The 68231-nt window shown below is 31.1% G+C and overlaps 8 protein-coding genes across 12 annotated transcripts; 7 read left to right on the forward strand and 1 right to left on the reverse strand.

Moving 5' to 3' along the window:
• The first annotated feature begins 9671 nt into the window (after window positions 1–9671).
• Window positions 9672–11343, forward strand: LOC124911749 (aquaporin NIP1-1-like). The gene is made up of 5 exons (XM_047452263.1): window positions 9672–9794; window positions 9885–10112; window positions 10196–10393; window positions 10953–11014; window positions 11133–11343. The coding sequence occupies exons 1-5, from the start codon at window positions 9672–9674 to the stop codon at window positions 11341–11343; spliced, it is 822 nt and encodes a 273-aa protein (XP_047308219.1).
• An 11722-nt stretch (window positions 11344–23065) lies between these two features.
• On the forward strand, window positions 23066–26335 carry LOC124911367 (MACPF domain-containing protein CAD1). Of its 2 annotated transcripts, none has more exons than XM_047451842.1 (6): window positions 23066–23507; window positions 23994–24232; window positions 24308–24503; window positions 24596–24791; window positions 25216–25370; window positions 25446–26335. In XM_047451842.1, exons 1-6 carry the CDS (start codon window positions 23211–23213, stop codon window positions 26058–26060), a joined length of 1698 nt encoding a protein of 565 aa, XP_047307798.1. In that variant the 5' UTR covers window positions 23066–23210; the 3' UTR covers window positions 26061–26335. The 2 variants fall into 2 exon arrangements, with proteins under 2 accessions (XP_047307798.1, XP_047307799.1); XM_047451843.1 differs by having other exon boundaries at window positions 23067–23507; window positions 24608–24791.
• Window positions 26336–28395: 2060 nt separating this feature from the next.
• LOC124911751 (protein NRT1/ PTR FAMILY 4.5-like) lies at window positions 28396–30526 on the forward strand. The gene is made up of 5 exons (XM_047452266.1): window positions 28396–28483; window positions 28570–28787; window positions 28870–29313; window positions 29387–29517; window positions 29595–30526. Exons 1-5 carry the CDS (start codon window positions 28396–28398, stop codon window positions 30517–30519), a joined length of 1806 nt encoding a protein of 601 aa, XP_047308222.1. The 3' UTR covers window positions 30520–30526.
• Window positions 30527–34848: 4322 nt separating this feature from the next.
• On the forward strand, window positions 34849–35748 carry LOC124912423 (oil body-associated protein 2C-like). The gene is made up of 3 exons (XM_047453041.1): window positions 34849–35216; window positions 35302–35416; window positions 35474–35748. Exons 1-3 carry the CDS (start codon window positions 34869–34871, stop codon window positions 35728–35730), a joined length of 720 nt encoding a protein of 239 aa, XP_047308997.1. The 5' UTR covers window positions 34849–34868; the 3' UTR covers window positions 35731–35748.
• A 1452-nt stretch (window positions 35749–37200) lies between these two features.
• On the reverse strand, window positions 37201–39539 carry LOC124911754 (probable serine/threonine-protein kinase PBL15). The gene is made up of 6 exons (XM_047452268.1): window positions 39281–39539; window positions 38702–38922; window positions 38475–38619; window positions 38148–38284; window positions 37911–38037; window positions 37201–37547 (listed from the first exon to the last, which is right to left on the reverse strand). Exons 1-6 carry the CDS (start codon window positions 39537–39539, stop codon window positions 37201–37203), a joined length of 1236 nt encoding a protein of 411 aa, XP_047308224.1.
• Window positions 39540–47706: 8167 nt separating this feature from the next.
• Window positions 47707–48531, forward strand: LOC124911757 (cyclic phosphodiesterase-like). Its single transcript, XM_047452271.1, has 3 exons — window positions 47707–48021; window positions 48168–48222; window positions 48326–48531. The coding sequence occupies exons 1-3, from the start codon at window positions 47707–47709 to the stop codon at window positions 48529–48531; spliced, it is 576 nt and encodes a 191-aa protein (XP_047308227.1).
• A 3849-nt stretch (window positions 48532–52380) lies between these two features.
• On the forward strand, window positions 52381–53509 carry LOC124912065 (cyclic phosphodiesterase-like). Its single transcript, XM_047452622.1, has 3 exons — window positions 52381–52728; window positions 53012–53066; window positions 53177–53509. The coding sequence occupies exons 1-3, from the start codon at window positions 52429–52431 to the stop codon at window positions 53380–53382; spliced, it is 561 nt and encodes a 186-aa protein (XP_047308578.1). The 5' UTR covers window positions 52381–52428; the 3' UTR covers window positions 53383–53509.
• Window positions 53510–58677: 5168 nt separating this feature from the next.
• Window positions 58678–62676, forward strand: LOC124912003 (floral homeotic protein AGAMOUS-like). Of its 4 annotated transcripts, XM_047452556.1 has the most exons (9): window positions 58680–58810; window positions 58931–59196; window positions 61266–61347; window positions 61474–61535; window positions 61608–61707; window positions 61788–61829; window positions 62060–62101; window positions 62195–62406; window positions 62501–62668. In XM_047452556.1, exons 2-9 carry the CDS (start codon window positions 58949–58951, stop codon window positions 62502–62504), a joined length of 792 nt encoding a protein of 263 aa, XP_047308512.1. In that variant the 5' UTR covers window positions 58680–58810; window positions 58931–58948; the 3' UTR covers window positions 62505–62668. The 4 variants fall into 4 exon arrangements, with proteins under 4 accessions (XP_047308510.1, XP_047308511.1, XP_047308512.1 ...); XM_047452554.1 differs by having other exon boundaries at window positions 58678–58810; window positions 61474–61707; window positions 62501–62676; XM_047452555.1 differs by having other exon boundaries at window positions 58679–58810; window positions 61474–61707; window positions 62213–62406; window positions 62501–62672.
• The last annotated feature ends 5555 nt before the right edge of the window (window positions 62677–68231 follow it).

Below are 68231 nucleotides of genomic sequence, written 5' to 3' on the forward strand. Positions count from 1 at the left end.
CAACATTTTTTTTTATAGATAAAAGAGAGTGAATTAATGTTTATTTTTTTTAAAGTTATTTAAATAACTAAAACCAAAACATGAGATCAAACAAATTCTAAAAAAAACTGAATATCACAAATAATTAAGAATTGAAATGAGATAAATAAATAAAAGTGGAATGAATTATGAAAAAGGTTGAAACACAATTGATTAGTATTCTACTTCACAAATATTGCAATTTTCAGTCATGACTAGCTAGCTAGCTAGCTAGGGTACTATCCCCTATTGCTAGCTAGGATGAGAATTAAGGATTTGCTTGTACAAGTTGTAATGTTTATTCTAGAAACAATTAATATCTTTAAATAAAAAATGTGATGCTTTTCAAAAAAAAATTATCCTTTATTTGGTAAAAAGAGTATTTCTCCAATAAAAAAGGATAAAGTAATGAAATTATTTGAAAAAATGTATAAAAGTAAAGATATTGATTGGACGTTTCAGAATTGAATTTTATTTTTCTTTTATATTTTTGGGAGCACTTTCGGCTTTGACATGACGAGTCATCACTATCATCTGTAGTAGTACCACCTCACCTCAGAGTGGTGGTGAGTCATGCTGCCAATGCCAGGTGCATATTATGTAGAATCCAATAATGTACTACTCACTTTTCTGATTTTATTTTACTTTAAAGATTATGAATTTTATTTAAAAAATATGTGTTTTCAATTAGTTCAATTAATATATATATATATATATATTATTTAAATTTATAAAATCAAGAAAATTATTTTTAATTATAATTAAGTAGTGGTGGAACTATAAAAAAAGAAATTTGGGAAAAAAAATATGAAACCGAATTTATGAATTATTACATAAATTTATGGCATAATATCTGAGTATTTGAGTAGTTATATCATATACATAATCGGATTATCATCCAAATTATTCTATCTGATTGGAAAAAAATCAATGAGTTTTAATTCAATAATAGTTTTATTCTATCGATGCGTATAATTCATAATATTATTATTACGACGCTTTCTGAGATTTGTTTAAAAAACAAGTAGAATTTGTCGGGAGTTAATCATTTTTCTCGATATCTTACTAGCTCCATAACTTATGGAGTACTATTATTTTTTAATTTGTAATTTGTAATTTTAATGTAATTATTTATTGTTTTTATATTTAAATGAACTTTTTTAATTTTTATTATACATAAAAAAAAATTATGAAATAGAATAACAAGACATAATTTGTTTCGCTAAAAAAAATATCTCTACTCAATATTTATTTTTTCAGTAATTTTATTTTTCCTCACATATTGCAACTTAATTTTTTTCACAGAAATATATATTACCTTTTTTTAATTTACTAAATTTATATATATATATATATATATATATATATATATATATATATATATATATATATATATATATCAAACTACACCTCTTAACTTTTTAATCCACCTTAATTAGATTTTTCTCTCTACAAAAAAACAAAATTGTAAAGTTCTTTATTTATATAAATTTTTGTAATTTATGGCCTTGTTCTCTTTTGGGTTATTTGAAAAACTCAAATAAAATTAATTTTCCAATCAATCATTTCCCAACAATTCACATCACTTATTTCATTAACTAAAATACTAAAATACCCTATATTTTAAATTATTATTTTTTATTTTATTTATATATATCAATACCTTTTAAGTCGTTTTACTAAAAATAATCATCACTTTCTCAAAATCATTACCAATCATTATTATTTTCTCCCTTTAGGTTTTTTAAAAAACCCCAATCCAAACAAGCCCTGTATTTTTCACCTTAGATTTGATGGTGAATTTGGTTATGTGTGACATGTTGTTTAAGTGTATTGGATTTTTCTTTGAGAATATTTATAAATTAATCAATATTATTTTTAATTTTTAGTGTATTCGTTTGTTGTTTATATTATCCGATTGTTTTGCTGATTATTTTTAAGTCTTTGTGCATCCATTTTTTAATTAATATTAAAAGAGATAGAGTTATCGGATCAAGAATTATTTTTTATTTTTCAATAAAATAATATTTAATTGAAGTCGATCTTATATGTTTATTCTATTATTTATGAGTTTCTCACTTTTTATAAAACAATTTTCGACGTTAATTACCAATTACATGTGAACGATAATTTTCACAATTTTCACGCTTCTCGTATTATTTCATTTCCTCGTAAATATTTCATTTGACTCTTAATCAATGTCACTTATTCATTACTTGTTTAACTACTTAATATGAAAATGAAGGATCAACCAATGTGGGTGTTGAAGTCGGCACAACACATGATTTCTATTTTTGTCTTTTAAGAATTTTTTTTATTATTATTATTATGTAGCAAATTAAAAAAAATACTATACCTATTAATTAAAATATTAATAACGTGCATGCATTGGACCACATCATATATTATATATATAAAGAAGCACCGCCCTAGCTAATTCCTGATATTAATTTGATCACTCTATTTTCAAAGCTGCTTGATTGTTTTAGGTAGATTGGTGAAAGTTGTTTCGATATGGATTAATACCAAAAAGAAAGAAACAAGGAAAATAGTTTGTTTTATTGGGTTATCTATTTGAGTTTGAATGTATTAGTAGAGTGTAATCTTGTTTCTAGATGATTTTTGACAGATGTGCATTATGAACTAAAATCTTACAAAATATTTTATTTAAAAAATAAAGAATATATATTTTATCATTATACCTTGAGCTCTTCCATATTCTCTTACAGAGGAAAAGCCCCCCAACAAGTTACTTTTAAAATCCATATTCTCTAGTCAGCCTGATAATTCTGTAAATCCATAAAAAAAAATAAAAAAAAAATGGTGAAACAAAATTATTGAATAATCAACGTATTATTATAATATCCAACCTCATGTTAGATATATTGAATGACAATCCACTTATTTTGTTTAATTGTTAATTATTGTGTTATATTTATAAAACAACTAAATAAATTGAAAAGGATTAGAAAAAAGTGTTATATTCAATTTATTGCTAAAAATAAGTTGAATCAATTTGAATAAAACATTTTGATTGAGGAAATAATATTTCTTTTTTGGATACGTTGGAAAAATACTTTATGAGTATGTTAGAAATAGTGTTGGAATTTTTTTTTAATTCAACTAATTAAATATTATTTATTTATTTTTTCATAAATCAGGTTACATAATTTATTAATCAAATATTAAAATATCTTTTATTTTAAAAAAATTATTATCATTATTGATTAATATTTTTACCATTTTTTTTTCTTTCAAAATCATTATTCTTATCATTTTTAAATAAATTAAAATATATTTAAATAACACAAACAAAATAAACTTACAGTGATTTTACTTTTCCTTTATTCTTCTTTTAGAAGAATATATATATATATATTGATAGAATAATTAAGCTAACCCTATCAAGGTAACCAAGTGTAAAATGTTCAACCTAAATGATTAAAATGATTAAAAGATTATGATTTCGATTCTCATTAGAAATATTTGAATTGAATAAGAATAGAATGCTATATATGAAATATATCGAACAATACATTTGAACAACATTATATATTAAATTGCAAATAAGATTTATCATTATTATTTTTGAAGGTTAGTAACCATAATCACAATTTTCACTCATATACATTAATATAGTTTTGTAGTGTCAAGTCATTCGACTAAGTAGGCCATTAACCAGAAAGGATCCCATGTTCCTCTAGGAGGAGGGGCAAAACATCTCATGACAAGAGGAAAGGGGTAAAACAATTAAATATTTATTTTATTTTATTTTTAAATATGATTGTGTTGTCCATCTTTGGGGAATAGAAAATCTAAATTATTATTATTATTATTTTGTATATTAACAATGTGAAATACAGTCATTGTTGATAATTTTTTTTTTGTTGCTAAAGGAAACTATGTTTATTTTATTTGTTTGCTCTATCATTTTTTTTTTGTTACTTTATATTATTATCATTTTAACCCGGTTGAATTTTGTGAAAAAATTTAACCCGAAAAAATTTCAAATTCTAGTTTCGCCCTTCTCCATAAGATTTGTAATTAAGAGACACTAGTTTGTAATAAGATTTGGAAAAGATACATACACAAACCTAACAACACTCATCCACTAAAAAAAAGATTGCTCCTTTATTTGCTGCATGTGTGCACCCCCTTGTAGTTCGATCTAAGCATTATCCCCGTACCACAAATCACTTGAATCTTTCCTTAATTAATTTGAGATTAGAAATATTCAGAATAAAATTTAAATTATGAAATAATGAATGATGTCATTCTTACCATTAATTTCGGCAATATATAATTTACTAATTAATTAGGGACATCTAATTAATATGAAGCAAGTGACTAGAGCTGTTCACCAACTTAATTAATCCAAACCTTCCCATGCTTAACTCTAGCTAATTTTTAGCTAATCATTGAAATCAATTTTGCTTATACTTAATTTAATTTCAAGTTAAATTTGGATTCAGTGCATGCCATCTTTTTAGAAAGAAAAAAGTAACAAAATTGGAGTGACCTAAGTTGAAGATATATATATGGATAAGCTGATTACGTACGTAACATTTCGGATAATATTTAGTTTAATTATTTAAGGTATAATATATAAAAATTTAATGAATTCGTAGTTCACATATTTATAAATATATATTATTATATTATAATTTATTGAAAATATGGATAAAAAATATAAATATACATTATAATATTATTAAAATTAAATTATTATAATATATTTATTATTTATTAATAATAATTAAAACTATAAAATAATTTATTTATTTTTTAAAAAAATAATTAATTAATTAATAAAAATAATATTAGAGAGAATTATTTAGAGACTCACATTTTTATTCATATAATTTATCTTTTTATCTTTATATATTTTTAGTTAATATTATTTAATTTAATATTTTATTTTAATATTTTTATTTAATATATTTAATTTTAATTATATATATTACATTTATAAAATTAATTAATTTATTAATTAAATGAGAATGTAAATAGATTTAGAGAAAATATTAATATTAAGTTGAGTATGTTAGGTCATTTAACCAATTGTGTTTATGTCGTTTCATATGTATATTTGTTCTTGTCATGTCTATACTTGTGTTGTGTCTGTGTCAACTTGTGATCTTGTTACAATCGTATAAACTCATAATTGTGTTGTGATCGTTTCTTGCTTGTGTCGTGTCCAACCCACAACTCGAGTAAGATAATATCATATCGTGTCGGTTCGTGTTGATCCAACTCATTGCCCAACTCTAGACGAATCTATATAGGGGTTTGAACTCACCCCAATTTTTTTTACAGTAAAAATGTGACATTACACCATAATTTCTTTTAAAAAATTAATATAATTCAATATTTGTTTATTTAATTATTAAAAATTAGTAAAACTTATATTTATTCCTTCCTTGTTTTTTTTTAAGTTAACTCCAAATTTTTGTAAGTGCACTCCAACTCTAAATTCTGTATTTGTCATCGTATATATCCAAATACATTTTTAAAATTTATTTCGAAATGTTGATTATACATTTTGATATTTATTATAATTATTGAAATGGATGAAGTATGTTATGTGAAATGATGTAGTTTACTAATTTATAAGATAAATCTCACTTAAAACTTTGTATGCTAAGTATTAAGTTAAAAAGCGAGTTATAATTGTGGGGTTGTTAGCTTAAAATTAAATTTGTATAAAAAAGCCTTTGACTATAAATATAAAGTGTTAAACCTTATCTGGATACCGTAATAAATAAAGATGTTAAAATCAATCTTTAATAAAAAACAGCATGTCAACTTTTCTTTATCTTACTTTGTTTCAATGCAATGCAATTTGATACAATCTTTTATATAAGACCATAAATTAATTTGTTTCTAGTAGATGTTATGAAATCATATTATTTTTATATATTACTAATACTGAATAGTTATAATACAAATATTTTTATTGTTAAAAAAAGTAATTAAATTAATATTTTAATTTATTCATGCAATGATGTGTATTAATATATAGGATAAGAATAAGATACACAAGAGGGATGATGACTTAATTATTTAATAAAAACAGTAATTATACAAATTATGACCTATCATAAGGGCGAGCAAGGAGAGTTACGGCCATGCAAACAAATAATTATAGTCCACAAAATGAAAATATAATTGTGGCGGTGAAAATGGAGAAAATAATGTATAAATTATATGAAAATTTTCTAACTTATCATTTTATCATCTAGTTAATTGAATAATTTTAATGTTTTAAAGATCAAGAATGTCTGAATATTCGAGATCTTATTTTCTTTGATAAAACTTTTTTTTTAACGAGCGGAATAATTTTTGAGAATTGATGATTAAATGTAAATATGATATAATTGGTCTAGTTAGTTCATCAAAATATATAATTATCCAGCGGGATATAATATTTATAGGAGAATTTATTATATGTGGAAAAGTTTTAGTGAGCAGTCAAGATTCATTATGAGGATAGTTTTTAATTAGTTTTTGGGATGATTTTTGGTGTAGTGTCAAAAATTTAGCTACTATATATTTGAGTTTGCTTCAATAGGTATATGTAGAAATGCCACAATTAATGACATGTTTGATCATTGGTATATAATGATTTCGCTAATCGAATTAGATATTGAATGAAATTAAACATTAAGGAGAGTTCATATCATAATAGAGTTTATTTTTGGTAGGACACAAACAAATGTCTTCGTCTGAACAAAATGTTATGTGTTGGCAAGACATTGATAATTTCTATGTGGGGCATTGTTCCAAGATGTTCGCTAAGATGTTTTCATATATTTTTTGTTGGGAGAAATTTTTAGAGTAAAAGTTTCATCAAATATCTCGTTCTTTGGATGGGACGTTATTCACAGTAAAATTATTATGGATGACATGTGCATGAATTTTTTTTTTTTATGGTTAGTCGGTGTCGCATGTGTCACGAGAATGTTGGATCGACAACTCATATTTGCATTTTTAATGGGTGACTAGTGTCTAGAGTTTTTTATGGAGTATAACCGAGATTCATTGGGTGATGCTCGAATCTTTAAATAATTGCTGTGAAGTTTAGATTGATACAACTATATAACAGAACTACATATTTGAGTTACCATGCCAATTATTTTTTGGTAGACTTTCTAGTTTGAAAGAAATTGTCGAACTTTGAATGATTGTTGTCGTCTGATACGTATCATTTATAATGTTATTATTATGACGTTTTCTGAAATTCGTTTTAAAAAGTCGGTAAAGTTTGAGTTAATAGTTTTTATGCAAATTTTTTAATTCAATAACCTATTTAGTAACGTTTTTTATTTTGTTTTTTTCATTTATGATTTGTCTTTATGCTTATACTTGCGAACTCTATAATTTATTAAGTAACAATTTTTTTTTAATATCATATATTGTATTTGTGGTTAAACAATTTTTATAATTTTTAATATAATATATATATATTTATATATATATATATATAATATATAATATATATATATATATTTAAAAAAAATATTATCTATAAAAAAATATAATTAAAAATATATATATTAATTTATTTATAAAATATATTTATTAATTAACTAAATAATTAATAATATTATATATTTTTTTTAAAATTTGAAGAACTTAAGTGAGAAGAAACCTATCTAATCTTATTGCATATGTCCACTTGACCGACCATTTAAAACTGATAAGTTTCAGTGTTTTTGGTGAGTTGTTGGAGCAACCATCGTCCCAAATTACTCATTATGTAATATTTTATATTTAGTAGAGATGAGATTTAAAAGTTATTTTTTATTTAAAAAAAAAATATCTATTGTCAAGGTCCATTCAAATGGGGTGAATATAATGCAGATTCTCTATAAATTTCTAAGTTGTAGAATTTTCCTTTTTTTAGAACTCTATGAAATCTTTAAGTTTCCCTAGGTTTAGGTTAAATAATATAAGCTTCAATAATTTCAGGAGTTCGTAAAATAATAGAAGTATCAAAAAAACCAGATTAAGGAAGATCTAGAAAAATTCATCCTTTGCATATAAACAAGTTTTAGTCATAAACTCAACACCTCACACCTATAAAGTAATAAATAATAAAGTGTTCATTCTTCTTATCTTTTAAGAGGCTAGTATTGAGACAATATAGATTAGCGACGCACAAGACAAAAAATTGCAATTCCTTATGATGGATATAATTTTTTTTATATTAATTCATTCTTTGTCAATATAAAGACATGGATATTAAAAAATAATAATATAAGTTTTAATATCTAGATTTTAATTTATAACTATTTTTTTTTTTTAAAGTTACAATAGAAAAAAGAGCTATTTTAAATAAATTGTTATCTTGATTCAACTTATTTATCTATAATAAGTCTATTACAAATAAATTGTTTTGTTTAAATAGTTTAAGCAAACACATATAAAGATTAAGTTGAATACTTTAACAAAAAAAAAAAAAAAAAAAAAAAAATTCATATTAGTTTTTTTAGAATTGATTGGGGTTGGAAATTTGAGAAAATAGATGAGGTAGTGCAATATGATTCGCTAAAAAAATAACAAATTTTCTCTCTTCTTATTATCTTTTATTCCATTGATGTGTTAACACGTTATTTTCCGTTCACTAACTCAAATTCTCTTCTTTTATCACTTCTCTAATTTTTTATTCATTTTATTAATTTCTTATATTTTTAATTTATTTTTTTTTAATTTATTCCAAAATTACAACTAAAAAACATTTAAATTTATGAAGTAATAAATAATTTTATTTTAAAAAAAGTAATAAATATTTACTTTTACTTTTATCTAATATTTATTTATAAATAATAAAATTAATTTTAATATTTTTTTTTATTATCAACTAACTTATATTTTAATTCGTTTAACAATAAAATCAAACTACTAAACTTTAACTTAAAAAAAACTCAAAATAACTTAAAATTCTACCAAAATAATCTTGTTATCTCAACCCAAAATAATAATAATTTAAATATTAATGTTCTCACTTAGAGTATTTTTATATATAAATTTAATTATAATCAAAAACATCTTTTACATCACTTAATTAATTATTCAACATATTAAAATAATATTTTATTTAAAAACATATTTAATTTTATTATTATTTATTAATACATTTTAAAGTTTTTTACCAAATTTGTTTCTTAATCAAAATTATTATCTATCAATAATTTTCAAATAAACAAGATTTATGTAAATAAACCCAAACCTTACCAGCTCTATTAGTAAATATTTATTTTAATATTCAGCATATGTTTTACTTAAATTAGCAAAAATTAATATTGTTATTTAACTTTGATAGATTTGATTTTTTTTTTTATTATTATTTTTTTTTATAAAAACAAAATATTTTTGATACATATAAATGACGTCAAATTATTGGATAAATCATAAATATAGTATTCTTACAAATAATAAAATAATAATAATAATAATCTAGACTCATAAATGAAGTCAAACTTTTATTGTTATGAAAATCAATCCAAACATTGAATTCTCCTCCACTCCTGTTCTATCTCTCTCCATATATTTTTTTTGATATGATCCAATGAACATGTATAAATTAGACAGGATCCCTGGATTCTTGCTTCATATCTCTCTCAATCTCTCTCTACTGTAGTAACTCAACAATGGCAGAGATTGATACAAATCATGAAGTATCTTTAAACATTAAAGATATCAACAATTCTTCATCACCCATGGCAACAGATCATTCCTCTGTTTGTTTTCTATCACTCCCATTCATGCAAAAGGTAAGTAGTAGTTAATCAATTCTCCATTGATGATTGATCATATGTTCTTCAAATCTCTCCATTAAAAACATTCTATGTTTAATGTTTTGACAGCTGATAGCAGAGGTAACAGGAACTTATTTCCTAATATTTGCCGGTTGTGGGTCGGTGGTTGTTAATGCAGCCAGCGACAAGACTGTTACATTTCCTGGGATTGCAATTGTTTGGGGTCTTGCTGTTATGGTTCTTGTTTATTCTGTCGGACATATCTCCGGCGCCCATTTCAACCCTGCCGTCACCATTGCTTTCGCCACCTGCAAGAGATTTCCTTGGAAACAGGTCGGTCTTCCATTTCTCTATGATCTATATATAGTTATGTATTCAATTTCAATTTGATAATTTAGAATGGAAACAATTTATAGGTGCCGGCATACTTATCAGCTCAGGTTCTTGGATCAACTCTGGCCGCCGGTACACTTCGGTTGATCTTCACCGGAAAACAGGATCATTTCACCGGAACACTTCCCATGGGCTCCGACTTACAATCATTTGTTCTTGAATTCATAATCACTTTTTACCTCATGTTTGTCATCTCCGGCGTGGCCACTGATAACAGAGCGGTTAGTGCTATTTTTTTCGCAATAATTTTAGGTTAAAAGTCGAGTCGTTTTTATGAAATGGGGTAGAACTTATATCTTAAAATTTTGTCATACAATACTCGAAATTATCAAACTTGTAGCCATCTAATCATTTTTTTTTATGGAGATTTCAACCTTTAATTTTACGTTTTAAAATTATATTTAGAGGGTTTTGAATATATATATTTTTAATTGAGATTTATATATTTTAATTTTTCGTATAATTTTAGTAACTAAAAAATAGTATAATCTAAGAAAAAATTTTCACTGGACATATTTTTGTTTTAAATTCAGTATTTTTTTTCCGATATATACACATTTAAAACCGTCAAATAATGCTTAATGTCTTAAAAATGTATAATGTAATTGAAAAACAAATATTCTCTTTTTGTATAAATGTAGTAAATAGTAATGTAAGGGTTCATTAGTTCTTGAAAAAATTCATAATAATTCATAATAATTAAAATTGTGTCAGTTAAAAATAATATTTTTTAATATATGTATATATGTATGTATATTAATTGTTAAAAAAATGATGCAGATTGGAGAACTTGCAGGGCTTGCAGTTGGAGCTACCGTTTTACTCAATGTGATGTTTGCTGGGTAACAACATATAATATATTATATTGTCTTATATCATATTAATTATTTACATATCTATTAAGGTTTTCAAATAAACAATCAATTGATTGTGTTTTATTTATTTTTTCCCATAATTAAGGCCGATTTCTGGGGCATCGATGAATCCGGCAAGAAGTTTAGGACCAGCAATCGTGTCGAACCAATACAAGAGTTTATGGGTGTATATGGTGGCGCCGGTTGCGGGGGCTATAGCCGGAGCTTGGGTCTACAACACAATTAGATTTACAAACAAGCCGGTTCGTGAGATTACAAAGAGTGGTTCCTTTTTGAAAGGAACTTCTTCTAATTGAAATATTATAAGAACCAAAATCATATATTTTCATTTCTAGCTTCTGTTTTGTATGATATTATATTTATATATACTCTTATAAAGATTGTAATTTTATTCATATTGATATTGGTTTTGAGTCAGAAATAAATCGGTTCTATGCTTCTTTATTATCAATGACAACTGTAATTGGTTGACTAGTTTAGAATATTATTTGCTAATTTTCTTCACATGTTTTCTATGACACATTTTTTAAAAATAGTTTGGATGGAGCTAGTTTGATTTAAAGGTTATTCAGTTTTTGTGGACTTTTTCTAAATCCCACTTCCATAAAGCTATTTTAATCAACAATATTTTTTTATTTTTTTTATTAATTAAAATATCAAAATATTTTTATTTTTATTAAATTTTAAATTAAAGAATATTTAAATAATTTATTTTAAAAAAACTTAAATTAACCTGTTTTTTCTAAAAAAAAAAATATTTTTTTAAAAAACCTATAAAATATGAAAGAAGATTAACCACTTTAAAAGAGAGATATTATTACTATATAATATTTTTAGAGCTAATTTGATCTTGAATTTTGTTTGAGTTGAATTTTTGAAAAACTCATGTGAATATCATCTAACTATAAGAATAAATAAATTAATGATGAAGAATAATTTTAAGAAAATAATGATGTTTTTGGTAAAAAAAAATTAAGGTATATATATATAAATAAAATATAAAATAAAAATTTAAAATAAAAATTATTTTAGTATATGATTAATGAATTGAGTGATAATGTTAGATTTGTAAATTGAATAGACCTTAAACAATAATTTTATTTTTGAACAAAATCCATAAAAACAATAATTTTTAAACAAAACCCATAAAAATCCTAGAATCAAACAAGCCCTATCAATGAAAAAATTTCAAATATGACAAGCTAGTTTAATTAAACTAGTCAAACTTTCTATCCTCCTCCTCCTCAAAACTACATTAATAACTAGAACAAAAGACAACTAGAGAAAACGGATATAAGTTGGACCATCATTAATACTCAATCTCATGCTTTTCTCGGCATTTTTGGATAAGATGAACTTTTAATATTTGTTCTTATCAGTTTAATATACACACGTGGCCAATATCCCATTACTATTGAATAGGCCTTGGGCACCCTACCAATTTTGATTTCAAAATTTAATGCTATAAACCTTATAAATGAAGAAACAGAGTAAAACATAAACAAACATAATTATTACTATAGTTTCTAAGACATAGTAGAATAACTAACATGTCATGTTCTTATTTTGGGCATCACAATATGCCTGCAACATAACAAAGAAAACATCATCTCCACCGCGATAATCAAGGTACTTATCAAGATAAAGATTGTCGTCTTCCATTTCCATATAATCCTTTTTGTTAACGAAATCTCCGATTCAAATAACACAAAAGACTCGTATAATTCAGGTATACCAGCTCCTTTCTGGAATTCAGCTCTCTGTTCCATACTAACTCTTAAACAAGCACTAGACAACAATATACCTTCTTCAATGTTTCTAAACTTAACCTCAATGGTCTGAGATTCAGATGAATAACCAGCAACAATTGAAGCAGCCTTAAGAAAACTCGACAAGAGACGAACAGGCTCACTTCTAAACCGCAACATACAAGGAAGACTTGAACTTGCAACTAATTCACCATTCATAGACAAGAAATCTAATCTGACCTGGAAAATCCCAAGATTTCTATTGTAATCTGATTCGGGAAGTGTCATTGAAACAATTACCTGTAACTTATGTTTATCATTTTCAAACCTTATTGGTACATAAGCAACTGGACTATGTTTTGTGTAATCAAAGGTTAGTGTTTCCTTCATTTGTATAGGTTCTGTTACCAAAATCCTAATTATCAGAGTAGTGATAATTAATGCTGAAACCAATAAAATTCCTAAGAGAAAACAAACATAGCTTCCCCATAACAATGCCAATCCAAATTTTGAAGCCAGTTTGATCAAAATCAACTTGTGTTCCTTAACCCATTTAAGGATTAAAGGAAATGTGAAAACCCAAATTCTAGAATTCAGTTTAACCAAAAGATGTTTACTGGCGGCAATGAATCCAAAAGGATCAATCAGAAATGTATATGAAGAATGGAGTAGCCAGATTGGAAAGATGCAAAAGAGGAGGAAAGCTAAATGAAGGTGAAATTCAATCAATTCAAGAACTAGCCTTTTGGATAAAGATAATAAAAGAAGATTAGAAGATGAATCATTCACTTCACTGGATTCTGAATCAACTGATGTAGATTCAACACCATTATTATCATCATCATCATCAATCTGAGTTGTGATTGAAGAGGTTTCATCTTCTTCTACCTTTTCTGAACTGTTAATTTCACTTTGCTCCAGGAAAGCCTTGGAAGATGGGTCTGTACAGTCGGAAAAAGAACATTCCTCGACGACGGAATTCATGTCTTCTTCTATATTGCGTTGGGTCAAATCAGAGTTATTCGTCATCTTGATCGGAGACTAAGCAAGGAATGTATATGAACGTAACTATGAAATTGAGTGCAAATGAAGGGAAGTGGGCAATCGGGATTAGGAGACCGGCAGAACAAATATGCAAACTTTATGGACATGGATTTTTACAGAAATTGTTGAATATGTGGTAGATAAAAAATAACAAATTATATGATATTTTGTGATCACAATCTCTGTATGATCAATATTATTCTTGTTTGTTTCCAAGTTTCCAGAATAAATTGTTTTTGAGATAATTTCTTTGAAATTATTATAAGAGTAATTTTGATCATTTTAAACCTTTTTGGATTGATTGAATTTGAATATAAAGAAAGTTTTTGAAGGAAAAATATACTAGGAGAAATTAGGAAATATGAGAAATCACCCGAGCCTTGTAATGTTTGCATAAATGATCTTTTCGACATGTACAAAGTCTAAAATATCTCTTCGCGTCACGTGAAACATTTATTCTCGTGCCGCGAAGAGATAGCCTGTGAAATATCCATAATACCCTTAAAAATACCCTTCCGCGTCACGTGAAGAATGAATGTTTGTGACGCGAATAGGTAGGTGAGTGCTCGCTTGTCTTCACGCCAAACTCTAATATAAATAAGTCAGTTAGGTTTTCATTCTAACTGCAGTTTTCCTGTTAGACGATGAAGTCTTTTCGATAGGTTTCATTTATTCACGAACTCATTCTACTTTAGTGGAGCAGTTTCCTGCAGAATTTCATGGAAAATTCGTCTTTCAAATATTGCCGAAAAAATTCCATGAAACTTTACTGGGAAACTGCTCAACTGTAGTAGAACGTGAACTCATTCTACCTTACTACTGAACAGTTTTTGATAGGGATCTCACAAAAAATTGCTCAGAAGTTTGATTAAATAGATCTTAAGGGGCCCTAGAAATATCATTATTATATGCAATAGATTTGAATAATTTATATGAGGATTCCAGAGCCCCGTAAGAACAATTTTATCAAATTTTGAGCGAATTTTTGTAAGATCCAATGAGCGATGGAGTCTTTGGTTGGAGAGATGAAGTCTTTTCTCAGATCCGGTGAGCGATGGAGTCTTTTCCCAGATTCGGTGAGCAATGGAGTCTTGGGTGCCATAAGTGTCTCCATTGGAAGATAAATAGGTTTCGAGTCGCTTCCAAACTGAATTGCAGGCAAGGAAGTCATAGCAGGAATACCAAGAAGAGTTTAAAGTCTATTGCTTTGTTTAACAATGCTATATGTATATGTATGTTTTTGTTTGTTTTGTTGAGCTTCAACATGGTTTATTAATGACATATTTGGGTATGATATTTGATTTTTGTTTAGCATATTATGTTTATTATGTTTGGTTTATTAATACATCCGCGTCACGACCAATACCCATTGAAACATAAATTACATAAAAATGCACATTTAAACATTGAAACATAAATCAAAGAAAAATGCACATTTAAACCATTTAAACATACTTTGAAACATGAATCACATAAAAATGCACCTCTAAACATACTTTGAAATATAAATCACATTAAAATGCACATTAAAATTGCATCGTGTCACGCGAAAGTTGGTCTTCTTCAAAAGGGAGAATGCAAGAATGCGAATGCGAAAGCGAAGAGATTCAAAAGGGAAAATTTCACGATGGTTGTCTTCGCGCACAAGTTGTCTTCGCGTAAAGAGAAGGGGGAGAAGACCGATAACAGAGAGAATAGGGAAGATGGGCATAAAAAATGGGAGAAAATATATTAAATATTAAGGGCATTATGAACATTTCACAGGCTACCTCTTTGCTTCACGAGAATACGTGCTTCGTGTCGAAAAAGAGTATTTTGGACTTTGTACATGCCGAAAGGTCATTTATGCAAATATTATGAGGCCCAAATCATTTCCCCAAAACCGACCATTATTGGGGCTATTTAGTCAAATTTGATGGTTAAATATTTTATCTAAGATCTCGTTTTTTATGAAGTTCTATCCATAATGAAATTTCTTACTGATGATATTTGCATGAAAAACGTTGTATTATGTTGAATCGACAACTCTTTTACTTTTGTATTGTTAAATGGTGACTAATATCTGGAATCTTTTGTGGAGTATTAATGTGATTCACTAGGTGATGCCTAATTTTTGGTAGTTGCTGAAAAATTTGGATTGATTGAATTGATATGTCAAGTCTACATACAGAAAAATATTCGAATCTTTCATGATCGTAACCGTCAAATGCGTATCATTTATAATGTTTATATTACGACGTTTTTTGATATTCATTCAAGAAAAACGATAAAATCGGTCGGGAGAGTTAATCGTTTTTTTCGAAAACTTATGAACTCAGTAACATGATTGTATTATATTTTTTCTTTCTAATATCATGATTTTGTTATTGGGTCTAACTTATTCTTATCATTTTTAATAAGATGTACATTTAGAAAAAAAAAATATATAGATAAGTTTACAAAGATATAAATTATATATAAAGAAAATAAATAAGTTTTTTATATTTTAATTGATAATTTAATTTAAGAATGAATGAAAATGTTGAATATAAAGACTTAAACTGATGCAGCGTGCGTGGCTAGGATGAACCTTTATCAAGATTCGTTGATTCTTACGAATACCGAAAGTTGATAGATATTGAGGAAACCTCGTTTTCTGATTAATAATCTTCCCCTAACAAAGTGTTTTAAGATTCTTTTAAATACTCAAACCCTAGTTTGCAAAAGAAATAAACAACTTTTAATAAATTGCAAAAAAACACCCGAAACTAATAAAAATGCGATTTTGAGCCCCTAAACGTTTCCGCCCGAAAAACACTAGGCAATCGTCGAAATCTGACACTTGCGAGATATTTTCGGATGCTGCAATTTTCGCATAAACGCCTCTTCGACTCGCACCGCATCATTCCCCCCAGGGTAGAAAAGATTCGTCCTCGAATCTGGAACCGCATCATCCTCATCAGAAGAAGACTCACCCACAAAAGGAACAAGATGCTTCACATTGAACACATCAGAGGTACGCACATGGCTGGGAAGGCGTAAACGATAAGCATTGGGGTTGATCTTCTCCACAATCTCAACAGGACCAATCTTCTTAGCAGCAAGCTTGCTATATTCATGAGCTGGAAAACGATCCTTAGTCAGAATAGCCCACACAAAGTCACCAACTTCAAAATCAACAGCACGCCTTCTCGAATCAGCCTTCTCCTTGTACTTGGCAGTAGCAGCAACCAATCGGTCATGAGTGGTCTGATGAACCTGAGCCAACTGACCAACAAAATCCGCAGCAGTGGAATGAGTACGCACCTTGCTGGGCAGCGCTAACAAATCAAGAGGAGCACGCGGAGACAGCCCGTAAATCACATGGAAAGGACTGAAACCAGTGGAGCGATTAACAACATGATTGTGAGCAAACTCGGCCTGAGGCAGCTTCAGATCCCAAGCCTTAGGATGATCCCCAACTAAACTGCGCAGAAGGTTCCCCAAAGACCTATTAACAACTTCAGTTTGGCCATCAGTTTGCGGGTGATAGGCACTGCTAAAATTCAGCTGAGTATTAACCAAACGCCAAAGACTCCTCCAAAAGTGACTCACAAAGCGAGTGTCCCGATCAGAAACTATGGAGGCAGGAAGTCCATGAAGGCGATACACATCCCTGAAATAAAGCTGTGCAACAGCCACAACATCAGAGGTTTTCTTGCAGGGAATGAAATGAACCATCTTCGAGAATCGGTCAACCACCACAAAAATCGAATTAGAACCACGATGGGTACGTGGCAGCCCAAGGACAAAATCCATACTGACATCAGACCATGATTGAGTGGGAATAGGCAGAGGCAAGTATAACCCGGCATTAGTCGAAGCGCCCTTAGCCAACTGACAAACACGACAACGAGCAACAAAATGCCCCACCTCTTTGTGCATCGAAGGCCAGAAATAAGAAGCTGCAAGAAGCTGGAAGGTACGATCACGCCCAACATGGCCTTCTTTGTGGAGTTCCTGAATCATCCTCAAACGCATGCTGCAATCTGGAATGCACAGCTGCACACCGCGGAAAAGGAACCCATCCTCCAAGACAAAGTCCCTCGAATCCCCCTGTTGGATGCGAATGAGGACCTGAGAAAAGAAAGGATCATCACGATAGAGGTCCACAAACGAATCAAAGCCGGGTACATGGACACGCATCTCCGCCAACAGCCCATGACGACGACTCAAAGCATCAGCCACGCGATTAGACACACCAGCCTTGTGTTTAATCACAAAAGTAAACTGCTGTAAATAAGAGACCCACGAAGCATGACGATGAGAAATCTTGTCCTGACCACCAAGATGCTTGAGGGAATCATGATCCGTATATAAGACAAACTCCCGCTGAAATAAATAATGACGCCAGTGTTTGACTGCCTGGACAATAGCATAGAACTCAATATCATAGTTACTGAAACGAAGTTTAGCGCTAGACAGTTTCTCACTAAAATAAGCAACAGGACGCCCAGATTGGCTAAGTACAACCCCAATACCCAATTTCGAAGCATCACAATGTAGTTCAAATGGCTGGGAAAAATCAGGAAGAACCAAAATAGGGGCTGAAGTGAGTCGGTGCTTGATCTCAACAAAGGCAGCCTCGGCATCATCCGTCCAGAAGAACTTAACCCCCTTCATACAATCAGTGATAGGAGCCGTAACACTACTGAAGTGAGAAATAAAACGCCGATAGAAGGAAGCCAAGCCATGAAAACTGCGAACTTCAGTGATCGAAGAGGGGCGGGGCCACTGATTGACAGCCAGTACCTTACTCGGGTCCACTTTCAGGCCCTCTCGAGACACCACATAACCGAGGAACTGGGTAGAATCAGTAAGAAATGTGCACTTCGAGGAAGCAACATAGAACTTGTCACGCCGGAGAACAGATAACACCTCACGAAGATGGGAGAGGTGTGCTACCTCACTGTCACTGTAAATCAAGATGTCGTCGAAGTAAACGACTACAAACTTTCCAATGAAAGGGCGAAGAGCCTGGTTCATCACACGCATAAAGGTGCTAGGAGCATTCGACAGACCAAACGGCATAACCAGCCACTCATATAAGCCCTCACGAGTCTTAAAGGCAGTCTTCCACTCATCACCCATGCGAATACGAATCTGATGGTATCCACTCTTGAGATCCAGTTTGCTAAACACAGAAGCACCACCCAACTGATCCAACAAGTCATCCAACCGGGGAATAGGAAACCGATAACGCACTGTAATCTTGTTGATAGCACGACTATCAATGCACATACGCCAAGACCCATCCTTTTTTGGGGTAAGAAGGGCCGGGACAGCACAGGGACTAAGGCTTTCTCGAATGTGTCCCTTAGCCAGCAAGTCCTCCACCTGTCTACGCAACTCTTCATGTTCTTTGGGACTCATGCGGTAATGAGGACGGTTGGGTCGGGCAGCACCTGGAACCAAGTCAATGTGATGCTGGATATCACGCAAAGGAGGCAAGGCACAAGGCAGATTCTCAGGAAAAACATCTGCAAACTCCTGTAACAGCGGCTGCACTGGAATAGGCACCTCAGAACTAGCACCACAGGTAATCAGCGAACAAAATAGAGCAAACACCATGCCCGATTCGACCATGGCGGTCTGAAAAGGACCCCGAGACAACAAGGTGGTAGGGGGGGCGCATGATGAGTGGGGGTAGCACCCTTCTTGGGCTGATTTGGCATCAACACAATCTTGGTACCATGAAATAAGAACGTGTAGGTATTAACACGCCCATCATGTATAACAGAATGATCAAACTGCCAAGGGCGACCAAGTAAAAGGTGACAAGCATCCATAGGAACCACATCACAATATACAGCATCACGATAATGGGAACCAATGGAAAAATTAACAAGTACGCGCTTAGAAACTGTAACATCCGTACCTTGACTCAGCCAGGACAGACGATAAGGCTTGGGGTGAGGTTCAGTGGACAGACCCAGCTTCGAAACTGCAACCTCAGAAATCACATTCTCACAACTCCCAACATCAATGATGAAGGTGCAAACTTTGCCACCGATGGTACAAGTGGAATGGAACAGATTATTACGTAACCACTCGTTGTCAGGAGCACGAGGGGTTAAACATGATCGACGAATCACCAAAAGGGGGCCAACATCACCAGAAACATACTCCTCCGCTGCCTCATCATCATAACATCATACACTGGCGCTGAATCTGAAGGAAGAGAAGAGTCAGGATCATCCACCTCAGTAAAAAGACCACGATTGGTGGACTTTGGGTTGCGACACTCTGCTTGGCGATGGCCAACTTCACCACAATTGAAACAACGCAAGCCACCGGGACGTCCCTGCGGGGGGGCTGTAGTGCCGCGAGGGGGGGCTGGGGTGGGATGGGCCGGCTGGGAAGAAGAACCAATGCCATTAGTGGGGACAACCTGTTTTCCAAAGCTACCCGAACCGCGCCTGGCTAGCTGTTTCTCAGCCTGTGAAGCACGCTGATGTGCCTCAGAAACAGTCAAGGGATCAAACATATTCAAAATATCCTGCAACTGGAGGCGAAGGCCACCAATATAACGAGAAACCAACTGGAGAGGGGACTCAGACAGGTCAACACGAGCCACAAAGGTGTAAAACTCAGTGGAATAGTCATCCACGGAACGAGAACCCTGACGAAGATTCTGGAACCGCTGGTACAGGTTACGTTCGTAATTATATGGTAGAAACGCAGCCCCAATATGCTTCCTGAATTTGTCCCAATTCGTGAGCTTTGCCTTACCATGACGAACACGTGTCTGTTTCAACTGCTGCCACCATGCTTGTGCACGACCATGTAAGCGGATCGTAACAAGGGGTACACGACGATCTGCAGGAACTTCCTTGAAATCCAGAATCTCTTCAACCTGAGAAAGCCAATCAATAAACTCTTCCGGTGATAGACTACCATCGAACTTAGGGATGTCCACCCTGAAAGCCTGCTCCCAGCGATGATTGGGGCGTTCAGGGGATCGATTCCGAAGACCACCGAGAGGGTTTTCATCTGTCATCGTAACATCATCTTCAGGGTGGTGCATGTGCATAGATGCATCCATCCGTTGCGTCAACCATTCAACCTGCCGCCTCAAATCGTCGTTATCACGGCGAAACTCAGCGTTTTCACGTCGCAACTCAGCAAGGTCACCATCATCAACACCAGGGGTAGGGTTGCGCGGCTGTCTTCGGGGCGGCATACCTCAGGGTCGACTGGAAACTGATACCAACTGATGCAGCGTGCGTGGCTAGGATGAACCTTTATCAAGATTCGTTGATTCTTACGAATACCGAAAGTTGATAGATATTGAGGAAACCTCGTTTTTTGATTAATAATCTTCCCCTAACAAAGTGTTTTAAGATTCTTTTAAATACTCAAACCCTAGCTTGCAAAAGAAATAAACAACTTTTAATAAATTGCAAAAAAACACCCGAAACTAATAAAAATGCGATTTTGAGCCCCTAAACGTTTCCGCCCGAAAAACACTAGGCAATCGTCGAAATCTGACACTTGCGAGATATTTTCGGATGCTGCAATTTTCGCATAAACGCCTCTTCGACTCGCACCGCATCATAAACACTTCTTTAATTCTCTCAATAAAAAATAATAATAATCCCAATTCAATTTGGAAGAGAATGGTCACATAAAGCTAATCTCTCATGTGTTTGTGATGCTCTATTTCCCTCATTTTCAAAGCAAATAATTATATATATATAATTATTTTAAGTTTAGCATTATTTTTTTAATTCAACTTAAAACCATTTTTTTATAGTGATAATCAAACTTATACTTATATCTGATCTTTTAAGCAAAATTCTTTTTACCTTAACTATGGGTTAAAACAAACTATTCAAATCTTTTATAACAATTGTATTGTAATCATATTATTTAAATGTATAAATAAGATCTCTAGGCTAATTCGAATTTAGGTTATTCAAATAATAATAAAAAAATAACATCATTTTACTCTTTCTTTCATTTATCAAATGAATCAATTTATTACCCAAAATACTAAAATATTTTTTGTTTTAAATTATTATTTTTTTATTTTATTTATATATATCAATACTTTTAAAGTCATTTTATCAAAAAAAAAAAAAAAAATCCCCATTTTAAATACAAAGTGTTATTAGTTTAGTTGGTTAAAAGGTTGTACTTGTTATATTAGAGTGTGAGTTCAAAACATACCTATTGCATTTTTAATTTTATTTTTAACTGTTTATGAGCGGGTCAACCCACAACTCAACTCAAATATCAATTACTCTCACATATATATCCAAATTAACCACAGCTCTTGACCCGACAATCTAGAAACTTTGAACTAGACATTATTTTTAACCGTTTTAAGTTTATGGGTGAGTCAACCCACGATCCGATCCAAATATTCATTTACTCTCATATATATATCCAAATTAACCACAGCTCTTGACCCGACAATCCGTATACTTTGAAAATTAAGCATTATATATAAATTATCATTTTTCTCCTCTTTAGGTTATTTAAATAACCTCTACAAAACTAGAACCAGGCCTTACAAATTGACTCATTGACTATTTTTTTTTATATTTTAGATATAATGCCGATTCTTTATAAGACCATAAGTGATTATACAGGGTAATGTACAATGAAATATAATATCATAGGACAACATCTTCTTTTAATTTGACCCAAATTGCTCCAATTATATTAGAATAAATGGTTTTTTGGTCAAAGTAAACAGTGAAAACATATTAGAAGATACCATAAAAAGAAAAGTTAGGATAATGACGTACTAATATGCCATTATTCAGGAGGAAAAGAATCTTTTAGTTCCAATCCAAACATGGAATTCTCAGTCTCCTCTAATGTGCCATCAAAGTGGAATAAGATGCAAAATCAAACATGTGAGTACAATGTAAAGAACAATTCTCACAAAGTCAAACATTAATAATAATCAGATTTTAAGGATAAAATATTTTCCCGTTTGATTCATTTAATCGCGACAAATCAAAATCAAATAGTGAAAACCATAAAAAAAAAAAAAAAACTTTATAGCAATCGATGAAAACAGAGAGAAAGAAAGAAAAGTGCGGTTTATGAGTCTATGACTTTATATGTTATAAAGGTGCGATTTTTATACATGGGTTTTAATGTTAAAGACCGGTCAAATGAGAATATCATCATCCCATACGCGAACAAAGCGCGTACTAGGCATTATTCTTGCAGTCAAAGACTCATCTTTTAGACGCTGAACCAAAAACAAGCGAGTCCAAAAGTCCAACCTTCTGACCCATCTCTTCTCTCTCTCTATTCATCAAACCCCATATCTAAATCTAATAGAAATGTTGATCCAATCTTACCAAATACCATTCTCTTGTTCTTTCTGATAAATGAAATACCCATCTATGGAAGACCCAACATCCAGAAAGTCATCTTTGAACTTGGATTCTCTGATCACGACTCTCTCCAACTCAATCCAAGCTTTAGGTCGAGGGTTTGATGTTACATCTGATATTAGGCTACTTTATTGTAAAGGAACTCCTGGCTTTCGTTTGATTCAACTTGAAGACCAAACCAAAGATCTTCAAATCTCAGATGGAGTCGTTGTTCCAGATGTGTCGATTGATATTGATTATTATACACCCGAGAGAACAACTGAATCCTCTCCTATCTGTACCTTCCACGATGTAAGATTTTGCTCTCTCTGATGATGTTTAATCTGCTGTTAGAAAATTATTTCTTCCAACCCGATTTAATCTATTGCTTTTTTCGTCAATTGGGTCTCCTAGTTGACGTTTTTTTGGATAAGTTCTGCAATTATTTCCATTTGGAACTATTTTCCACTGATAAATGATGTTAGGGGCTGTAAACTTAAATGAACAATTTAGCTTCCTTTAAGCTGAATTAAACTATGTTCTGTAAACAGTTATCCTTGAGTTTTTTTGACACTCTTCAGTTTACCTAAGTAGTTCAGACTAGAAGGCAACACAGCAAAAACCCTAAATTCATGAATTTGAATGAATAATGTGACAACTTTTAAGTACATTTACATGTTTGAGGCTTTGTTGATCATGTAGATTGATTTGAAAAATTGTAAGTCAGGTTGATAATTGATCCAAGTATACTTCACAAGCATCACTTTTATGTTCGATTTGGTTTGGTTTTGATTCCAGATGGCAACATACTTCAACGAGAAATCAGGATTACCAGGACATATTCCACTTGGAAGCTTCAATTCCATGTTTAATTTTACCGGTTCATGGCAAATCGATGTTGCAGCTACAAAATCTCTTGCAATGATTGGATACATCATTCCTTTATATACAGTACACTTAGCAAATTGTGAGTTAACATTGCGCGAAGAAATCAAACGATCTGTTCCTTACACTTGGGATCCTACGTCCTTGGCCAGGTAACTTAACACTCACATTTTAAGATGAAACGATATGGGAGATTACATAAACTGTGTTTCCTCTTTCTTCTTCAGCTTTATTGAAAATTATGGTACCCATATTGTCACTTCTGCGACAGTTGGCGGAAGAGACGTGGTTTACATAAGGCAGCATCAATCTTCTCCTTTGTCAGCAACAGATATTCAAAGTTATGTGAAAGATATTGCAGATCAAAGATATTCGGAATTGAACAGTCAGTCTAGTGGTGCCCCTTTGAAATATAAGGACAAGGTTAGTCATTTTACTTAAACATTGTCTTCTATACTATAACAATAGGCTATTTTTTTATGTAGTGTTATTTTTTTTTTGTAAGCATGGATTAGACGATTGTGCAGGATGTTACAGTCATCTTCAGACGAAGAGGAGGCGACGATCTTGAACAGAGTCACACAAAATGGGCAGAGACTGTTGAAACAGCACCGGATGTTATTAACATGACGTTTACTCCAATTGTTTCTCTACTTGAAGGGGTGCCCGGAATCAAACATCTTGCCCGAGCCATAGACTTATATTTGGAATGTAAGATCTCAATTTTTTTACCTTTCCTTTGTTTGATGCGCGGTTATGAAATCAAAATATTGTTTGATGTATTCAAAATTTGAACTTTATTAAAAGGAAACTATATCGGTATTTTGGTATTTTAGTCAATGAATTAAGTGTTTTAATGTCAAAGAAGCTTACATTGAGTGAGGTGTGGATCAATTTCTAGCCTGTGCCATTTGGAAACACTTTATGTTTCTGTATCGATGAGAAACCGTGTTAAATTTCTGAATATGTGTCTAAATCTCATGTGGATCCACATACAGATGAAAAATCTAACAGATACATCTGAACCGTTGATTCGGAAGAAACTGTAAGATGGATTGGTTAGGCACCACCTGATTCCTTCCTAAATCAACTTGATATGGCTGCGCCAATTTAATTTTTTTTTTTGAAATATCAGACAAGCCGCCAATTGAAGATTTACAGTATTTCTTGGATTTCCAAATCGCTCATGTTTGGGCTCCAGAGCTGAGCACTCTCCAAAGAAAGGAGCCCACTTGCAAATCTCTCCAATTCAGTTTGATGGGTCCGAAGCTTTACATTAGTCCCGAACAGGTTTGCAAAGAAAAAAAGTATAGTTGTGATCAAGATTTGTTGTTTTGTTCTTTTTTCTAATAAAATATATTTCAGGTAACAGTTGGGCGAAAACCCATCACCGGACTTAAGCTAAGCCTCGAAGGCATAAAACAGAACCGTTTAACAATTCATTTACAGCATCTAGTTTCACTTCCAAAGATCCTTCAACCCCATTGGGACTCTCACATAGCTATAGGAGCACCGAAATGGCATGGACCAGAGGAGCAGGACAGCCGTTGGTTCGAGCCAATCAAATGGAAGAACTTTTCCCACGTCAGCACGGCCCCTATAGAGCACACAGACACAAGCATTGGAGATCTCTCGGGGGTCCACATAGTAACCGGGGCCCAGCTAGGCGTTTGGGATTTCGGGGCGAGAAGCGTTTTGCATCTCAAGCTTCTATTCTCTAAGGTTCCAGGGTGTACGATAAGGCGGTCTGTATGGGATCACAGCCCAACAGGCAACGGATCGAGCGGTGCTTCAAGTTCGAATACAAACGAGAGAAGCTTGGAGGAAAAGTCGAATAAATTAGCAAAAATCGTGGATAAAAGCGAGATGTCGAAGGGCCCACAAGATGTTCCTGGGCACTGGTTGGTTACGGGAGCTAAACTTGGAGTGGACAAGGGAAGAATCGTTTTAAGGGTGAAGTATTCTTTACTGAATTACTGATGAATTTGGAATTGATCTTGTTTGCACAGCCATTGTTCTTTGTTTCTTCTTCTTTTTTCTTTTATGTATATTATATAACATTTGGTATTGATGGCTGCTCTTTTCTGCTCCATTTGATTGAATGTGGAGAGAGAGCTGATCATATATGAATCATTCATGGATAATAGAGATAGGATCAGAAATATTGTTTTGTTTTGGAGGACTGTGTAATGATTGTTGTTACTTTGAATTTGAATGGTTTATAGGTTAGTAATTGAAGAATAGTTTTGACACAATCTTTGAATTTCATTCTACTCGATTGCATTTAGTAACTCGAGCTTGTTCTTCAGGAAGCTATATATATACTTGAAGATCTTGATAGATTTCCTCATAAAATAAGTATTGATTTTCAAAACAATAAAAGAAAATTTAAAAACTATTGGTAGGCTAAATGGAAAGGGGCTTTAAATATAAAATTTGATGTTACAATTTACAAGTGATAAAAAAGAGGGTAGGTTGGAATTTGGAGTCCCTATCAATGAATTGTCAAGATTAATTTGGGTTAGTCCCAACTTGCAATTGATAACAGTTCACGCATGCAAGTACTGTTATTGGCCTGCAACTAGAAATTGCAATAGTTTTGTATTATATGTTTGAACTGTACAATAAATATGATATAAATTATTGATTAAACAATAGAAGACCACGGGAAATTGGACGAAATGACACTAATAATGACTCTTTTTTGGAAAATAATCTAAGCTCGATAAAATTTGTAAAAATGACTCATTTGGACGAAAATACCCTTTTTCGCGTTACGGCGACAGCACCGCAAGGTCATTTTTGCAAACATTATTAGGCCTGAGTCATTTTCCAAAATACTGTCATTATTATGGTAATTTCGTCCAATTTCCCAAGACTACTATGTTATGAGGAGAAATTTGAGAAGATGACCCTCAAAAAGGGGGTAATTGCGGAAAGTGCAGAGATTAAAAAAAAAAAGCGCTGGTGACCCTTTTTACTGTTTTTGGACGATTTTGCCCACGTTGGAGGTTGCGTGACGCAACCGGAATCGCGAGATTTTTTTTTTCCGTCTCGCAACTGGGGTTGCGTGACGCGATTGCGTGACGCAACTGGGGTTGCGTGACACGATTACGCGACGCAACTGGGGTTGCGTGACTCAATTGAGCCATTTTCTTCCAAAAAAAAAATCATAATTAACATTTTTTGAAAAACAAAAAATTAAAAAACTGCGCAGGTTACATGACGCAATAGATTTTCGTCAGAAAAAAAAAAGGTCACTAGCGCTATTTAATTTATGCGCTGACACTATCCGTTATTAGGCCAATCAGTGGTATCATTTCCTCACATTCCCCTGTTATGATTGTAACAACTATTTCTTTCTTTTGAATTGCATTTATGATGATATTTAAATAATCAAATTTTGATTGTAATGGGATCCAAGTGCACATTCATTTGATAGTCTAGAACTTTTTGTTTGTTTGTTTCAATACATTCCAAGATACACTCTCAATATATGTTCTTGTTTTGGATGTAATTTCGTGCTTGTTTTTCTTGTCGACTTTGAATCGATCCATTGCCATTGCCATGTGGATGGAAGCAAAGAGGAAAACTTTATACAGAAAGTAGAATGACAGAACATGGTGAAAAGAGAAAGGATGGATACAGATAGCAAAATTAGTTTTGTTTAAGGATTGATGGTTGTATAAATATTAAACAAAGAACTTGTCACTGCCAAGGTCATCATCTCTTCACCTTAATATATTTGTATTTTCATTACTTGAAGTGACATATAGAATATAAGGACATACACACCTAACTCAAAATCATTTAACCCAATTCAATTTAAAGTATTTTTAATGTGAATTTTTCGTTTTTTCAATTATAAAAGCTGTTATTACAAGGAAAAAGCCTAACTAAAACTTTAAAGTTGGATTTTGGAGGAAAGACGACTGCATTTGTCATGGCATGAATTGCATTATAGTTGACTTAGTTGAGGGAATATCCTTACAATTATTTACTTGATCGGCTGAAGCATCTTCATATAAACTTTTGACAAAGGACAAGACAAAAAGGATCTAACTTAGACCTAGCTACTACACTCCATAAGAAAAGAACATCAGCTATAACATGGGTATCTTGTCTATAAAATGATAACTTCCATTTTGAGTTTGAATTAGGCATTCAAAAACCTGCAATTAACTTACTTACACTTTCTAGATATGGTACTAACTAATGATACTATTCGATTTCTAGTTCTTCTTTCTTTTGTTCTTGGATGGACTGATAAAAGTGTTGATTAATTTCTGATGATCAGGAGGAGAAAGCTAATAAGATGATTATAGAAGGCAAGGTGGATTGGAAGGGTAGACCAGCTAGGAAGGACAAACATGGAGGCAGTATAACTTCTGTGCTTCTATTAGGTGACTGACCAAGAATCCTTTTAAAAAAACATGACAAATCATGTCTTATTATACTCAAATGTTTTTTTGTTTGAATGTTACACCAGCTGGTTTCGTGTTTGAAAACATGGCCACCATGGCGCTGGCGGTTAACTTGGTGACATACTTCATCGGAGTTATGCATTTCAACTTAGCCGACTCGGCCAACCATCTTACCAACTTCATGGGCACCGGCTATATTCTCTGCATTTTTGTCGCCACACTTGCAGACACTTATATTGGAAGAGCCAACGCCCTCCTCATTTCGGCTTCCATTGAGTTTGTGGTATATATACAATTGAAAAAAATCAAACTTTTCATGTTATTCATCATCCCATTTTGATTGAACACTCTTTCTTTCCAACCAGGGGATTGCTCTATTGACAGCACAAGCTCATTTCCCGAGCCTAAAACCACCAATCTGCAACATCTTCAATCCGAATGCCAATTGCCAACAAGTAAAAGGAGCAAACTCCTCCTTGCTCTTCATCTCCCTATACCTGATAGCAGCCGGTGCAGCGGGTATAAAATCATCCCTGCCTTCCCATGGAGCCGACCAATTCGACGAGAAGGATCCAAAGGAAGCCGATAAGATGTCAAGCTTCTTCAACTTCCTATTGCTTGCATTATGCTTAGGAGGCTCAGTCAGCTTAACCTTAGTTGTTTGGGTGCAAGACAACAAAGGATGGGACTGGGGATTCGGTCTTTCGACGGTTGCCATGTTCTTGTCAATCGTTATATTCGTAGCTGGTTTGCCCATGTATAGGATACATGTTATTAAAGGAAGCAGCCCCATTGTTGAAATCATACAGGTCTCTGTTTCTTACCTACACAAGACAAGACTAATCCTATTTCCTTTTGTTAATGCTTTGATTTTGTTTTCAGGTTTATGTAGCAGCATTTAGGAACAGAAATCTTAGACTCCCCGAAAATCCTGTCGATCTGTTTGAGATTGATCGGGACAAGGAAGCGGCTACAATTGATACTGAATTCCTTCCTCATAGAGATGTCCTCAGGTTCTGTCATTATTTTAAAATATTGTGAACTAAAGTCTTATTTCATGTGTTTTAATCTGCATGCATGTTTTTTCCAGGTTTCTAGACAAGGCCGCGATTCAACAGGATCAACAAAACATGTCGAATCCATGGAAGCTATGTAGAGTAACCCAAGTAGAAAACGCGAAATTCATCCTAACTCTCGTCCCAATCTTTTGCTGTTCCATCATCATGACTCTTTGCCTCGCCCAACTTCAAACTTTCACCATCCAACAAGGTCTAACAATGGACACCACCCTCACAAAATCCTTCAACATTCCTCCAGCAACAATTCCCATTCTCCCAATAGTCTTTCTCATAATCCTAATCCCCGTTTACGACCGTCTCCTAGTCCCTCTAATCCGTCGTTTCACATCTCACCCAACCGGAATCACCCACCTCCAACGTGTCGGAGTCGGCCTAGTCCTCTCTGCAATCTCCATGGCCACGGCAGGACTAGTCGAGATCAAGAGAAAAAGAATCGCCCGCGAAAACAACATGGTCAACGCGATCCCAATACTTCAACCGCTTCCAATGAGCGTGTTCTGGATCACGTTCCAATTCTTCATATTTGGGATCGCAGACATGTTTACTTACGTGGGTTTGTTGGAATTTTTCTATTCTCAGGCTCCAAAAGGGGTGAAATCAATGTCGACTTGCTTTCTTTGGAGTTCGATGGCATTGGGGTATTTTTTGAGTACTATACTTGTGAAGGTTGTGAATTTGATAACTAAGAAACATACTAGAAGTGGAGGATGGTTGGCTGGAAACAATTTGAACAAGAATCATTTGAATTTGTTTTACTTCTTGTTGGCGGGTCTTAGTATTTGTAATTTCTTGGTTTATCTGTTCTTTTCTTCAAGGTATAAGTATAGACCACAGAGCTTGGAATTACAGGTTGAAGATCATGATCATGATCATGGCAAGGAGATGAAGAAGGTTAAGGAAGATAATTCTCATGAATTGAAATCAATCCATTTTTAGTAATGATCAGTGGTAGTGGTGTGAGTGATTTATGTCATTTTATGTTGTTAGATTAATTAATGTATCCTCAATTATATATTTAAATGTCTGTTTGTTATCAAATAATATCTCTCTTATTATTCATGTCCATTCCACTTTATTTGTTTTGCCTTTTCAATTCATTTATTTAAAAACAAAATATGATATAAAAATAAATTTAGTATAAGTAGATAAAATATCATTGAAGCAAATTAAGAAAAATGTCAACACTATCAAGATTATGTTTAGTAAATTAAAAACTCACATAATACAACTAAACATATTAAGCGGATTATTATAAATTTATAACTAGATCAAGCTAGTTTGAATAAAAAGCTGCATAAAAAAATGAGTTAGAAGATGCACAAAAACAACATATTACCTAAACCAAATTATTGTACATGTAGATGCGGTCATCAATAGAAATGCAGAAAAATTATGTGATAATGATATTTTGCATACTGAGTGAAGAAATGATTAGAGGAGACAACATGTGTTAATGTCACAATTAGTGAAAGGCTTTAAGACTGACAACAAAAATCGGAGGAAGTACATCTCAATAATGCTATAATATTTATCGAATTGTCAAAGTTGAACATAGACAACACCGATAAAAATAAACAATCTTAAATGTTTAGACTAAGAGAATTTAACACCGCAACGCATTGAATTGCAATGAAACACAAAAAAAATTGATTCAGAGGTAATTAGAATCAACTTAACCTTCAACCAATTCAAATTCTATTTCTTAGTATCCACATTTTTTTTTGTCAGTGTGAACGAGTTGTTAACGAATCTGATTATCCACGATTGAACTTAATTAAGATAACTGTACGATTTGAGAATCTTATTGAGTTTTCCTTTTCCCAAACAATCTATTCTTAGACATGTTTGTTTTAAGAAATGAGATACATTAGTTGTTTTTTTTCTTTTATATAAAAACAAAAAATTAGAAGAAAGAAAAGTAGTAACAGATTAAGTTGCTAGCATGTGTCATGAAAGTTGAAAGAGCTTTGGACGCCTGTCAAAGCAAGTCTATTAGTATATTGTATATATCTTGTTACCTTGTTTAGATTCCTAGATTAGTGGGTTACCTTGTTTAGATTCCTAGATTAGTGGTTTACCTTATTAAGAGTCTTTTGACTAGTATATATTGTAACATTGTTTATCAATAATAACCATGGGATTAATTTCTATCATGGTATCAGAGTAAAGATCCTCTCAAGATCATCAATCGAATTTTTTTTCTCTTCCTCCCACCTTGCTGCCTCACGCACAAACTTCTAATGTCTGTCCCACCTACTAATTCAGACTCCTCCTCCAATCAAAGTCAGACGCCCACCACCATGTCTGTTTCTCAATACCACTCTGCTTTCTCTGTTAACAATCTCCGCTCCATAATTCCTATCACCCTAGAGATGGGTAGCGAGGAATATCTCTCTTGGGCAGACCTTCTCGAAAACCACTGCTTGATTCACAATGTTTACGAACATCTCAAACCAAAAACTCCCAACGCCTCCGAAACACCTTCAACATCTTCCGAGACCGACTCTCTTCTGTGGAAACGCCTTGACGCCCTTGTCAAGCAATGGATATTTGGAACAATATCCAAGGATCTACTAAACACGATCCAAAAACCTAGTATGACGGCTGCTCAGGCTTGGGAACGTTTAGCGAATATATTTCAAGATAACACAGGTTCTCGCGCTATGTATCTTGAAAATAGTTTTCTCAAATTCGTCTCAATGATTTCCCAAACATGAGTGCTTATTGCACTGAATTGAAGATGATTGCGGATCAACTTGCTAATGTTGATTGCCCCGTTTCTGAAAATCGACTGGTGTTGCGTCTACTTGGGGGTTTGAATGAAAACTACGAAACAATCGCCACCATAATAGGTCAAAAGAAGCCTCTCCCATCTTTCTACGATGCTAGATCTGATTTGCTCCTTGTTGAAACAAGGAAGGATGAATTCGTCCACACAAACACCTCTTTTATTGCCTCGGACGATCGTAGCCAAGGCCGCGGAAACAACTCTAGCCAATCAGCCCGTGCTACCGGCCAGCAGCAGCAGCAGGGCACCTCTAGCGCGCAGGAACAGGCCGGCCAGGGCCGAGGACGCAGCCAGCGCGGCAGAGGACGCGGTCGCAACACCAGCCGCACATACCACCAGCAGCAGCAATTCTGGGCACCTCCTGGCCAACAGCAATGGGCACAGTGGGCGCCTGCGGGCTGGACAGCACCCCCTTGTCCCTACCCGACACAACAGATCTGGCCGCAGCAGCAAAGCGCCCCCTGGCACGCATCTGGTCAACAGCAACAAGGCGCCTCCTGGCGCGGTTCTGGCTATCAGCAGCAACCCACTCGGACAGCAGGAGCAGGCGTACTCGGTTCTCGGCCACAGCAGGCCTACATGGCTGAGACGAGCCAGCAGCAGCCCCAAAGTTACGTTGCAACCGATATCAATCAGGCGATGCACACTTTATCCCTTACTCCGCCTGACGATACTTGGTACATGGATTCGGGAGCAACTTCACACATGACACCCAACTCAGGTAGTCTCTCGCCTTATTCTAATTTAAATTGTGTTAAAAATATCATTGTTGGGAGTGGACAGGAAATCCCGATTCGCGGTATTGGTAAAACTAACTTAAAACCACCCTTACCACCCTTACTTCTGAACAATGTTCTACATGCTCCCAAACTCATTAAAAATCTTATATCTATTCGTCGGTTTACTCGTGATAACAACGTCTCTGTAGAATTTGACTCACTTGGTTTTTCTGTAAAGGATTTCCAGACGGGGAAGGTTATCATGAGGAACAATAGCTCGGGGGATCTCTACCCACTCTCTCTGTCGAGCCAAAGCCAAAAACCCCCAACTAATTCTTCGTTTACTGCAATTTCGTCAAATTTATGGCATAATAGATTAGGACACCCCGGTGTCGATATTTTGCATTCTCTCAATAAATCAAATTCTATTTCTTGTAAGCCCGTTTTAGGGTCTAAACTCTGTGAGTCTTGCATCTTTGGTAAACAAGTTAAGTTACCATTTACCAATTCTGTCTCTTATACTACTTCCCCATTCGATATTATTCATAGTGATTTGTGGACGTCGCCTGTGCTAAGTACAAATGGACATAAATACTATATTCTGTTTCTTGATGATTACACAAATTTCCTTTGGACTTTTCCAATTGGAAACAAATCCCAAGTATTCTCCGTCTTCTCTACACTTCAAAATCAAATTCAAACACAATTTCAAAAGCCCATTAAAACAATCCAATGTGACAACGGAACTGAATATAACAACAGTCAATTTCGTACATTTTGTGACAAAAATGGTCTACAATTTCGCCTCTCTTGCCCCTATACTTCTCCTCAAAATGGTAAAGCAGAAAGAAAAATACGCACCATAAATAACATGATTCGAACATTGCTTACTCATGCTTCTCTCCCGTTAAATTTTTGGCATCACGCCCTCGAAATGACCACTTATCTCCTAAATATTCTTCCAAATAAACAAATTCGAAATTTCTCACCCACTCAACTTCTATATAACCGAACTCCTTCTTACTCTCACCTAAAAATTTTCGGTTGTCTTTGCTATCCTCTTCTTCCTCCAACCACTATTCACAAACTTCATAAACGCTCTACCCCTTGTGTCTTTTTAGGATACCCCTCTAATCATCGCGGCTACAAATGCTACGACCCAGCCTCAAAAAGATTTATCATCTCTCGTCACGTCATTTTTGACGAAACAAAATTTCCCTTTTCTCTTGTCCAAAACCCAAACTCAACTCACCCATCTCAATCCGAACCAATAACCATCCCAATACACATCCAAACCCCGCCCATCACCGAGTCCATTTCCCCACCAAACAACACTCCATTACCGAGCCCATTATCAACTCAACACACTCCACCAAACCCACCATCACCCATCACCACTTCACCAGGCCCAAACCCAAACACATGTTCTTGAGAATCTTATTGAGTTTTCCTTTTCCCAAACAATCTATTCTTAGACATGTTTGTTTTAAGAAATGAGATACATTAGTTGTTTTTTTTCTTTTATATAAAAACAAAAAATTAGAAGAAAGAAAAGTAGTAACAGATTAAGTTGCTAGCATGTGTCATGAAAGTTGAAAGAGGTTTGGACGCCTGTCAAAGCAAGTCCCTCTTTATATTACACCGCGTCAAGAACATACATATCCACGTGTCCACAACCCACAACATAAATACACGAACATATTCACCACCTTCTCACCTTAATCCATCACCGATCAAAAACCCAAGTACTAATCTTAATCTTATCCTCCTCTGTTTCAATGCAATCATCATCGTCAAAAGGAGACCAGATGATCCCACCAGGGGCACCTCTATCCATGGAGAAACAAATACTAGACAAAGGTGTCGGAATGATGCAATCCCTGAATCCAGTAAACAAGATGCAACAACACGCCTGTTCCTTCGCCATCTACAGCCACGACATGTCTCGTCAGATCGAAACTCACCATTACATCACTCGCTCTAACCAGGATTTTCTTCAGTGTGCAGTTTATGATTCCGACAAATCCAACGCCCATCTCATAGGTGTTGAATATATTGTGTCGGACAAGATTTTTGAAACTCTGAAACCTGATGAACAGAAACTCTGGCATTCACATGCTTATGAGGTTTGTTATTAACTAATTAACTTTAATTATAGTCTAAGTGAATTTGTTTATAAGAGAGAGTACCATGTGACATGTCCTGTTACAGATCAAATCAGGGCTTTGGATGAATCCTCGAATTCCAGAGATGATGGTTAATCCTGAATTGCAGAATCTGGCTAAAACTTATGGGAAGTTTTGGTGCACCTGGCAGACCGATAGAGGTATATAACTAGTCTTTCTTAATGCAAAAAACATTATGTAATTGATGGGTATTGTAGGGGATAAGTTGCCAATAGGGCCACCGAGCTTGATGATGTCTCCACAGGCTGTGAATTTGGGAATGGTGAAACCCGAGTTGATTGCGAAAAGGGATGATAGATACAATGTTTCTACTGATGCTGTGAAGAGATCAAGGATGGAAATAGCTGAACCTGAATGGATCAATCCGCAGGCTGATTATTGGAAGCAGCATGGGAAGTGCTTTAAGGTTGATGTAGAAGAGGTTGAGATGAAGAAAAGGACTCCATTTCCATGAGGAGGCAGCAGCTGGAGTGTGTTGAAGTTCTTACAGTTGTTAAATATCGTAATTACTCTTTTGGAAAACAATAATAATGTATGAATGTAAGAATGTTAGTTCAACTGTTTTCTTATTTAATAAGTTCTGTTACTTTTAAAGATATTGGGATTTGGATATAAGATAAAATATAATATGGGTTCAGAATTATTGATGTTTATTTTAAATAATAGACCCAAAATTCGGTAGGGATAATGCTCTTTATTTGGTATGAAATTACTGTTTATATATTTATTTTTGCTTGTTTGAAATATTTCCTTTGAAATAGTTAAACTACTTAATTATTCTTTGATCGAGATTTGAACATTAGAGCATATTTAGAATAATAAACTTATTTAGTTTTCAAAAGCAACCAAATATTTCTCTCATTAGATTTTTTTTATAAAAAAAATCATTATTTTGAAATTTTGTTTATTTCTATGAAGAGAGGGCTTGAGATATCAAATATATACATGTATCAAATTCACTTAAAACATAGTTTTGGAAACCGGAAATTTGATAGCCCAATGAGCTTTAAAAAAAATCACTTCTTTCTCACTTATTACTCTCTCAGTTTCCCTTTCCCTTTTCATGTTTCTAATTATATACTAAGAATGAAAATCTGTTCACCTTAAGCTCCACTCTCTACTTGGTTACCAACTGATTCCAATTTTATCAAACTAAAAAAATGAAGATTTAAGATGTCATAACTTAAACCTATTTTCTTCTCTAAATAAAAGTATATAGTTATCCAAAAATCGGAGGTTATAGTTTGATTTAAAGCCTTATCTCTCACATAATCTAGGTAAGTCTCTTTTATTTCAACTTCTTTTAAGGTATTGTCATCATTTTCTTGTTAAAATTTACTTATTTTGATGTTCATATTTCATATATAGTTGATGACACTAGTTTAATATTATTTTGAGATTTATAATTCGTATAATGATTATCAGGTCTTTATATTATCTTTTTATGTGTAGTTTGCTTATGAATTCTGTTGAGTCTAGTCAAATTGATTAAAATAAACTAAGGAAATAAGTTTATTTAATTGTGACATTATTTTGATGATGTGCGAATTAATCAAACTAAACTTAGTTATGCACAAGCAAAACTGAAAAGTTTAATTTAATGCTGCAAACGAATAAGACTAAGCTGTGAAATTGTCTATGTGCAGATACATCTCAAGGAATTGTAAGTAGACGTTGTCTAACTCCCTTAGACGTAGTCTAAAGAGGAAGCGCAGTTAGATGACTGATCAAGTTAAACGACGCGTAACTGCGCTTCTTTATTAGACCGCGTCTAAGGAGCTTAGACGACATCTAAGGAGCTTAGACGACGTCTAACTTGATCAGACATCCGAATTTAAGAGCTTGTTTGATGTTGGTTATTTTGAAACATTCAAACCTAATATTTATTATAAATCTAAAACAGTCTTAGTCTAGAAAATGTGATTTATACATGTTGGATTAAATGTGATCTAGTCAGGTTCAAATGATTAGGATAGTTCACCCTCGGAATCTTATTCAGGCTCATAAAGTCTCCCGGGTGGCTCTCAACCACTCTAAGTTTCTGCATATCCTCTACAACTTCCAACATAGTAGGCCTACAATCTGGATTAGTTTGTAGGCATTGCACCGCCAGTCTCCTAATTCCTTGCCCATCGTCACGATTATATGTTGGATCTGTCCTCAAACTCTTGTGCACGAATACCTTCTTAATGTCTTCTTTATCTCTTTTAGATGTCAAACATAGAAGAAGCACCCCAAAAGAATACACGTCGCTCTTTGTAGTCCAAGTGCCTACAAAACAAAAGATTTCAAAAATCAGTTAAATTGTTTATACCTTAGTATATCAATCATACCCAACTAATTTATACCTTCTCTAGTTTCAGAGTTTAATTGTTTTACAAGAGAAAACTTTAAATTTGAGAAAGAATCATTTAAACAAAACAAAAAAGGACCTCTCATAGTAATAGAGCAAGTCTTTACATAAACAGTTGTGCATTTTCTATTATTGCTCAGAAACAAAAAGGAAAATTTCAACTATAACATATTTATACATTCCTTAGTTTCAGAATGCATCATTTAAAATTCTTTAAAAAAAAAAGTAACTAGAATTGGCAATTACACTAGGATCATGGGCATAAATTATTTTAAGCATACCACTTTTGTCATAAACTGGTAACACTTGATCATGGCATTCCAAGCTTGATTTAACCACATTCATTGGTCGATTTGGAAAAATTCCACCAGTTATCAAGCCAAAATCAATCAATGTCGGATTGTATTCCTGAATATCATAGACCAAAATAATTCTCATATATTCTTCACAAATGGAAGCCTCATTTGCCTCGGTCATTTAAACAAAAAATATTACAAAAATTGGAAAAAGAAACTGACCTCATCTAACAAAATATGAGCTGCATCCAAATTACGAATGATGAAAGGGTCAATGTGAGGCGATACATCATGTAAATACTTGAGGATGGAAGCCACTCCGAAGGCAACTTTAATCCTATATAGCCATGTAAATTCATCTAGATATGGAAAATAAACGTCAGTATATTTTATAGGTTTACTTGAATTGAAAACAAAAGTAACAATCAAAATAATAACATTTGTACTCCAAAAGCCTAATTGTGTTTTGAAGTTTAGGAATCTTCAAACTCCTAAAAGAAATGCACAAAAAAGTAAGAATGATCCGTCAACAAGATGAAAAATGTATACCTCTTAACAGGAGATTATGTACGGAATCCATGGGCTTAAAGAACAATACAATAGCAACATATTTATCTTCAGGACAATAACCATACATTCTAGCCATCCCAGGATGACAAGTATATTTTTCATGATGCAAAAGTAACATTTCATCCTGCAAAGTTGATGTAGATCACATTCAATTAAAAAAACTAATATATGTTCAACAACCACAAGTTTTTTTTAAATAATAGTACCCCCTGTCTGAGTAAATTATGTTGCAGATTTTCGTAATCATCCCATATCTTCACTGTGAGGTATATAGGACCTTTACACAAATACTTGAAAAGTCCACGGAATATTTTGCCAAACTGAAACCTTCCAATGTAATACTCTTCACTGAAATTGTTAGTGAATTTCTTCAATTGAACAGAATCAAATCTTACAATATCCTTCGAATCAGCACAGCTGAAATAATCTGAATAAGAAACACCATATGTTACAAAAGAAGTTATTGTGAATATCAAATGTGTTGGGTTTCTTTGCCTAGAATATTCTTTTTGTATGATTGTCCCACATCGGAAGATGATGGGAGTTGGGGAAGTTTCTTACTGTATAAAAGAAACTCTCCCCTCTTTGGTTCAATGCACCCAATATTTGTTAGTTCTCTTTTGAACTATTCTGAGTATCTGTAATCCGTGTTAACGATTATAGTGAAATATTTTTCAGTGGCTCTGCCCGTGGATTAGTCAGCACTTTTGCTGGATACCACGTTAAATCGGGTGTCGTTTTCATTCTGTCTTTTACTATTATTATCATTGTTCTTGCATCCGCACAACAATTGGTATCAGAGCAGGGTTGTTCAGATCCGCTCAGGCAAGAACGATGATTGAATGTAAAAGTTTTGAAAACCGACAAGTTTACTGGGAGGAATAGTTTCAGTTTGTGGCAGATCAAGGTCCGGGCATTGTTGAAACAACACGGCCTATGGGCTCCCTTGATGAAGCCTGCACCTGTCCCACCACCTGCTGATATGAAGTCTTTGGAAGAAAAGGCACACTCAACATTGCTCTTGGCTTTGGCAGACGATATCATTACTGAGGTGGCTGAGGAGGAAACTGCTGCTGGTTTGTGGTTTAAGCTGAAGACTTTATAGATGAAGAAGAGCTTAACCAACAAGTTGCTTTTGAAGCAACGTCTGTTCAGTCTGCGTATGCAAGAAGGTACACCTCTTAGAGATCATCTAGATCAATTAAATGCAATATTATTAGATCTGCGTAATATTGATATTAAGATAGATGATGAGGATGCTGCCTTGATTCTGTTAGTTTGTTTACCAATATCATATGAAAACTTTAAGGAGTCTTTCATTAGTGGTAAAGATTCATTGGTTTTAGAAGGATATAGGATCTGGTCCCCTTCTGAAAGGAGGGTTATTCTGAGTAGGAATGTTGTCTTTGATGAAAATTTCATTCTTAACCCAACTGTGAAGTTCACCATTCTAGTAGATTGTGGTGTCGAGAAACAGGTGGAGCAAGAAATGACTGAGGCTAGTTGTGAAGCAGAGGAGAGTTTTTTCTCAACCACTTTCAGTGGTAGATTTTCCAGTTGCTCCATCATCATCTGTAGAACATCAAAATCTAGCTCTTAATCGCCCTAGAAGAGCTAATTTTGGTGTACATCCTTCAATGTATGGCTATGAGGACATGGTTGCCTATGCTTTACAGGTTGTAGAGGAAGTGGATCATCATGAGCCATCCACCTACAAGGAAGCTGTTATGGGTACTGAGTCTGTCCAATGGCTTGCTGCCATGGGAGATGAGATGGCGTCACTTCAAAAGAATCAGACTTGGGAATTAGCTAGAATACCACCAGGGAGAAAGGTTGTCACTTGTAAATGGTTGTTCAAGAAGAAGGAAGGGTTGTCACCAGCTGAGGGGGTCAAGTATAAAGCCAGGTTAGTTGCTAGAGGGTTCAGTCAGAAAGAGGGAGTGGACTATAATGAGATATTCTCACCAGTATTCAGACATACTTCCATCGGGGTGCTACTTGCTATAGTTGCACATCAGGACCTGGAACTCGAACAGCTAGACGTGAAGACAACTTTCTTACATGGAGAGTTGGAAGAAGAGATATACATGACTCAGCCAGATGGTTTTCAGGAACCTGGAAAAGAAGAATATGTTTGCAAGTTGAAGAAGTCTTTATATGGACTGAAACAGTCCCCGATGCAGTGGTATAAGCGGTTCGATAGCTACATGTTTAAGATTGGCTATTCAAGGAGTCCGTATAACAATTGTGTCTACTACAACAAGCTCAAAGATGGTTCCTTCATCTATTTGGTATTGTATGTAGATGATATGTTGCTAGCTGTTGAGAAGAAGTCCGACATTCAAAAGTTGAAGGGACTACTCAGTATAGAATTCGAAATGAAGGATTTAGGTGTTGCTAAGAAAATTCTGGGAATGGAGATCTACAGAGATAGAAGTCATAAGAAGTTATTCTTGTCACAGAAGGGGTATATTCAGAAAGTTCTATCAAGGTTTGGAATGGCAACTACTAAGCCCATTGATACTCCTAGTGCTTCAAATGCACATTTGTCTATAGCATTTGCACCTAAATCATCTCAGGAAAAGGAATACATGTCACATGTTCCTTATGCTAGTGCAGTGGGAAGCTTGATGTATGTTATGGTCTGCACTAGACCGGATCTTGCACATGCTGTTAGTGTTGTCAGTAGGTTCATGGGAGACCCTGGTAAGGAACACTGGCAAGCAGTGAAGAGGATTTTCCGCTACCTCAGGGGTACATCTGATATTGGTCTCAGTTATGGTGGTGATAGTCAGTGTCTAGTATCTGGTTACTCAGATTCTGACTATGCTGGAGATGTAGACAGTAGAAGATCGATGACCGGTTATGTATTCACGCTTGGTGGTTCTGTTGTGAGTTGGAAGGCTACTCTGCAGCCGACAGTAACTTTGTCTACTACAGAGGAAGAATATATGGCCTTGACAGAAGCTGCTAAGGAGGGAATCTGGTTGAAAGGATTGGTTAGTGACTTGGGTCTACAACACGATCAGGCTTCAGTGTACTGCGACAGTTTGAGTGCAATAATGCATCTGTTTTGTTTATCTGGGCATTCAGTGTAATGCATCTGTTTTGTTTATCTGGGCATTCAGTGTAATGCATATGTTTTGTTTATCTAGGCATTCAGTGTAATGCATCTGTTTTGTTTATCTGGGCATTCAGTGTAATGCATCTGGCACATCTGGTATTTAAAATACATCTGGTGCATCTAGCACATCTGGTATTTAAAGTACATCTGGTGCATCTGGCTATCTGGGAAAATATATCTGGGCATTTAGTGTAATGCATCTGGCACATCTGGTATTTAAAGTACATCTGGTGCATCTGGCTATCTGGGAAAATATATCTGGGCATTTAGTGTAATGCATCTGGCACATCTGGTATTTAAAGTAAATCTGGTGCATCTGACTATCTGGGAAAATATTCAAGTCAAGGTGGAGATTTGTTGGGTTTCTTTGCCTAGAATATTCTTTTTGTATGATTGTCCCACATCGGAAGATGATGGGAGTTGGGGAAGTTTCTTACTGTATAAAAGAAACTCTCCCCTCTTTGGTTCAATGCACCCAATATTTGTTAGTTCTCTTTTGAACTATTCTGAGTATCTGTAATCCGTGTTAACGATTATAGTGAAATATTTTTCAGTGGCTCTGCCCGTGGATTAGTCAGCACTTTTGCTGGATACCACGTTAAATCGGGTGTCGTTTTCATTCTGTCTTTTACTATTATTATCATTGTTCTTGCATCCGCACAACAAAATGTTTATGTTCTCAAAGAACAGATATTACCTATTTGGGTATCAAGCCAGAGTTTGCTTTTGCGCATATCAAGAGTGACTGAATTGTTGTGTTTCTTCTTCACAAATCTGTCAACACCCAAAAGTTCTTTATGATCTTTGAATACTTGAAGTTTTAAAAAACTGTCAATAACTTTCATTATAGTTGGTCGCCCTTCACATTTATAAGATACACAATTCATGGCCAACATTGAAAGTTTGTGCCCGTCAACATAAGAGAAGCCTGGATCTCTTTGCAATCTCTCGTGAATGAGTGATTTGTCAATCTTATATTTTGTGTGCGCCCATTCGTCTAAAAGATGCCCATGCAAATCCTCAAATTCATCCATCATTTCTCTTGTCATTACTCTTTTTGACAGAAGGCTTACAAGAATAATACCAAATGCAAACACGTCACTCTTTTTTGTCCAGGTTGCTGCAAAAGAAGAATTTTAAAAGCATCACTTTTAAATGTACTATTAGAAGAAAAAAACAAAATTATCAAAAAGGTATAAATCCATATAAACAAGTTGACTCTATAGATTGGTGAAACTATGATGCAATCAAAATTTTGAGTACAACTACTTTGATAACATACCTAAATTAGTTGTATTGTCTTGAAATAAGTCACGGTCCTGGTAACCGTAGTATCCATAAGCTGGTTGAAATTTATATATTTGTCTATCTGGGAAAAATCCACCTGTTATCATGCTGAAATCAACCAGTGTGGGGTTGTATTTCTAAGTAAAAAGGAAGAGAAGTTAATATTTGTGACAGATGCCAGTCTTGAAGAAAAAAACATAATGTTGTGCTTCAAACATGCACGCACTATGATACTGTAACAAGATTCCACAGATGCAGAAAAGCTACCTCATCCAACATCACATGTGCCGCGGACAAATTGCGAATCAAAAATGGATCGAGGTCCCCTCGTCTAGCATGAAAAAAGGCGAGGAGGTAGGCCAATTCAAGGGCAACTTTCATCCTTTGTAGCCATGTGAAATCATCTAATAAAACAGAACAAATATTTAGATATAGTTGAAGGTTATACAAAAGGCAAGGATCATTTGAAATTTGCAGAGGACAAAAATGAATTTCTGATAAGAAAAACAATGATATTCCACAAGGATAAAACATAATATGCTTAACTTAGATTTTGTCGGCTCAATTACAAGGTACAATTCATAACTATTTTAATGTTTGCAGCTTAGGTTCATGAATTATAGATACTTTGAATGTTTAATCAATTCAATAGAGTTTCTTTTCTACTATAACTTGGGCCAATTTTTCTTACGAAATCCCGTCTTTTAATTCTGTTCGCATCCAACACTGATAACAAACAGTTACTTTTCGTACCAACTATTTTAAAATTGTGAAACGGTGTTAAATAACCTATAACAACTTTCTTAAATGGTAGAATAAACAATATACTTCAACCAACCGAAGTTTAAAGCAAACCTTTCAGGACCATGTTCTCGAGTGAATCCATGGACTTCAAGTTATAAACAAGAGCAAGATTCTCTTTGTCACGACAGTAACCATACAAGGTGGCAATGCATGGATGCGCAAGCCTCTGATGACAAAGCATGATGAGTTCATCCTGCCAAAAAACAATAAAGTTCATCAAAACTAATAAACACAAAAATTCATGAATAAATGAGGAATACCATTAGATTGCGTTCACGGAATCCCATGGCAGTGTTCTTTAGGTTAGATGTAGTCCATATCTTTACTGTGAAGTGTTGCTTAGCAAGAAATCCCCGATAAAGCTTGCCAAACTGAAAAATCCCAATGTAGTTCTCCTTACTAAAATTATTAGTAAATTTTTCCAAGTCTTTGTATGCTAGTTGTTTTAACATCTCTGGTTCTATTCCTGATTAAAATGGAAAACTTGTTAGCTAAATGATATATTATGTTTTTTTTATAATATATTTTAGAGAAGCAATTTATCGCAATTAGAGAATAGATATTCACCTGTTTGAGTATCTCCAGCTTCCATTATAATTTCTTCTACTACTTCTTCCGGATTCTTTCTATTCGAAACTATTCAAATATTAATATCCGGATAATATTCATTTAAAAAGTAAATATAGTAAATTAAAAGATTAGAATAAAATATTAATTAAAAAAATAAATTATATGGTTAAAAATGATGAGTCTCCTAATAATTCTCTTTCATTTTATGATTATTAATTAATTTATTTAATTTTAAATTATTTTATAATTTTAATTATTATTAATACATTAAATAATAAATATATTTTAATAATTTAATTTTAATAATATAATAATATATTTTTAAATTATTAAATTAATAAATATCTTAAAATAATACATATCAATAAAATTATATTAATTTAAAATAAAAAAATAAAATTTCACCTTTAACATATTTAATTAATTAAATATTAATAACCCAATATATTTAAATATTAATAAAAAATGATAAAATATATATCCTATTCAACAATTTAATATATATATATATAAAGAAATAAATAAATGAATAATCTCTAACAATTATTAAATAATAACATTTAATAATGTAAAAATTAATTTATAAGTTTAAATATAAAATCCTATTAACAATTAAGAATTTAATTTAATTTAAATAAAATAAAATTATTTTAATATATATATATTAAAAATAATGTTATATTTAAATATATTTTTAATAGTCTATATAATATCATATACATGAATATTATATATATATATATATAATAAGATTTAAAATAATTATTTTTTATAATTACTTAACTAATTTCAAAATAATTCCCTCACTTACCTAATTAATAACTGAATCATCCCAAAATATCTCTGATACTAATTATTAACTAACTCTTTATTTGCTTAATTAATAAATAATAGAATCATTTCAAAATATCTTTATTATCGCTATCTCAATTAAATAATTAATAAGATAAAATTATTTTAAAATATCTCTCAACAAATTTAATTAATATACTTTTCTATTTATTAAATAACATTATACAATTGACTCAAAATTTTAATTTAACTAATTTTCCTCTCATAATATTAATTAAAAAAAGTTTCAATAAAAGGTGACTCTTAAAACCTCTCAAACTATTTTTAATTATATTAAATAAAAATTAGTAATATATTAATTATAATATTTTCTCCTTAAAAAATGATAAATTACTTTTAATAATAATTGATTACATATTTAAATATATATTATCAAATTATTAAAAAAAATCTTAAATTACTCCAAAATTCTATAAATTAATAAGAAATTTTACATAATAAAAAAATAAATAATTTATAAAACAAAAAAGTTAAACTAATTAAATTAATTGAATAAAAATCTAATTTATAAAATTAATATTAATTCAAGAAAGATCCAATAATTATAGGAATATATTTTAGTTTAAAAAATCTCAAACTATTTTTAATTATATTAAATAAAAAATTAATAATGTCTCAATTCCAATATTTTCTCTTAAAAAATATCCAATAATAGTTGATTATTATTTCACCAAATTATTTTTAAAATAAATCTTAAATCACCTTAAAATTCTAAAAATTAATAAGAAATTTTACATAACATAAAATAAATAATTTATAAAATATTAAATTAATTTTTTAATTAAATAAAAATCTATTATAAAATTAATATTAATCCTAAAAATAATTCAATTGAATTAATAATTGATCTCAAACTAGTTAATAAAAAAAAAATATATTCAAAATCAGAATTTAGATTCATACAAACTACTAACCAGATTATTAAAAAATTAGATGTAAATTCTTATCAAATATTTTAAAATCTTAAAATTTCACATTTATTATATTTAACTAACTTAATATATTAAATTTTTAAATAAATTAATAACTTTAAAACAACAAATTTAACATATTAAACAAGCTTAACTAACTTCATTGGAAGAATTATTTGTAAGTTTTAAAACACATTTTAAATAATTGACAATCAAATTATTATTTATAAAACTATATATTAAAATTTATATCTACACATTTTACATATTTAACATATTAATTAGTTTTGTAAATAATATATTTAATATATTTAACTTATTAAATTAATTTATTTTTTAAAATTAAAATATATAAATTAATTAATAATTATATTTTATAATTTTTATTAATAATATAATTTAATATATAAAATAAATAATTAACATTAGTGTGTGAAAACACAACATAACACACATGAAAACGGGCATCGACACGGCACGATTGGGTCGACATGATGACCGACTCTAGCCGCAATAACACAAAATGCGAATTTAAACATTTGTTAACACGAAACAAATAAATTCGTGGATACGAATTAACATTATACGAAAGAATCCGTGAATTATAATATATTTTTGAGTGGGTCAAGACACGATACGACACGCATAAGATTGAGACATAGCACGATTGATAGTCTCTAACATGACTTACCCGAGTCAAATATGACCGTTTATGCACTATACACAATTCCAGCACGGACAATAATAATCTGCTTTGGCTCTAGAAAGTACTTGTTATGTTTGACGAACAATAGAAACTATGGAAGTATTTTGGAGTCCGAACAAATAGCATGATTGTCTTCTTAGACAGTTGTGCAAAATTAAAAAATATATATATTCTAATCATTTTATTTTATTCAAATGAGTCGATAAAACAAATCAACCAAAAAATAAACACACATCAAACAAGCAGGACAAAACAAATGTAATAACAATTCAATATAAGTGATAACCAAAAAGAAAATCAAAATATAAAATTAAATAAACACTTCATTTTAATCATTATTTCTCTAAAGAATGAAGTCAAATGGTGGTTATGACCTTCAAAAGGTGGTTAGCCTAAATCATAAAACAATACTGTCTAAATCCAAATAATACTTAATCACAAAACAACAAATAGATGAAGAAATAATGAATATTCCTTTCATAGCAAAATTTGAGATTTAGGGTAACGAGAATGATTTTTACTTTGAAAAACGGAAATATATTAAATAACGGATAAAAAAAATAAGAGTAAAAATAAAAAATTACTTCTATTTTGCGACTATTATGACCACTTGGAATTTGGAAGTATTTCAGATAAATAGGTATATTTAATACCTCAAGGCTCCGTTAGTAAGGTATTATTCAAAGTAATAAATATAAAAAAACAGTTTAAAATAAGATTATTTATAATAAATATATTCAAAATTAATTAGATGTTTGTATCTATTACCCATGAAAATGTAAATATTTTAATTTGTAGATGAGGTGGTTTATGCTCTTAAGATTCTTTAACCCACTTGTTTCTCAATTAATTAAATAATTCCAAAGTCAAATACCATAAAGAAGACTTCTTCATATATCTGTGTTTGTTTTTATCACATCTTCTTCATTAAATCCGTCAATTGCTCTCTTCATTTCCATGGATCATCAGGCCCCAAAATCCATCTCCTCAGAGCCCATCAAGCGGTTCTACTCTGTTTTGGCCCTCCCTCCAGATGATGTGACAGAGCGTCTGAGTAAGCTAATGGCAGAGCTCAGATCATACTTCGGAGGCCCTGAGTTCGACCCACATGTCACCGTAGTCGGACTCATCAGGCTGACCGAGGCCGACGCTCTAGAGAAATTTGCAACGGTATGTGAAGGTCTAAAGGCGTATAACGCCACCGTCGAGAAAGTGGACACAGGAACCTTCTTCTATCAATGCGTGTATCTTCTCATGCAACAAGATTCCCAGGTTCAATCTAAATTGAGGAAGAAATGAAAAGTACTTCTTTTCAAATAAGTTTTACTCTATCAAACTGATACATTAATAGTTATCATGATGGTAAGTTTTCAAGTCAACAAAGAAAAAGTCAAAAGGATCAATCTACTTTCTTTCAGGTGATGGAAGCAGCTGCTTATTGTTGGAATCAATTTGGTTACACGAGTTCGACAAGTATGGTTTTTGTTTGTTGTGTTCTGTTTTTGGTTCTTGACTAAAAGAATTGCATAATGTCATTTATATGTAAAAATTTGTCTGTTTTAATTATAATCGACAGCTTATATGCCACATCTCAGCATCTTATATGGAGATCTGTCTGATGAGGACAAGAAAAAGGCTCAAGAAGAAGCTAATATCCTTGACGATAACCTGGCCGACATGAGTTTCCTGATAAGTAGATTCGCTTTGTACGAAATAGAGCCAAACGACGATACTCTCGCATCCTGGAAGAAGATAATTGAAACTAATCTTCAACCTAATTAACCCAAAATTCATTCATTTGTATTGGTCAAAATCAAGTTTATTCAGTTCACTTTTTCTTTTCTTCTGCCCCTTTTATTGCTATGCCCGGAAATTGACATAGGCAACACATGATTGTTATGGATGTACAATAAACTATTTATATACATTATCAATATTAATAAAATTCATCTTAAATATATTTTTATGTAAAAATTGAAATTAAACCTAGGTTTTGGTAAGCTTATGCTTTCAAAATTTAAGTAGGACTAAGACACTGAACCATCATGTTAGATTATGATGATTTAAACAAGAAAAGTATTTTAAATTAAAAATTTGTTACAGTTTTTAATTTTTACCCAAATGATTAAATTATTGTAAAAAGTGGAACCATTATCTGTCAAAAATTAACATTAACTATTTTATTGAAAATTTTATAATGGTTAAAACAATTTTTTTTTTCTTTTATATGATTTTTTTGATATCATATTTGATACTTTCATATAATCATTTATTATTAAGTTTTCTACTTTTAAGATTATTTTTAGATTTGTAATTTTTAGTTTAGTTTTGATAAAATTTTGTTTCTAATCATAAAATAAGATTCGAATAAAAATAAATAAATTTTAAAATTAATGTTTTAAGTCCATATGGATCTGACTATACTCGTGCCAACACAAAGCACGTACCCGAACTTAAGAGTAAGACAATGAGATGTCAACACCAAACACTAAGATGTCATCACTAGGCACACAACCCAAACTTACACGACATAACACTAAGATTTGAGCATTATGCACAACCGAAACTTAACTGTCGTGACACTAAAATGTTAGCACTAGACACAAGACCAAAACTTAACTAATATATGGACTCTGTCAAATCTTGCTCATTAAAGTGATTCACTCAAATCTTGATCAATCTTTTATTCAACAAAAATAACAGATTAATGGGTTGAATTTAATTAATATATTTGTTTATTATTTTAAATATAAAACTTAAGAATGTTAGCTTAAGAATATCTGCTTATTCATTTTTGGCTAATATATTTGTAATCAAAATTGATAATATTTTTTCTTCATAATTAAGAGATTTTATAAGATTAAAACAATAAATCATGTAAAAGTATTTTTTGGAATTTTTTAATAATTTGTTTGGATGCAGGTTTAAATAAAACAATTTGACATAGTGGTGTTAAACTTATATTATTTGTGATGATAGATTTTATGTTTGTGTATCTCCTTCGAAGACATTGGATTGATAACACTGTAATGCTGTTCTTTTTTTTATTTTGTATTTTTTTTTATATAAATTTTGATAACATCATTTTTTATGTTTTGAATTTATCAAACTACAATGAATTATTATTACTTGTACAAAATTATGCTCAAATAACACAAATAAGTAAGTGTATATTTCAACCAACCCAATTTTAATCAAACAAAATTAAATAATAGTATTTATTTTAGAAAAAAAATTAATAAATAATCCTATATAATAATGAAGATTAAGTAAAACAATTAAATTTAAAAATATTTATTATATTAAGAAATATTTATTAAATGATTAAAATAAGAAAAAAAAATAATATTCTTAAGAATTCTAAAATATTTTAATTTCAATGATTTTAATAGTAAATTTTAGTTTGAAAATTTTGTGAAAGTTTAAGTGTCTATTTTAACATCTTTTTTATTATGAAAACAAAATACTACATAAAATGTTAAATTATAAGCAACATGTACTTGAGACATTTGTATATAAATACGATTAATTGTATATACTAAATTAATTAAACTACTTAAAGATAATGTCACTTGTGAAATTTGATTTGTCAACATGCATCTCATCTAATATTAATATTGGTTACATATTTTGAATATATCATAATAAATTAAAAATTGATTCTAATATAATGACTTTTAAATATATATTATATATTAAAAATAACTTATTAACTATAATTATAATTTTGGAATTTTATAGATATCGTATTGTATCAATTCTTTATATCTCTACACAAATATTTTTTAAAACAAATTTTTGACAAAAATAAACAATAACAGATTTTCAACAAAAATATATAAATACAAGAATCGCCAATGTATTCAAATTAAAACAAAATATTTGACTTTTTGAGCTACACACAAAATGAATCACATGTGAAAAATGTGTATGACACAAATTTTTTAATATATATCTCAAAACAAAAATTAAGTCTTAATTTGAAAATTATAAACTAACTAATTTAATATATATTACTCTTTTTTCTTTTAAATCGAATTGATTAAAATAAAAATAAAGTTTAATTTTACACTTTATAGTTTTAGAAATTCTAACTATGCATTTGAGATAATTAACTCAATAGAGTATATAATTGATAATGGATGCATATATATAATTTATAAAAAATAATTTATACTATCTTTGATTCTAAACAATAACAAATATTTTCAATTTATATTTCTGTAAGAACCAAACTTACACTTTCCTCCTAACCGTCAATCTATGCTTTAAAAAATTATAATATATTGTATCACTTAGTAATACATAAAACAAAAATTTATTAAAGTTTCCCATTTAAATCTAGTTACATAAATTGTTATAATGTTCCAAATAGATTAATTCCAAAAATTGCAGATTTTTTTTTCTTCATTTTTTTAATATTTAATTATGTTGAGATAATCTTGTTTATTGATTACTAAAATTTTCACTTTCAAGATTGTAATTTGTAATTTAATTTTAATATATATTTGTTTCAGTTCTAGATCCTAAATTCAAGTATATAAAAATAGATTATAAATTAAGTCAATTTAAATATCTTTATATTATAATTTCTCATATATTAATTATTAAATAAATATGAAATTTTTATTTTTAATTAACTTAAAAAGTTAAATATTTTTTTTAATTTAATATTTTATTTGTAAACTTTTTAAATTAAAATTTCATTTTATTAAATATTATTTAATTAATTTTTTTATTTAAGCTTTTAATTTAATAATATATATTTTCAATAATATAATTACTTTAATAGTAATAATAATAATTATTATTAAAATAAAAGTATTTATTAATTAATTTTTATATGAATGTTTTAAAATTATTAATTATTCCTATAAATAAATAGATAAAATATAATAAATACTGATAATTTATATATATATATATATATATATATATATATTCTTTTATTTATAATATTTTAAATAACTATATTTTAAATTAACTAATATATTTTATATAATTTTTTATATATTTTTTAATATTTTAAATGATTAATTTATTATAAAAATGAAGTGATTTAATTAAAATAAAACTAAGTTTTATAAAATTATTAATTATTATATTTTGTATTGATATTTTAAATTAGTTATTTATAGAAATATATATAAATAAATTTATAATATATTATAAATACTAATAATATATCTATATTCAAATATAAAGTAAAAACAATATTTTAAATAATTGAATCTTTATTATTTTTATTTATTATATTATTATAATTGTTTATAAAATATTATGTTATTATTATTAAATTAAAAAATTAATATTATTACTTATAAAAAAATAATTATATTATTTTTAAGAAAAATATTATTAAATAAAAAAATTAAAATAACAATAATAAAAATATTTAAATTTTAAAAATATATATATTTAACTTTAAAATTAATAAAGTATATATTTTATAAGATATCAAAACAAAGCAGCCAAAATCATATAATTTAGAAGTAATACAATAAATTTTTAAAAGTTAAAATGAAAAAATACCCTATTTAAGTTTATGCTTATTTAAGGTTTATGCTTTTAAGATTCGCTTTTGGCCAATTTGTTTATCAATAAAACAATTCCAAATTCAGATTTGATCAAACCAAGACTTCTCTTTGTATTTTATCACGACTTTTTGTCTCTATTTCCATGGATCCTCAAGCATCTGAACCCATCAAGCGTGTGTACTCTGTTTGGGCACTCCCTCCAGAAGATGTGGCACAACGGCTCAGGAAACTGATGGCAGAGCTCCGATCGGAGTTCGACGGTCCTGAGTTCGAGCCCCATGTAACCGTGGTCGGAGCCATCAGTCTGACAGAGACAGACGCTCGGGAGAAGTTTGTGGCTGGATGTGAAGGTCTGAAGACTTATAACGCCACCGTCGAGAAAGTGACCACAGGAACCTTCTTCTATCAGTGCGTATTTCTTCTCCTGCGACCAGACCCACAGGTAATTTAAGGTTCAATTATGTCTTTACATGCCATTTAGGGGAAAAAATCTAAAATTTGACTGTTAATTGGAAGAATCCCTAATTTAACCCGTTTCATTGAATCTTATTAGCTTGAATTTGTCATTGAATCTGTCTAATTCTTAGTTGGAACATAAAGGATGAATCATGAAGAACATTGAATGAAATATGTTATGATTGTAAAGAACTATCTGCTTGGTTTATAGCTGATCCATATATGAGATAGACCCACCAATCAATTTCAGATTTTGAGTAAACTTTCAGGTGATTGCAACAGCTGCTAATTGTTGGAATCATTTTGGTTACAAGAACTCTACACGTAAGTTTGTTTTGAATCAATCATATGATGTTTTTTCATTAAAACAGCTGCATTAATGTAATTTGTCTGTCATTACTCTGTTTTACTTATAACAATGTGATTGTCCACAGCTTATATGCCACATCTCAGCATCTTATATGGTGATCTATCCGAGGAAGACAAGAAAAAGGCTCAAGAGAAAGCGAACATCATCGATGATAGCCTGGCTAACCTGAGTTTCGAGATAAATCGACTCGCTTTGTATGAAACAGATACAGAAGACATTACTCTCAAGTCCTGGAAGAAGATAACTGAGTTCCATCTACAGCCAAATTAAACCCAAAATGCAAAAATAATGAAATTTGTTTGAGTAGTGCTGCAATTGTTTACTTATGTAATGGATATTGTTAAATTGGAACAGGATAAACCTAGCTGGTATTTGCTCTTCTATATTGTTCACCTATTAAGAGCCTTTTACTTAACCTAGCAACATTTTGGGTGACAATTGTGAACACCACTTTAAGACAGATGCAAGCCTTACTTAGATGACAGGTGATATACTTTGATCGTGGGTTATAGCCATTCGTTAAACGACCACGTTAAAGAGAAATGCTCCTTTGGACAGACGCAAATCCTATTCCTAAGGCAATGGATGGGCATTAGAGCCATCGAGGAGTGGAACGCACTATCAAGGTGAGTAAGTTAAGATATTTTTTAGGGCTCGTGAATTATTACATTTGATGAATTGATTCTCGTAAGTTACTCGAAAAGAAGAGGGCTGCTAAAAATATATCCTAAATCAGAATTTTAATGACTTGTGTAGTTTTAGATCTGGGTTAATCTCAATATCTTCAAATAATCTACCAAACTTTTTTTAAGACTATATTTAAATGACAAATTTGGTAATAAACCCTTTGAATGTTCACACTAAACAATGGTATATTCAAATAACCTGCTGGTTATTTAAACAACCCAAGATCAAACAATGCTAGATGAATAAGTTAAATGAGAATAAACAAAGAACTGTACTTATAATAATGAATATGTTCTAAGTTGGGGTGCATTTTCATTGAAAAAGGAGATGATAATTGAAAAGTAGAAATGAGAAAAGTGGAAATTATGAAAGGGATGGGAAGAGTTGTGATTGGTGACAGCAATTGACAGGTTCCCACAGCATTTATGGAATTAGGTCTTTGAATTGATGTGCTCAACTCTCAACCCCATTTTTGAAAGCCAGTTTTATTTTTACTATGGTCCACTCAAATAAAGAAGGGATCTAGGGTTTCACAAGAAGGGTATTCCCACATTGTACTTAAATTTTTTATTCTGTCCCCATAATCTCTCTATTATTTATAATCTAAACTAAGTAATAAGGATTAACAAAAATATCTGAGTTTCTTTATGCTTCCTTATTTTCTTCTTTCTCTAATTACTTGTAATTAATCTAAATGGAGATATTCAAGATTGGCTTCTATTTTGCCCTTTTAAACAAAGCAGTGAGTTTGGATTTTTATGATAAGTGTAATATATGATTTGGAACATTTTTACAAGAGAATCCAACAATACAAGGGGACCATAATTTATAAAATTTCATACTTATATACATCCCCTATTATGGTCATTACTTTAATTAGATGCTGACTAAATTGGTAAAATCCAAATTCTAACCGTGTCCAAATAGTTGTGAAATGTAAGCTACCCAAATAACTTTGAAATGCAGGTCTGACCTGTATAGGAAAACCAAAATATCTACTCTAAGGGAAAATTAGAGGAAAATCGAGATGTTTAACGCACAAATATTGAAAGACTCGAAAATTGTTTGATAAAATTTAAAATTGAGTGTTGAAAACAATATTTATAAAATGAATCCTAATAAAAATAAAGATAAAATATTTTTTTTAATATAGTTTAACTAAGATTAATGGTATAGCACACAAACTCATATTCTCATGGTTATGATTTTGAGTTTTCAGTTTCTTGACATATAAAGTACTGTTAAGACAACTAATATTGTTTATTCCTCACTCTATTCCTTGAACTCGAATAGTCGGGAAAGAAGGATACTAACTTAAATAAGACTCCTCTGCGCCAAGAATCTTAGGATACCACAAATAGTTGGATAGATAGACTTTCTCAGGGAGCTAAACCAAAGTCGGCCGTTTGGAGACCAAGAGCTTTAATAGTTACCCAAAAGAGGTTCACAGCTAGAGTTTGAGGCGAGCTTAAAACCCTATGAACAACAGGAATCTCCAGCCCGAAGATGCTCGGTTGAATAATCAGTCCAAATTCAATCGTGATTCATACTAATTAATACACAATGCAATCAATATATGAATATATTTTCTGGTGACGATCATTAAATTTATAGCTGAAAATCACAACATAACTTATTCATTAATGTTTACATTTTTTTTTTTTTGTTGAAATTAAAGTAAAACTAGTATGACACTCCCACATACATGGTTCCTCGCTTAAATTCAAAGCGCTTCCATATTAAATCGAACATGTGACATTTTGGTTCCTCAATTGGATTCTTACCGCAGAGATACTTTGGTGGGGCTATGTTTACACTTTATAACATAAAAAAATGTGTTGGACAGTGAAGAGGATGTAATAAGTGGATTCCTTACAAACCATACCCTAAATGCACAAATTACATATGTTAGAAGTGGAGATACCTTTTTCTTTTTATCTATTCGTCTTCTATAAAAAGATATATATCACAAATGATCCATGGTCCCAAGATTCCACAACTAATCCCATGGAAAACACACAAAAATAAATAGAAAAAGAGACCAAAAAATGCAATGAAGATTTCAAATTAATAGGTCCACTTGATGCTCTCTTAAATTTTGTTATGAACATTCTAATTCATTTATATATGCCATTTGACTTTTGTCAATCCTACTTTGTAATAAAATCAAACATATGATACATAAACAACACAAAATTAGGAAGGCTTGACATGAGATTGAAATTCCAATTTATATTCAAACTTAAAAAAAAAATAATGTCATTTAAGCAACAAAAGAAAAATACGAAAATAAGAAAAAAAGACTATCGTGAAAAAGAAAAATCAAGTAAATAGTATTAAATCACGTCGTGGACCACTAGAGAATGACATGAATACTTATCGGTGAACCTTATGCATCGAAGTCTTCACGACCAATATATGGTCTCCTAACAACAAATCGTTTTTGAACATAATCTAACAAATTTCGGATTTCAAATGCCAATAACCACATTATATAATTTAGTGTATAATTAAGTGTCTTTTATTCTTTATTTTTTATGTTAGTAATATTTTTTTTATGAAATAAAATTTGTTATAAAAACAAAAATTAATTAAGAAGTTATTCAGTTTTTCATCACAAATTCATTATTTACTTAGTGTTGAGATTATAATTAGACAAACAATGGTATCTTAATTGAGATTGACATATTGGATTCCATTTTGTCCCGTAGTCGTAGTCGATATTAGAATGAATTATAAGAAAGAAGGTAACTAATTAAAAATCAATTGCAAAACAATATAATAACAAATTCAAACAAAAAAATTCATTAAATAAACACGTAAAAATCAAATTTGTATACCGATAAAACTTTGTATACATCATAATATTAATATATTTCGAGTACGGGTCAAATTTGTTTGATTATTTAAATATATCATATATATCAAACCTTGATTCATATTGAGTCGGTATAAAAATAGGTCGGATTAGATCGATTTGAATACATACCCTTAGACAAATAATGAAGATTTGATTTGGGTAATCTTGCATACACATCAAATTGTTGACTTATTCTCCTATGATTTTGACATTCCTATACAAGGGAATGTTGTTATGGACTAACAAGAGATTTTCAAACATATCCAAATCAGGATTAAGAACGTGACCATTTAAAAACAAACCGCAAGAGAATTTCAATGATATTTATTACTACATCCCAAAGTCAAGTATTTTGTCTGACCACAATTGCCTCCCCTGGAATGCAAAACAGATTATACTAAATTATGACTTCTTTGTTTTCTTTTATTAAAATAATTACATATATCTTTTAATTTTTTTTAAATGGTTAATGCAAAATGATTCAAATGATAGTCGTTTAAGCTCAACGACAAAACATTACAAAAATTGAAAAGAAAATATTTTAAAAAGCACAACACAAAATAGCTCACATGAAACAAAAAGAAAAAATTTTAACGAACACGGAGATCTTAAAAAAGATCAATGAGTTTTTCAACTGCATGAACTGATTTACCCAATAAAATTTTCCCAATTGTCATAACATATACCTTGTAAATTAAAATGATAAATAAATAAATCCCAACCCAAGATTTATTTTGTGAAGAAAGTTCTCATATTAATGCAAATAGATGTCACAATCCCTAGATTGAAATGAATGTAATGCCACTAAATATTAAGTCATCATTTTATATATTAAAAATTCATAGTTTAGAATAAAAAGGGTAAAGTTACAACAAAATTGTAAATAGATGGATCAATATATCAATCATATTACTAATTGGTCTATGATTTTAGAAGACATTTCAAAATGAATTAACTGATTAACTTCCTCCCACTTCTAATTCATCAGATGTTCAATATATAATGTCAATATAATTTTAATGAGATTTCTTAAAAAAAAAAGAATTGAGAAGACATTTGCATTTCGAAATTACTCATTTTGTGGCTTGACAAGAGAAAATGATCAATTCTTCATTTTTATTTTTATGAATGAGGGTTAATTTTATAAAATGCAGAGACAAATGAACAATTGAAGAAATACAAGTATATATCAATTAGCAAATATCAATTAGCAAAACAGGATCTAATCAGAACAAAGGTGACAAATTAAATAAACTTTTCATTAATGAATTCTATCAATCAATTCCATTTTGACACACAAAATCCCATTTCCTTAGAATATGCCTAATTGGATCATATGCTTGTCCAGTTTGAATGCCTCATTTAATTTTAGTTGTATATAAATCATTTTTTTCGCAATTTTAACGATTCCATGATCAGTTTATTATTGATATATATGTGGAAAAATCTTACTAGAAGATCCAACAATGAAAAGGATGAAAGGAGGCAGATATTAGTTGGGGACTAATAGGACATCATGTGATGTTAGTCATGTAGGAACCCACCATTCTTACAATCTTTATATATATAGCATTGGATCTAATTGCCCTTTGTGAGGTAAAGTGACACTTTCTATCTTATTTTTTACCATATGTTCAATCAAGAACTCTATTACAACTTGGTTATGGAAATTAAATTCAATTCTCAATTACCAATTTATTTATTTAGCAAGAACTACTAAACTTGAATAATTGATCAAGAAAACAGAGGGAAGGAAGTGATGACAGTAATCTTTTAATTCTGAAATGGGTCATTGCCCATGGTAAAATCTTCAATTCAATTTTCACCTGTCACCAATAAAAAAGAGAATTGAATGATTACCCTTGAAGCCCCTCACTCAGTATTGCAAGTTGGTCAATAAGAATCAGTAAAAAAGATTGATCAGTTAAAAGATAAAAAATACCAAAACAGGAAGAATTGTGTTAAGAGAGGTTTGCTTAAATATTCTACTAATATATATAGCTAGCTAGCTAGCTCTCTCAAGTGAGTTGAATATATATATTAATTGTCCATGATAGAGTAAAGGGTCATCTTCTTCTTTTTTATAAATATCCACATCCCACTTCATCTCTTTTAGCCATTTTCTGCATCTCTCTCCAGTTGTTCTTCTAGGTAAAAATCAAAAAGAAAGAAAGAAAGAAGAAGAACTCTTGTTTGTTCTCCTTTTGTTTGTTTTGAATGTAAATTAACTTCAACCCATTAACTAAAAAGCTTACATGATGATGAATTCAGGTTGGAAAAAAAAAACAAATGGAATTTCCAAATCTTGATGATGAGTCGATGAGATTGGAGATGTCATCAAGTCAGCTGAGAAAGAACGGGAGGGGAAAGATCGAAATTAAGCGGATCGAGAACACTACTAATCGCCAAGTCACGTTTTGTAAACGCAGAAACGGTTTGCTGAAGAAAGCCTATGAATTGTCTGTTCTTTGCGATGCAGAAGTTGCTCTCATCGTCTTCTCCAACCGCGGTCGCCTCTATGAGTATGCTAACAACAGGTCCTGTTTCTTCTTCTTCTTCTTATTCTTATTATTATAACCCTTTTCAAATAATTCTTCTAGATTCATAGATCTGTTTTAAATAAAGCAATAATCTTGATTCTAAAACAGATCCGTATCTTTTACTAGGGTTTGAAATAGATCGATCTGAATAAATTAAGCTTCTTTTTCACAAGATCCATGCCTAGTTCCTTTCTTAATCTTAATCTAATGAAAATTTATTAAATGGGTTTTCACTAAATTAGGGTTTACAAGTATAAACATCCAGATCTAGGGTTTCTTCTTTTTTAAGGTATTGCACACATTAGGACTAGACATAAAAGGGAGAGAATAATATTTGACTAAAATTTGTTACCTTAATCTACTTTTAATTTTTGTCCCACAAAATAAAAAATAAGATTTCTAGTTGGAATTCCACAAACCCATTTTTCTTTCTTTCTTTATTTCCCATTTCTAATCTCTAATTAGTTTGGTTGTTTTGTTTACTTTTCATAACACATAAAAAAAAATGTAAGAAACAACAAAAGAAAGAATCTTTCTTCTTTGATCACGTCACAAAGAAGATGTTTGTTTAAATTCTGACAAAAAAAGAATCGATTTTTGATAGATCTTTTACACATATTTGTAGATTGATAACTTCTTTTTCCAACATCAATCTTATCTCCAATGTTCTCCCCAATGGTGCAAAAACACCAAGCCAATCCAAATCCCCATTCTCTCTTTAGGTTTTTCTTTAAGTTTCACTGCAATTGCTGAAACCTAAATGGCAAATTAGACATCAGAAAGGGAGAAGGAGCCAACGGGATTGTCTCAACTTGAAGTGAAAACCACTTTCCTTTGTCGACCCACATCCTTTCTCATAAGTTAAGCAAATCAGGATTACATCTTCCTTTCTTGTAGATCTTGTATAGATATTTTTGTGCAAACCCTTTTTGAGAGAGAAACGTACATGACTGCGAACCAATGAGAAGTTACTGCATTATTTTTGGCTTCTCCCGAGAATAGGAAAGACAGGGAGATCAATCGGACGGTTCTGATGTACTCAGAAAAGTTTTAAAAAAATGAAAAAAATGCTGACACCATAATTACCTAGGTGGGTAAAACAGATCAACTTCTTGGTTATTAACCGTTAGGAAATGGGTATTTGACACCTGGCAAAATAGTAGCCGTTGATATAGACTAACCAATCATAAAAGGGAAGAAGATGCCAGCGTGGTAGTGACAGCCAATCAGAATTTCGACGAAATTAAGGTAGCAATAACCGAGATAGGGTTTATATGTGTTGTTTTTATTAATTTACTATGATAAATCAAATCAATTTGTCACATGTAAGTCTACTTTAAGCTGACCTGCATGCATATCACTGACTTAGACTTGGGACTGAGATTTCCAAACATTCAAACCTTCTTTGGAATTGATGATATTATATTATCAATCAATTAGTTTTTTTTTTTTTTGTTTTTTTTAAGATTGTCAATACTAGCTAGGGTCTTGAAATTTGATAAGTTATTCTAGGGTTTCTTCCATATGTTTTTTTTTAGAATTTTATAAAAAAAATTTAGTTGGATGAAAAAGTATGTTATTTGGATTTTTAATTTGTTCAACTATGATATTGTCATTTTAGATTGTATTTTAGTATTTATCGATAGTTAGAATAATAGTAATGTGATATAGAAAGAATTTATAAAAAAAAGGTAAAATAAAATAAATAAAAATCTAGAAAAGCCTAAATCAAACAAGCTCCAACCAAATAAAATTATTTAAAATTTCAACTAAAATACTAAAAAAATATCTTATTTTGGATAGTATTGTATTTTCTTTTCCTAATTGAAAAGGCATATATGCATATTTGATAAGAATCCAATTATCTAATAGCTCTTATCTAACTAACTGTGTTTTAGAAATTATCTGGAAAAACTCCTTCCTCAAATTAACAAGCTCTAGATTGTGATTATTAATTAGAAATAATTTCACAAATTAATCATTAATTTTGGAGCATGGAGACTGATTAATTTAACTGCTGATTTTTCATTTGAATGTGAAAATTAAAGATGAATTGATGATTGCAGTGTGAGAGCAACCATTGATAGGTATAAGAAGGCTTATTCGGATTCGACCAACACTGGCTCCGTGGCCGAAGCAAATGCGCAGGTAATTAATTAACCGTAATTGAAATAATGTTTGTCGATGTATTGTGTTACTAATACAAATCGATGATTTAATTAGTCCAATCATGTATTCTCATAATTGATCGAAACATTGTATTTTATGTGTTAGTATTATCAACAAGAATCTTCAAAATTGCGTGCCCAGATTAGCAATTTGCAGAACTCAAACAGGTACCTTAGCTTAATTTACATTAATTACCTTTTTAAAAATGAAATTATAAATAAATATGCATATACATGCAGGCACATGCTGGGTGAGGGTATTAGCACCATGCCTCTTAGGGATTTAAAGAATCTGGAAAATCGTTTAGAAAAAGGAATTAGCAAGATCAGATCCAAGAAGGTATTTCCAATTTTCCATACATAGCCATAATTCATTCAGAATGCTTATTTTCTAACCGCGATTTTATCTTCTTATCGCAGAATGAATTACTACTTGCTGAAATCGAATTTATGCAAAAGCGGGTGGGTAAACCTAACTATCTCAAGCTTAATTTTTAAATGCATGAAAACGCATTGGGGATACACAAAAAAAAGTTAATTTGTTATTTTTATATTTATTGGTTAACTATTTGGTATTAATATTCATAAATTACCCATCATCCAATAATCAATCAAATTAATTTATTTTTAACCATAATTGAACAATCCCTAAGTTCTATTTATAGATCTCATCTTATTTGTTTTGGCTTCAGGAGGTTGACTTGCACAACAATAATCAATTTCTGCGAGCAAAGGTTTAATCTTTTACTTATGACAATTATGAAAATTAATTCATGATGTGTTTAATTATTTAATTTATGAGTTATAAATATATATATACATATAAGTTTGGTGAAATGAATCAGATAGTTGAAGGCGAGAGAGTACAAGAACACCAACAAATGAACTTGGCACCGCAAGTTGGTGGTGGTTCCATAGACTATGAGCTCGTTCCAATTCCGCATTCCTTCGATAATCGAAACTTCTTCCAGGTCAACGCTCTGCAGCCCAATCAACATCAATATTCGCGTTCCTCCGACCAAACAGCACTTCAACTAGTGTAAGCAAACATGTTTCATATTATATCTCGTGTTTTTCCCTTCTTTATATAATTAACATGTTTATGTTCGTCGGTTTATTCTATATATGGCCAGCTAAAAGACGATTCAAAGGGGTCCTTGGCGAGAGCATGTCCAAATGGTTTCTTTACATAAGAAAATTAATTATATTAATGCATGCATGTAGTTTCATTAAATATAAAACCCTGTTTAGTCTCATGTTATTGGACTTTGCTACATATGGTGACCATATTATTTAACATAATAATGTGCCTCCTTAATCTTTCTTTATCTGAATTTCCTTTGTATGCATGTCTCGAAGAAATTAAGTTCATTTAATTAGATAAGATCATTTAATGTGTCAATCATACTTAACCTTGTTTGATTTTGTCACTATACCTTTTGAAATCTTTTAATTTTACCCTTCAATCAATTACATTATTAGACTACCAACTTACCAAACTTTGATGTTTGCCCGGATAAATAATATATATTTTGTCAAAATTATGCGCTGAACTTGAAAATTTATGTAACTTCCAAATTGTATATCAAATCAATATAAATCCACAAATATTTACATATATAATGTAATACCAATTAATTAATGTTGGAATAAATATTAGAATAAAAATGCATCTTCCTTTTGTTGCTCACTCTTCTCCTCAAATCTATTTAAGGTTCCTTTTGTTATTTCTGGTATTAGGAATTTAGGACAATCTTTTTATTTTCTAATTTTTATTTTTGGAACCTTAATGTTGGAATTTATTACATGTGCTCTATAATCATGGTGAAATATTCAAATTATTCAAACCCAAAATTTGACAGTCAAAATATAAAAGTGCAAGTTATATAAAATTTGAGATTTGTGAAATGACTAAGATCAATCCGAAAAATAAGGACTTGTAGTTCGGAATGATAATGTTCAATTTTATTGGCATTTAAAATTTTACGTTAGTTTTTTTTCTTTTACTAACTTTTAAACGTATAGTTTAACAATTGACATTTTTCAGAAAAAAAAGTTACAAATTAATCCATTTTCTCTTAATGTGGCAAAATAATAAATGTTCAAAATACAATTTATATCTGTATGATATGTAAGTTAGAACAAATAAGAAAAACAAAACTCAAATAATCAATCAAATCACACAACAAATTCATAAAAACATGTTGAACTCATGAGAGCTTGATCCCATTCCATGTCACAGCCAATTAAGCACTTTGACATATATTTTTCAATCATAGTTAACTTTCGTTATGTATTATAATATATGTTTCGTTCAACATTTTTTTTATTTCTCAATCATTTATTTAATTGTTATTAATATAAAATTACAAATAATTCTTTTTTTCTCTTAAAAAAATGAAAAAAACTCACTTAAACGTATATACTTGTACAACTAGCTCGTTCAGACGTATGTACTAACAAAAAGTTCATTTACATACGTACTATCAAAAATTGGTCAATTTAACCTATTTTAGTAAATAATTTTTATTTTTTAATTTATATATTTATTAATTAAATATTAATATATTTTTTCTCTCATTCTTTTTCATTAATAAATGAACCCTCTATTTTTATTTATTTCATAAATTTTTTATTATTTTTATATGAGTATTTATTATTGATTATTTTAATTTTATTTTATACATATGAGGGGCCATGAGGGTGTCTTAACGCCTTCTTTTTTCTTCTCATCGGAAAGACTTGTCATGGTAAGGAAGAAGGGGGGACAAACACACTTGGAGAGCGCAGTACAACGGAGAGTATAAATATTAGGCATTTTGCCCGATGAAAAAGCTACATCTAGTACCGGACCAATGATTTGAACAATACACCTTATATATTTTTTTTCAAGCGCAGAAGCCACAGGATCAGAAGTAGTAGGATTTATTTTAAATAAAGTCAAATTTAACAAAATTCTTTATAAAAATTATCGAATTCAAAAATAAATTCCATCATTAATTATTTTAACTTTATACTTTTTTTCTTATATTAACATTGATTATTAATTATTTTAAAATTGTTTGGTCCCAAATATAATAATGACTTATACTTTCAACAATAAAAATCCTTCAACACAAAAAAAATTAATTAATATTTGGATAATAATAGCAACTCATTTATCAAACACCAAATGAGTAATAATCAAATATTAGACAAAACAATATTCCTTACTATTACTATAGTCATGAATAAAAATTAAATAAAAAAATTATTAATTTCATTTCTGTTCATATGAAATTAAATAAGAAAAAAATTATTTAAAAAAAAATATTACAGTAAAACATAAAATTCATAAATAAGTTGCTAAATTTTTTAAAAAATGAGAATTTAAGAATTATGAGAAATAAAAATTAGAAGATGAAATAAAAAAGAGAAATTAATATAAAAATAATACAAAATTTAAGAATAAAATAAATTACATTAATATAAAAGAAGGAGAGAGAATATATATTAATATTTAATTAATAAATATATATTTTAAAAATAAAAATTAACTATAGTTACTAGAAGAGACTAAATGAGCCAATTTTGATAGTCGTATGTTTAAAAGACATTTTATTAGTACATACGTCTAAGTGAGTTAGTTCTACACGTACATACGTCTAAGTAAGTTTTTTTTCTATAAAAAAAAGTTTTTATTATCTTTACATTAAAAATGCCATAAATAAGTTAAACGAAATAATCGATTTCGTTAAGCAAAATAAATATTTATCTCAAAATATTTGAAATTTTCAAACGATATTAATCAATTACATAAGAATATTAAGAACAATAAATAAAGTGAATTTAATTATATTGTGTTACATTGGATGATTTTTGTGAATTTGACGTAATTAATAGTCAGGTTTTTACATGTTTATCTGTTATGTTGGGTGATTGAGACTCTTCTTCACGTACGAGTGATGTAATGCACATCGGTTCAAATACCTCGTCAAGTTGGTTTGTTTGTTCATCTAGACCTAAGAAGATTTTTTGCATTTTTTTTCCTAACCAAATTTAGTATATTATAACTCCAAAGTTACTTTGAGGGCGTTAACTAGGCACATGTTGATTTTGATCTTTTTAGCTATCCATTCTGAAATCATATGTGATTCTATAGAAAAGTTAACCAAGCTAATAGTTGTTACCAGCTCCCTCTATATATTAATTGTTAATGGACAACTTCCACATAATATGTTGTTTCATTTTAAATATAGACAATATTATAATTTAGACCAAATATTAATTCTAACTTGAACTGTTTTTATATTATTAATCCCTAAAAATCCAACTTAAATAATATTTTTCTTTAATTTTGACACAAAACTACCAACAAATATTTTCGAATCTAGCTCCATTATTTATTTATGGAAAGAAAAAAACTAGTGCAAATAGGTTAAGGCATGACTGTCATAAAAAAAATCAACAAATCTATGTTCTCTAAGTGTGACAATCTAAATAAAAAGCCCTCTAAGAAAAAAAAAAAAAAAAAAAAACTCAACAAGCTCTATTAATTAAAATAAAAAATATATTTTATTGAAACGCCTCTCTAACAAGTAGTAAATACATAAAATGTATTGTTCATTAAATATTGGTCTAATATTTTCAGATAATATATTTTTGTTGAATTCATTTACAATAATATGAGCCTAATATTTGCAGCATCAATCCTTTTTACACATGTGTATCTGGGCTATATTGGGCCATCGAAATTGGGCTGCATCCAATTGGCCCACTAATATAATCACAATTTTCCTTGCTCCATGATTGTACAAGACCTACATATATATAATATATGTATATACAAAGCAACTTACAAACTTTAATACATAACTCAAATGCAAAAGTTCTTCCTGAAATATTAAAGATTCAGAGATTCCACTAAAAACACTTTATTTAAGTTGAAATGGAGTCATTATGGTTGAGATTGTACTAACTTTGTGAAATAAAAATGAAAAATATAAATATATAAGAACTTTGATTTGTTGAGAGTATTGTTGAATAATAAGATGGGAGATTCGCGCATTTTTCGGGACGTGTACTCCAAGGTGGTGTTTGTAGTAAAGCTGAGATAGTCATTGTTTCGATCCCAACCTGATCATAGTCATTGTTTCCCAACCTGATCGAGTATATGAACTTGCTTAGTTATTTAGAAACCGAGTTCAGGAAGAAGCTCGTTGAGACACCGTGGTCTTGTAGTTGTTCACTTGTCCGCTAAATGGTGTTCGATTCACTTGCAATCTGAGGACTGTAATCCAAGTTCCTTAGCAATGCTTCCTTATTATTTTAAAGATCGTTAAAATTCATTTGAAACAATAATTAATTAAATCATGATGATATACATGATTGTATTGTTCTCACCAACAAGGCCCAACTATATAAAATTAATACTCTTTGGAACAAACTAAACTATTTTTTTCTTCTTTTCTTTTGTGTCACAAAAGATTTCAGAATCTTTCTTTTCTTGTGATGAAAAAAATTGAGATCATTTGTACTTAATTTACCTAGGTGGGTAAAACAGCTCAATGAGTCAGTAGGAGATGGGTAAATTAACTTGGCAAAAGTACTCTAGCCAGCCAATCAGAATTTCGACGAAATTAAGGAAGGGGAGTTATGTGTGCCATATTTACTATGATAAATCAAATCATTTGTCACATGTATGTCTTGCTTTTAAGCTGACAAAGACTTGGGACTGAGATTTCATTTATTTTCTTTTTCATTTTTCAACATGCCTTGTTTGGAATCATTTATGAAATCTCTTTTTTTTTTCTTAATGAACTCTCTTCAACATCACCCAATGAAGGAGAGGAGGATGATCATGATTATGATTTAGGACAAGGGAGAATTAGTCCATTTATTGGCAGTAAGATGTTTGCGACAATGAGAAGAATAATTTATGGAAAATGATTAATTAAAACCAGATTTATTGTTGTGTGAATTATGACAAAAGAAATGATACACTGTTCGAACACAATCATAATGCACTCGAAAAAATTACTTAAATTCTTTCAAAATGATCAATTTAAAGCTTTGGGACGATTATATGCATATTCCTCAACACATAATTGATTTTTTTTTTTATTATGTTTCAAATGGGTCATTATGATATTGAGAATTTTATACAACATGGAATGGAGTCCTTTTTTATAATTAAAATTTTAACAAGTCCAGGTCAATCTTTTAGAAGGAAAATGTCACTAAATACGATTACGTCGCTAAGTAATATACAAGCGTCGGTACAACCGTTCATTCCCTTGCCGACGTATAAATTCCCATTACGACGCTTAATCTTCTACCATTATTTTGAGCGCTTGTCAACTAAAAGCGTCGCTTTTATGCGTCGATACATTTGGGCCTTGGGTTAAGCCCATCAAGCCTAGCTACATGTTCTAATTTATTTAAATTTTATAATTCTTTTAAATATATAAAAATTTAACTTAATGGTTTAGTATGAAAATTGAAAACTTTATTTGTTCATGATTTAAATCTCATAAAAAAAGTAATTTTTTTTAAAAAAAATTCACAACTTCCTAGTTGGTGTTAGACGAGTCCAAAATTCGAGTAGACTTTGTCATTGTATCTCCTTATAAAACAAAAAGATATATGATACTAGGACTAATTTAAGAGAGTAATAAGATCTCATCCACATGAATTAATTAATCAATTTGTGTCTATTGTCTAAACTTTTAGAATTTTGGCTTAAGTTTTTTTTTTATGGCGGTATGGAAGACTTGAAAATGAAAGAAATCCATCGAGGTCACGTTTCGCTGACCTATTCCGTGGTAAAAAGAAGAAAGTACACAAGAATGCATTTGGCGAGTTGGTTTGAGGGAGGGGAAGTGT

The sequence above is a fragment of the Impatiens glandulifera genome, chromosome 8 (assembly GCF_907164915.1).
Source record: "Impatiens glandulifera chromosome 8, dImpGla2.1, whole genome shotgun sequence".
Taxonomy (NCBI): domain Eukaryota; kingdom Viridiplantae; phylum Streptophyta; class Magnoliopsida; order Ericales; family Balsaminaceae; genus Impatiens; species Impatiens glandulifera.

Excerpts from the sequence above, each read along its gene's own strand:
- LOC124911754 (XM_047452268.1), bottom strand. The coding sequence starts at position 39,539 with ATGATATCGTCTGCCAAAGCCAAGAGCAATGTTGAGTGTGCCTTTTCT. Across the intron at positions 38,923-39,280 it reads CTGCTCTGATACCAATTGTT|ATTATTTCAGCTGTGCTGAT; the intron begins GTGCGGATGCAA and ends TTTCTTATTCAG. Across the intron at positions 38,620-38,701 it reads ATAATTTACTCAGACAGGGG|GATGAAATGTTACTTTTGCA; the intron begins GTACTATTATTT and ends TCAACTTTGCAG.
- LOC124911749 (XM_047452263.1), top strand. The coding sequence starts at position 9,672 with ATGGCAGAGATTGATACAAATCATGAAGTATCTTTAAACATTAAAGAT. Across the intron at positions 10,113-10,195 it reads AGAGATTTCCTTGGAAACAG|GTGCCGGCATACTTATCAGC; the intron begins GTCGGTCTTCCA and ends AACAATTTATAG. Across the intron at positions 10,394-10,952 it reads TGGCCACTGATAACAGAGCG|ATTGGAGAACTTGCAGGGCT; the intron begins GTTAGTGCTATT and ends AAAATGATGCAG.
- LOC124912423 (XM_047453041.1), top strand. The coding sequence starts at position 34,869 with ATGCAATCATCATCGTCAAAAGGAGACCAGATGATCCCACCAGGGGCA. Across the intron at positions 35,217-35,301 it reads GGCATTCACATGCTTATGAG|ATCAAATCAGGGCTTTGGAT; the intron begins GTTTGTTATTAA and ends GTCCTGTTACAG. Across the intron at positions 35,417-35,473 it reads CACCTGGCAGACCGATAGAG|GGGATAAGTTGCCAATAGGG; the intron begins GTATATAACTAG and ends TGGGTATTGTAG.
- LOC124911367 (XM_047451842.1), top strand. The coding sequence starts at position 23,211 with ATGAAATACCCATCTATGGAAGACCCAACATCCAGAAAGTCATCTTTG. Across the intron at positions 24,504-24,595 it reads CTTTGAAATATAAGGACAAG|ACGATTGTGCAGGATGTTAC; the intron begins GTTAGTCATTTT and ends AGCATGGATTAG. Across the intron at positions 24,792-25,215 it reads CATAGACTTATATTTGGAAT|ACAAGCCGCCAATTGAAGAT; the intron begins GTAAGATCTCAA and ends TTGAAATATCAG.
- LOC124912003 (XM_047452554.1), top strand. The coding sequence starts at position 58,949 with ATGGAATTTCCAAATCTTGATGATGAGTCGATGAGATTGGAGATGTCA. Across the intron at positions 59,197-61,265 it reads TATGAGTATGCTAACAACAG|TGTGAGAGCAACCATTGATA; the intron begins GTCCTGTTTCTT and ends TGATGATTGCAG. Across the intron at positions 61,708-61,787 it reads GCAAGATCAGATCCAAGAAG|AATGAATTACTACTTGCTGA; the intron begins GTATTTCCAATT and ends TTCTTATCGCAG.
- LOC124912065 (XM_047452622.1), top strand. The coding sequence starts at position 52,429 with ATGGATCCTCAAGCATCTGAACCCATCAAGCGTGTGTACTCTGTTTGG. Across the intron at positions 52,729-53,011 it reads TCCTGCGACCAGACCCACAG|GTGATTGCAACAGCTGCTAA; the intron begins GTAATTTAAGGT and ends GTAAACTTTCAG. Across the intron at positions 53,067-53,176 it reads TGGTTACAAGAACTCTACAC|CTTATATGCCACATCTCAGC; the intron begins GTAAGTTTGTTT and ends GATTGTCCACAG.
- LOC124911757 (XM_047452271.1), top strand. The coding sequence starts at position 47,707 with ATGGATCATCAGGCCCCAAAATCCATCTCCTCAGAGCCCATCAAGCGG. Across the intron at positions 48,022-48,167 it reads TCATGCAACAAGATTCCCAG|GTGATGGAAGCAGCTGCTTA; the intron begins GTTCAATCTAAA and ends ACTTTCTTTCAG. Across the intron at positions 48,223-48,325 it reads TGGTTACACGAGTTCGACAA|CTTATATGCCACATCTCAGC; the intron begins GTATGGTTTTTG and ends TATAATCGACAG.
- LOC124911751 (XM_047452266.1), top strand. The coding sequence starts at position 28,396 with ATGATTATAGAAGGCAAGGTGGATTGGAAGGGTAGACCAGCTAGGAAG. Across the intron at positions 28,484-28,569 it reads AACTTCTGTGCTTCTATTAG|CTGGTTTCGTGTTTGAAAAC; the intron begins GTGACTGACCAA and ends ATGTTACACCAG. Across the intron at positions 29,518-29,594 it reads CCTCATAGAGATGTCCTCAG|GTTTCTAGACAAGGCCGCGA; the intron begins GTTCTGTCATTA and ends TGTTTTTTCCAG.